Raw genomic sequence first — 72,089 nt, forward strand, 5'->3', positions numbered from 1 at the left:
AACCTTCGATATCTCCTAAACGGTTAGAGATACAGGCTTCGGACAGGTACCAAATTAAAGCCCTTTCAAAACCCTACATTTTTGGACTAATGGACGACCTCTACTCCCAGTAGAAGCGGAGATATCGACGGATGAAGGCTGGATATCGACGGAGAAAGGTTAGAAAACTTTAACCTTCGATATCTCCTAAACGGTTAGAGATACAGGCTTCGGACAGGTACCAAATTAAAGCCCTTTCAAAACCCTACATTTTGGACTACATGGACGACCCTCTACTCCCAATAGAAGCGGAGATATCGACGAATGAAGGCTTGATATCGACGGAGAAAGGTTAGAAAACTTTAACCTTCGATATCTCCTAAACGGTTAGAGATACAGGCTTCGGACAGGTACCAAATTAAAGCCCTTTCAAAACCCTACATTTTGGACTACAATGACGACCCTCTACTCCAACAGAAGCGGAGATATCGACGGATGAAGGCTGATATCGACGGAGAAAGGTTAGAAAACTTTAACCTTCGATATCTCCTAAACGGTTAGAGATACAGGCTTCGGACAGATACCAAATTAAAGCCCTTTCAAAACCCTACATTTTGGACTACATGGACGACTCTCTACTCCCATAGAAGCGGAGATATCGACGGAGAAAGGTTGGAAAACTTTAACCTTCGATATCTCCTAAACGGTTAGAGATACAGGCTTCGGACAGGTACCAAATTAAAGCCCTTTCAAAACCCTACATTTTGGACTACATGGACGACTCTCTACTCCCAATAGAAGCGGAGATATCGACGGAGAAAGGTTAGAAAACTTTAACCTTCGATATCTCCTAAACGGTTAGAGATACAGGCTTCGGACAGGTACCAAATTAAAGCCCTTTCAAAACCCTACATTTTGGACTACATGGACGACCCTCTACTCCCAATAGAAGCGGAGATATCGACGAATGAAGGCTGGATATCGACGGAGAAAGGTTGGAAAACTTTAACCTTCGATATCTCCTAAACGGTTAGAGATACAGGCTTCGGACAGGTACCAAATTAAAGCCCTTTCAAAACCCTACATTTTGGACTACAATGACGACCCTCTACTCCCAATAGAAGCGGAGATATCGACGGAGAAAGGTTGGAAAACTTTAACCTTCGATATCTCCCTAAACGGTTAGAGATACAGGCTTCGGACAGGTACCAAATTAAAGCCCTTTCAAAACCCTACATTTTGGACTACATGGACGACTCTCTACTCCCAGTAGAAGCGGAGATATCGACGGAGAAAGGTTGGAAAACTTTAACCTTCGATATCTCCTAAACGGTTAGAGATACAGGCTTCGGACAGGTACCAAATTAAAGCCCTTTCAAAACCCTACATTTTGGACTACATGGACGACCCTCTACTCCCAATAGAAGCGGAGATATCGACGATGAAGGCTGGATATCGACGGAGAAAGGTTGAAAACCTTTAACCTTCGATATCTCCTAAACGGTTAGAGATACAGGCTTCGGACAGGTACCAAATTAAAGCCCTTTCAAAACCCTACATTTTGGACTACATGGACGACCCTCTACTCCCAATAGAAGCGGAGATATCGACGAATGAAGGGATATCGACGGAGAAAGGTTGGAAAACTTTAACCTTCGATATCTCCTAAACGGTTAGAGATACAGGCTTCGGACAGGTACCAAATTAAAGCCCTTTCAAAACCCTACATTTTGGACTACATGGACGACCCTCTACTCCCAGTAGAAGCGGAGATATCGACGGATGAAGGCTGGATATCGACGGAGAAAGGTTAGAAAACTTTAACCTTCGATATCTCCTAAACGGTTAGAGATACAGGCTTCGGACAGGTACCAAATTAAAGCCCTTTCAAAACCCTACATTTTGGACTACATGGACGACTCTCTACTCCCAGTAGAAGCGGAGATATCGACGGAGGAAGGTGGATATCGACGGAGAAAGGTTGGAAAACTTTAACCTTCGATATCTCCTAAACGGTTAGAGATACAGGCTTCGGACAGGTACCAAATTAAAGCCCTTTCAAAACCCTACATTTTGGACTACATGGACGACTCTCTACTCCCAGTAGCAGCGGAGATATCGACGGAGAAAGGTTAGAAAACTTTAACCTTCGATATCTCCTAAACGGTTAGAGATACAGGCTTCGGACAGGTACCAAATTAAAGCCCTTTCAAAACCCTACATTTTGGACTACATGGACGACTCTCTACTCCCAGTAGAAGCGGAGATATCGACGGATGAAGACTGGATATCGACGGAGAAAGGTTGGAAAACTTTAACCTTCGATATCTCCTAAACGGTTAGAGATACAGGCTTCGGACAGGTACCAAATTAAAGCCCTTTCAAAACCCTACATTTTGCACTACATGGACGACTCTCTACTCCCAGTAGAAGCGGAGATATCGACGGAGAAAGGTTGGAAAACTTTAACCTTCGATATCTCCTAAACGGTTAGAGATACAGGCTTCGGACGGGTACCAAATTAAAGCCCTTTCAAAATCCTACATTTTGGACTACATGGACGACTCTCTACTCCCAGTAGAAGCGGAGATATCGACGGATGAAGACTGGATATCGACGGAGAAAGGTTGGAAAACTTTAACCTTCGATATCTCCTAAACGGTTAGAGATACAGGCTTCGGACAGGTACCAAATTAAAGCCCTTTCAAAACCCTACATTTTGCACTACATGGACGACTCTCTACTCCCATTAGAAGCGGAGATATCGACGGAGAAAGGTTGGAAAACTTTAACCTTCGATATCTCCTAAACGGTTAGAGATACAGGCTTCGGACGGGTACCAAATTAAAGCCCTTTCAAAACCCTACATTTTGGACTACATGGACGACTCTCTACTCCCAGTAGAAGCGGAGATATCGACGGATGAAGACTGGATATCGACGGAGAAAGGTTGGAAAACTTTAACCTTCGATATCTCCTAAACGGTTAGAGATACAGGCTTCGGACAGGTACCAAATTAAAGCCCTTTCAAAACCCTACATTTTGCACTACATGGACGACTCTCTACTCCCAGTAGAAGCGGAGATATCGACGGAGAAAGGTTGGAAAACTTTAACCTTCGATATCTCCTAAACGGTTAGAGATACAGGCTTCGGACAGGTACCAAATTAAAGCCCTTTCAAAACCCTACATTTTGGACTACATGGACGACTCTCTACTCCCAGTAGAAGCGGAGATATCGACGGATGAAGACTGGATATCGACGGAGAAAGGTTGGAAAACTTTAACCTTCGATATCTCCTAAACGGTTAGAGATACAGGCTTCGGACAGGTACCAAATTAAAGCCCTTTCAAAACCCTACATTTTGGACTACATGGACGACTCTCTACTCCCAGTGGAAGCGGAGATATCGACGGAGAAAGGTTGGAAAACTTTAACCTTCGATATCTCCTAAACGGTTAGAGATTCAGGCTTCGGACTGGTACCAAATTAAAGCCCTTTCAAAACCCTACATTTTCGACTACATGGCAAACTCTCTACTCCCAGTAGAAGCGGTGATATCGACGGAGGAAGGCTGGATATCGACGGAGTAAGGCTGGAAAACCTAAACTTCGATATCTCCTAAACGGTTAGAGATACAGGCCTGGCTCTGGTACCAAATTAAAGTCCTCTCAAAACCCTACATTTTGCCGTAAATGGCGACTCTCTACTCCCAGTAGAAGCGGAGATATCAACGGAGAAAGGTTGGAAAACTTTAATCTTCGATATCTCCTAAACGGTTAGAGATACAGGCCTGGCTCTGGTACCAAATTAAAGTCCTCTCAAAACCCTACATTTTGCCGTAAATGGCGACTCTCTACTCCCAGTAGAAGCGGAGATATCAACGGAGAAAGGTTGGAAAACTTTAATCTTCGATATCTCCTAAACAGTTAGAGATACAGGCCTGGCTCTGGTACCAAATTAAAGTCCTTTCAAAACCCTACATTTTCGACTACATGGCAAACTCTCTATTCCCAGTAGAAGCGGAGATATCGACGGAGGAAGGCTGGATATCGACGGAGAAAGGCTGGAAAACTTTAAACTTCGATATCTCCTAAACGGTTAGAGATACAGGCCTGGTTCTGGCACCAAAATAAAGTCCTTCCAAAACCCTACATTTTCGAATACATTCGAATATATGCACGAGTACTAGACTTTGATCTTAGCTCAGAGAGCCGAGAGGCGAAGATCGGCGAGAACTCTTCCAATTTTGGTTTTAGCGCTCCGAGTGTTAATAATAATCTTCAGAACTCGTGAGGGGTTAACCAGAACTCTGAATGAAACATCGGATTTCCGAAAAAAAATTTTACGTGTTTAATAAACAATCAATTTTTTTGAAAATCCGATGTTTTATTCAGAGTTCTGGTTAGCCCCTCACGAGTTCTAAAGATTATTATTAACACGCGACGCGCTAAAACCAAAATTGGTAGAGTTCTTGCCATTTTTCGTTTTCTAATTCGAGAATTTTTAATATAATTTTTCTTATTGTTTTAAACAGAACTATTTTTAAAACTTATCTAGAACTATAGAACTTAAAAATCTATCTAGAACTCTAAAAAAATTGTCATTTTTTACATAATGAGGGGCGTCGTGAAGTTGGCCCTCCGATTTTTAAAATGGTATTTTCTCTACTTTAAATGACGGAACTCTTTCTATAAAGGATTGCGAACTCTAGAACTCTGCGAGGGGCATTCAGAACTCTAACAATTTTTTTCAAATTTGAAGAATGAAGGGCCATCTTCACAGAGGTGATGGAGCGAACACATTCTCTGTCTCTCTTTTGCTTGGCTCATCGAAACAAGTCGAGCGGAGGGCGAGGTCTCAGAGGAAGTGTCATCGACGAAACGTGCAATGCTTGCGATGCCCGTGTTTTGTATGCAATACGTGCATTTTCTTAAAAAATGAAAAGAAATTTATTGTTATACACGTATGTTGTATGCAACACGTGCATTTTCCTTAAAAAAAAAAAAAAAAAAAAAAATGATTGGCGAAAAAGGACAACGTCGACCGCCAAGGAGATGCGAACCACCGACCTCAACCCCGCGAGTCCAGCGTACTTCCACCAAGCCACACGCTCTTTGAGAAGCTCGCTCCTTCATTTGGTTCATGAGCATTCGCGATTTTCAATTGCGACTTTCTTGCAAACGCTTCAATGCTACGCCGTATCTTTAAGTGCAATGTTAATTTGTCATGCAAATCTATTGACACAACGAGTTTAGTCGAAATCGATTGCTATTGATCATCTCGTTGGATTCACGCCGAGAGTGAAACGTCAGTCTCGGCCGTGTGTCGGTAAGCACAATCTCGGCAACGTTGCGAATCAGAGCGAGATGGAGCGAACACATTCCCTCTCTCTCTCTCTTTCACTTGGCTCGTCAAAACAAGCCGAGCGGTGGGCGGGACTTCAGACGGATAGACGGGAGCAGTTTCTCTGTGTGTGTGTGCCGACTACATTCTTACATAGAAACGTACGGCAATTGAAAATGTTTAAGCATACACCCTGAGATTCTATCTGTTGCGTATGACACGTGTGTATGTATGTGTGTGTGTGTGAATGCGTATATGTACACGTACGTCACGCACACTTTCAATGCAACACATGCATACGGACACAACTGCGCTAAAAAACGCCTGCCGGAGTATAAATAAATACTAACGTAACGCTGAAATATTTTGGAAAAATAATTTTGGGTACACACAAAATATTATCTTATTATCATATATTTATATATCGATATAAATCGTATATAATCTTCATGATATTAATCATATACAATCTCAATTCTTATTTTTTTTGTGCATATTAACATGTTAATTCATGTTACAAATGCATAACAATGCGCGAGACCGTGCTTGTCAAGTACGCTATTATGGTTGTAGCACGGACATAAACCGCCTGAAAGTGGATGTAGCACGGACAGCCACCAGATGCAGGTTTCACCGTCGAGACCTAAAAGTGGATGTAGCATCGTAGTTTCTCTCTCAAAATGGATGCAGATAGCGCCCATTCCCAGTGCGAAAAATCGGTGTCACCGAAAACGCCGTGTTGGCCGCTCTCAGGTTTCTCTCTGGTTAAACCTTGCTGCTAATTCACACGGAGTTTGAGATATCCGCTTCCATTATAGCTTTCAGTTCATCATTATCCACCTTGGTCTCGGGTCGCCCACATGGCTCATTTTCAAGATTAAAATCGCCAGAATGAAACTTCTCAAACTATCGACGTACTGTGCGCTCATTAGCCACATCTTCACTAGGCCCATATTCAGAACGTGCTTATAACTATGGCTGCGTTCCGATATTCATTGCCAGCACTGAAATTCTATAGTATAGGTGACACAAACTATGTATTTTCAGTACTGGCAGTGAATTTCGGAACGCAGCCCAAATTAGCGCGCTGTTAACCAACGAAACCAATGGAAAGCCACGCAATATGCCTTCTGATTAGTTAACAGCGCACTAACACGAATTTTAATAACACGAATTTTTAACCTATCTATGGTTACACAAAGATTGCTGTAACAAAGACATTTCGAAAGATAATCATAAACCAAAACATGCATTTGAAAGAGTGATGACGTACCTTCACAAGAAAAAAACCAAGAACTATAAAGGTGAAATGTCAGAGATATCGACTGTCGAACTTAAGCCAGCGGCACACGGTGCTTGTTTTCGTGCTGGATTGCTTGCTGGATGAAAATACTGCGTTCTGATTGGTGCATTTCCATCTATCTTCGGAAATGTACCAATCACAACGCAATATTTTCATCCAGCAAGCAATCTAGCACGAAACAAGCACCGTGTGCCGCTGGCTTTAGTACTTAAGGAAATCGGACATTTCATATTGAACGACCTAATAATATAGGGACTGAGAATTAATTTATACACTTAAGTGTATCTTATTCAATTGAGAAGGGAAAAAAATTCCCTTGTTTTGTGGAAAAGATATATTTCTTTAATAACCAAAATTTTATAAGATTCAGTCATTACACATGCATACACACACACGCACACGCGTGTGCACGCATACGTAATTTTTCATTCCTTAAGTATATATTTTCAATTTTTGAATCTAATAATGGGTTAATTGTAAAACTATCATATTTTCTATTTCAATAGTAATTAATTTATCATATAATGTTACTTTTTATACAGATATAATATTTATCTACTTCACAAGAAATGCTCTAGCATAAATATACTCTCAAGTATATGTTACTATATAATAATTTAATAAATTTCCTCATAATATATTGTTTATATATCATTTTGCGTCAACAGTTACTAAATTAAACACATTTAGGCACTATTGTCTGAAATATTTGGATCAAAGTCTAGGTCCTCTTCATCATCTAAATCCAAGTCGTCTAGATTTTGAAACAAACTCTCATCCACTTTCACAACATCACCTATATAATAGAAATCAGATATTAGGGTACTGACATCTTCCAAAATAGGGATCAGGATCCTAATTTACTAAGAGATAAAGTTTCACTAGTTACCATCATCCAAGAACTTAAGATCTGACTGATCCAATGTTTTATCAGTCATAAATAATTCTCTCCCTGTTAATTTTTTCCCTTCACGATCTGCAAGTTCCCTTCGTTTTTTATAACCCATTTCTTCATCAAACTTTTCTTTCCAACTTAGAAAAGTTTCTACGGTTACACGAGTCCCCTCAAATCGTCTCTATAAAAAATAAAATGTTTTAATAATTACTGATGTAAACCTATTTTAGATATCTTACTTACTCTTTCAGCTTCCTCTTCCTCTTTTAATTTTTGTGCTGCAGTCTCTTCTCTTCTTAATTTTATTTTGTCCCATTGTACATTAAGCCATTCTTGTGCTGCACTAACTAATGTAAAGACCATTACCATACCAAGATTTTCGCTCATCTGTTCCGCCAGATGTGCTTTCAATTTCTCATCTTCATCAAAGTTTTCCTGTTCTGTTATTGATACAAGTAATGGTTCATCTGGATACTTTGATGTATATGTAAATTCTAATCGGCAACTAAGTCCATTTTCAGTTTCTGGTTCATATTCTTCCGTTTTAATTGGTATAGCAAATGTATAAAATGGCTCTATTGCTAAAACTGGAAACAGTACATATTTAAAGTACTCACAATAAAGTGAAATTTGTTGAATATTACAGGGTAGGTTATACAGAAATTTTTAATAATACATACTTTCCAATTCACCACAATAAATTGACTCTAAAGCTTCAATTTCATTGTGTTGCTCATCTTTGTAGTCCATGATATAACAGACACAATCTCTATAAACACTACTGACTAAATTTATAATTTTTAACCTTCAAGCAACTATCATATACTATGTTATAAAGCATAGACATAGGAATATAGGGACAGAGCATAAGCCCGTTAAGGCTCGTCTACAATAGCTGTAAGAGTAAAGCTGTAAGGCTGTAACGTAAGCTGTCAGCGAATGAAAATATTTCATTTCGTGTCTTGCAACCTTACAGCCTTATTCTTACAGCTAATGTAGACGAGCCTTAACATAGGCGAGAGGAGTTGTGTTGAAATGCGGGGGGCGGCTGTGCCTAAGTTTCATTGGCTATAATAGTGCGCATATTCAGAGCATGTGATGCAATGACTTGGCTGTCACTGGCAAATAGTAAATGTAATAAAATGATAAGAACTATTTACACTGACAGTATTTTGCAGAGGTTATGCATATGTCTTTTTTTCATAATTTCACTCACACACAACTTTATACACATCTATGTTTGAATCAAATACTTACACACGGCACAACCACCAATTAGATTTAGGCACAGTTTATCTCGTCGCACCGTCCCCAATAGTTATTCCCCCGCAACCCGCAACTCTATGCTCTATCCCTATATTCCTATGTCTATGGTATAAAGATGTCCAATACCATAGACTAGATAGTATAAAGATGTCCAATACCATAGACTTAAGGCCTATCCAGACAAACTTGCATAAGCGCGTAACGCATATGCATAAGGAAATTGACCAATTATGATCCGTGTAGTAAAAAAATATTTTTTGTATTAAACATACGATTAGTCAATTTCCTTATGCATATGCGTTACGCGCTTATGCAAGTTTGTCCGGATAGGCCTTAAGGGCCAAAGCACAGACTTCTGCATAACGCATAATACACAACACATAAGAGAATCAACCAATCAGAGTTCTTCATTTCTGTCCTGAGGAGGGAAATGAAGAAAACTAATTGGTTTATTCTCTTATGTGTTATATATTATGTGTTATGCAAAAGCCTGTGCTCTTGCCCTATGTCTATGGTATATCCACAGACTTCTATATAATACTCTAGACTGTTAACTGCGTCCCTTTAACTGTTGCTAAAAAGTATGTACGACTTGCGCAGAATATGGACTAAGAGATGCGCAGTAAACAGTTTTATATATTTCTGTAGGCGCGCTACCGTTTCGGCATGTTTTTCTGTGAGTATTTATTTACAATTTATATATAAATTTAATAACAAAATTTTATAATTTCACATACCATATATATAATTTTCATGATCACGCATGCACACGAATATTTTATTATACTTACCGTAATTTTACCAATATTATTTTTCGCGATACGTATTTTTTTCTTAATTATAACTGATATTAAAAACTTGTATCACATTCGGGCTTATTGCAATGGCAATTACATATACGTGTGTCATTTCGAAAGGTTAGAATCGCGTCCGTATTTTGCGCATTACTCCGTGCATTACGTGTACGGTCGCGGATATAAAGGTTGTCACTTTTTTTTAATGACTTTCGGGACGCATCCCGACTCGAGAAAAATGAGAGCTGCTGCTCCGCCTGCGGAGCATGCCTGCGCAGTAACTCACAACGAAATGCGAGAAATGAAATATATGTGGTATGACATAAGTATGTCAACAATCATTGCGCTCAATTACCAGAGAGTGGCGTTGGAGCGGCAACCTACACGCCCAGAGCCGTCTATTGAATTGAATTGAATTGCGCTCAGTAGAGAAAACCGTTTGGACTATCAAACGTTAAGAATAGACTACCAAACGCTACCAAACGATCACCAAACGAATGGCAATGGTCAAAATTAAGTTCTCGATGGTCGGGGGGCCAACTTCACACATCTATAATATTCAGTTGATAAACGTTTGAGTTTGTAACAATAACATCGTGTTTATATAACATCGTGTTTATATAACATTTATAATGTACATATAAGCAATTATATAATGTATTATTCGAAAATGTCAAAATTCGAGCCGAAAAAGCATCATTTCCAGGAAGTTCTCATTTTCTGTTTTCATTTGAAGAAAACAGCCGCTGAAGCTCATCAAATGCTCGTAGAAGCTTATGGTGAAAGTGCTCCCACCGATAAATCATGCAGAGAATGGTTTCGACGTTTCAAAAGTGATGATTTCAGTGTCGATGATAAACTTCGTCCAGGTCAGCCGAAGAAGTTCGAGAACGAGGAATTGCACGCGCTAATCGATGAAGATTCGTGTCAATCGCAACATGAACTCGCGCAATGTTGTTGAATGTTGATCGATCAACAATTTCTGTGCGTTTGGTAGCCATGGGAAAGGTTACAAAGAAGGAAGATGGGTGCCATACGAACTGAAAGAAAGAGACATCGTGAGGCGAAAAGCCATGTCTGAAATCTTGCTTGCCAGGCAAAAAAGAAAAGATTTTTTGCATCATATTGTGACTAGAGATAAAAATGGATATATTTCGATAATCCCAAACGAAGGAAATCCATTAGCGACCCAGAAAAACTATTCACATCGATACCAAAGCGGAATATTCACGGCATGAAAGTAATGCTCTGTATATGGTAGGACCAGAAGGGTGTAGTGTATCATGAACTATTAAAATAGAGCCAAACCATCACTGCCGAACTTGACCAACAATAATTGATCCGTTTAAACCACGCATTGAAGAATAAGCGGCTGGAATATGCAAAGAGACACGACAAAGTGATCTTCCAGCACGATAACGCTCAGCCACATGTTGGAAAGATTGTGAAGGCCACCTTGGAAGCACTTGGTTGGAACGTTTTACCTCACCCGCCGTATTCATCAGACATTGCTCCATCAGATTATCACTTGTTCAGATCGATGGTACACGGACTTTCGGACCAGCACTTCAACAATTATGAAGAAATAGAGAAATGGCTCAATGAATAGATCGCTTCGAAGGACGAGTCGTTTTTTTGTCACGGAATGCAACAACTGTCAAACAGATGGGAAACAATAATAGCAAGCGATGGCAAATACTTTGATTAGTGTACTTTTTCATGTTTTTTCATACTAAAGTCTTTTCTTGGAAGAAAAAACGGACCGAATTAATTCACATAATATTACGAATGCAAACATTTAGAAACATGTAGCGGTATTTACACACACTTAAATAAAAATATGTATGTACGAGGTGTGGCTATAAAATAACGAGACTATTGCTGCAAAACATTTTATTTTGAATTTATACATTTTTAGTTATTATCACCTTCAATATACACCCCTCTTCTATCCCTACAACACTCCATGCGAATTTTCCATTGTTCGAAATAGTGCTGGAAGTCTTCTTCTATGAGCTCCTTCATGACACGTGCCGCTTTTTCTTTTACAGCTTCAACGGACTGAAATCTTGTTCCTTTTAATGCAGATTTGACCTTGAGAAACAGATAAAAGTCGCATGGTGCAAGGTCTGGCGAATAAGGCGGATGGTCTAACACTGGGATGTTGTACTTGGCTAGGAATGTCTTGACAGACAATGCAGAATGAGTCGGCGCGGTCTTGATGGAAAACTCATGACTTGTTCTTTATGTAAAATTTGCCTTACGCATTCTTTGTCAATTCCTACAGTTTCAGCAATCGCATGAATAGTTAACCGACGGTCAGATCGAATCAGATTATCGACTTTTTCAATATTTTCATCTGTTTTTGACGTGGAAGGTTTTTGACCCGGACGTGAATCATCTTCAACGTCTTCTCGGCCATCTTGGAAACGCTTAAACCACTCGAAAACTCGCGCACGTGATAAACATTCATTACCATACACTTCTTTTAATAAAAGATAAGTTTCAGTAGCGCTTTTTCCAAGTTTCATGTGAAATTTCACGACGATTCGTTGCTCTATTTTTACACTTATCATTTTTCCGGCAAAACAAAACAACAGCTCTTATACAAACGAAGGCCACGACCAGACTAATTTGTTTACAGACACGGGAGGCGCCACATTCGAACGAGAAGGCTTCATGCTACACAGCTGTCGGTCGTTCGCGTTTGGCGCATGCGTACTTCTTCTGTGGAAGCATCAGTTTCGTTATTTTATAACCACACCTCGTATGTATACACGAGGGCACACGTCGCGCGCTCGCGCCACACACAAGAGTTGTAAATCTTTTTTTTTGTTCACGCAGGGGAAATCCATCATGGATACCCCCGCCCCCTTGGGGAGGGGCAGAGGTTATGTCGGACTCTTACCAACTAAAACCCCTGCGGGATGTCTACCTGTCGGACCGTGAGGAGGGGGAGTTAGGGGAACTGCTTCTGCATTCCCTCTCCAAGAGGTGTAAATCTGACCATGCAACCTCCACGCGGTACACCTTGGGTAATGCTAATGCCGACGGTACTAACTTAAACTTTTAAGTCTTGTAACTCGAAAAATACCTAACGAAAAAAGATTTAATTATAGTGTTTTGGAAAGCCCTCGAGATAAGCTACAAGAATATGTAATAATGAAAAATAGGGGGTTCTATTTAAGAAATTTAAGATGACCTTCCCGTGACCTTAATAATGCTATTCAAGATCATAATAATATTGCCATGTAATGCGCCTTATAAAACCTTACTAACTTTGTATGAAACATTTTTTTCTAAAATGCGTATTTTCCAAGATATTAAGGGATTTCGATACTTTTCGTACACCCTGTATATACATACGGTCAGTAATGTATCAAAATGATGGATTTCATAGAAAATCAATATCCGATATGAATATTAATCAATGTAAATAAGCATTATATTTCCAAGAGATAGCCATTTTATGAAAGAAAGATATATTGATATGTTATATTGATTATATTTATGCAATATAATTATATTTATGCAATATAAAGTTCGATTTTTATTTTTATTTTGTTTTACCATCTTTTCAGAATTCGGTTGAAATACGCCTGGTTGCGATTTTCAAAATTCGTATTTGTATGAACTTCCATTTGTTCAGAAAGGTTTGTGTAATAAGTTTCAATGAGACATACTTCTTCATAAAGATCTTCTGGTGACATTTCGATGACGCTTGCACATTCATTCAATAACCATCGGAAGCTCCTCGGTAACGTTTTCTCGAATAATTCAAAATTTTTTGATTTCACACGACTAAAGTTACAATGATACATCCAATAATCTTTAAAAGGTTTAAACAATCTAAGAGTTTTGTCTGTTTCATTATCTATTGTATAAAAAGATTTATCCATTGCTATTTTAAATGCTTCACTACAATTCTCAGATTGATCATGTTCAACCTCAATCTTCGTATGATCACTAAACATAGATGTGTCACTTGAATTACAAATGTCTGGGATTTCTAGTAGTATATCTTTAACTTCCAAGTTATCTCCTGGAATCGTCTCAGTTTGCTTTACACAATAATTTTCGGTTAAATTTTCAATACTGTGTTTCAAAGGAATATCGTTTTGTTTAACAAATTTGCCGTTCGTATCTCTTAAAAGTTTGCGTTTCCGTTTTTTTCCCAAACATAAATTTTCGGATATAGTTGTTCTTTCTGTATTAGAAAAATTTATATTATACGCCTCACAAAACTTCGATAATGATGATTTTGTTTCTTCGGAAAAAATATTTATACAATCATCTTGAAAATCTTCATTATCATTATCATCTGGAATCGATAATTTACCATCTGAAGAAGTCTCGTTGAATATAAATTCAGTTAAAGTTAATGGAGAAGCTTTCACATTTATATTTGTAGTTCGAGTGTCATTATAATAGTATTTTTTCTTTGCATCTATTTTAAACTGACAAGGTATCTTTCTATGTAAATAGTCGATAAAATCTTCTTTCTGTTCATCTCTAATTTTCTCTTCCATAAAATCATGTACTTCAATATAGTTTTTCAAATCATTTATACTTGTCATTTTCGCTTGTTCATAAAAAGGTACGATCTTTTCGACAAAATGCAAATTTGAATTAATAAAATCTAACTGCATCTGGTATCGTTGAGCCAATTCGTAGATACTAAAATGAGAAAAGAAAAAGAATATATTACATATATGTTACACATCTTATAATTGAAAAACTGCATTACTTACGATTCTGGTTTTGTCATAAATCCAATTTTTGTAAAATAGAAATCGTTTCTAAGTATACTTGGAATGTCATATTGTGGATATTTCAATAATTGTTGAAGATACGAATGATGTGGCCTTAAAGAAGGAGTGAATATGTTTATCTCGTTCAACGATATATCGACATAATTTATGTTAGTGATACATTGTTTCACCGCATGAACAAGTTCACGGGAAATTAAATGTTTATACGTAGTTATTTCAGATTGCTCTCTGTTTGTTTTGGAATGTATCGATTCCAAAAATTTTATATATAAGCTATTAATGACTGATGTATTTAAATCATATTTCAATTTAGTTGGAAAATGCATATTAGCTAAGACAGTTCGTCTACATTCGATATATCTTTGCCATTCTCGAAAATTGAACAGTCTCGTTGTATAAGCATCTTCATCACTTGTTACACTGGAATAAAAAAAAATATTTTATTTTAATCAAGATAAAATGTAACAAAACAAAATAAAACTTGACAATTAATGTATTGTAATGTAAATTATCTATATTTACAAAAGAGAAATCGTAATTGTGTGAAAAATGTTTTCCAATATATATTACCATATTTTCGTTATCTAAAGTTGTACCAAATGTCACACAATTCTATGTAATTACTGTATATAATATATTAGTAGTGATAAAATATATGCTTCATTTACCACATTTCTTAAATACAATACCACTCGCAATATGGTCATATTTAATTAACATATAATCAAAATTTTGCTTCAAAGCTTTCCATGGATTACATTCTTGTTCTATATTATTTGCTATAATTTTTGATAAACCATGTTTCGTAGTGAATTCTATGTCACTTGTCAAGGAATAACTTATATTTCTATTAGCATATGCATTGCAGCCTAACTTAGCCACTTAGGAAGAGCCACTTATATTTTCCATTAATTGTTTGTTTAAAGGAATACTTGGAATTACTTTCACTTTTCAAGCTATTTTCGGGAGTTTTCTCTCATTTCCTCTTATCTTCTCTTTATTGTACCAGCATGCCCGTTGACTATAAATCTAATAATCATGCTTCCCACTTCAGGGTTGTTGATATCTTAACACCTAAGAAATACTTATCATTTGTAAAATTAACTATAATTACAACTATTGTTAAGCGCCTATGATGTCAACGGTCCTGAGGCGAGGAATGCGACTGTCAGATATAAAGTGCAGTAAGGAAAAGGTAAGAGAAAGTAAATGAAGTAAAATTCCCGAAAATCGCTTAAAAAGTGAAAGTAACTCCGAGCGCTAGTTTAAATTACCGCTTCTAATTCCTACAGCAATAGTGTGTGTATTATAAACAATGCAACCAATAGTATTTCTACTATTTATAGATAAAAATTATATTCTTGTTACATACTAAGAATTAATACTTAACTTATATATAGCTTATTATAAAAGTAAAAAAAAACGATTTTGTGACCTCATATTCATGATATATTTTTTAATATTTCCATGTTAATGATATTTTGTGTTCCAAGTGGCATCAGAATTGTTTGATTTAATTGATAAGCCAAATATATCATGAGTACTATCATATTATTTTAAGATAAACAATTCAATCCTGCATATTTTGCTAATTTTGTGACATTTTTCTCAATTACAAAGGAGTTAGAAAAGTTATTCAGAACGTATCTAGCAAGAGATATTTGATGCTCTATATTTGATATCATTTCTATAGAACCACACTCTATCTTGGAGCCATCTATTATAGTATAAAAACCGTACAATTTTTGTTTAAAAAGTTTTTCTTATCTGCAATAATTATCGAGATAGCATAAAGGGGATGAAACTTTGAGGGGTAGTTTCACTTTTAAACTTGAGCTTTTGCCGATAAGAAAAATATGGGTCTCTCATTTTTGGCTACTTTACAAATATTCTAAGTTTCGTCGAAATTGGAGACATACACTTCGTAGATGTTCCTTATCAGTTAGAGTTATTAAGATAAATAGCTAGATAAATAGATAAATAGTTTAATATGGGCTGGGTACAGAAGGCAAGCAGGGATGGAATAATTGATTGTTCGCGCGCACGCCACGTAGGCGCTGATGTTGAGCGCTTGGTGCGATGTACCGATCGATACATGTGATAATATTCATACACATTATTTTTAAAACTTAAAAATTTTAATAATCGCAGGTGTAATAGCAAATATAGTATCATAAATTAGTAGAATATAATATTATAACGTAACGTTTGAGAGTAAAATATTCGATCTTTTATTCTCGCGAGCTTTATTATTTTAATATGCAAGCTTTTTTAACTTCAAAATGAACTATAAAAATATGAACAAGTAGAACGGAGTATTAATTACATCTAGAAAACATAAAATATATTTTTACTTTTAAGTGAATCTACGAATTTATATTTTTCGTAAAGTTGTTTGTCTTGAGATTAACAATTTTTATCATTTATTAGCGCACCTTTGTTCCCGTAAGATTAAAGAATTTTATTTTTTATTTTTTTAATCGCGAGTTATGGATATTTCTTTTTCCTCGTGGCAAGTAAAATTAAAGAGAACAAAAGTTAAAAATGCGACGTTTATTTCCGTCTTATAATATAATTAAGTCGAATGATTTGTAGCCTGTCATAATTTTCCAATCGGTCTCGTTCGCGTATCTCACAAATCGGTTTCGCTCACTTGTCTTTAAGATACAAAGCTTTGCTAATACAAAAAGTGATTTTTAAATGCAAATTAACAGATGATGAATGTATGTGAACTTTCCAAATAGAAATTATCTCGTGTTTGTCGCGAATGGAAAAGCGCGTGTCACTCATAGCTTACGCAAGTACAACTCCAGCCGAAATACAAATTCTATATTAAGCTTGCAATAAACGACAATTACATCATCAAAATAGGATCAATATTATAGCTTATTGCCGTTTTCCGTTATAAAACTTAGCAGAATACAATAATAAAATACATTTTTATATTTTTTCCTGATATCTTTTCATTATGTTAAATCAAAAGTCTTTTAATGAATATTTAAATATCTTATTAAAAATAAGAATTGTATATTTCATTGAAAATATATTGACTCTGTTCATAATATTGATATGAGTACTTTTAAAATTTATGAACATATTTAAACATATTTTTTTCCATATCGACATCTCTCTCTATTGTAAATTTTATCAACAGCTTGTTAATAAAAATATACAGATATACATGTACACAGATATACATGTTTCATAATATACAGGGTGTCCGGTAATTAGCTGCCAATCTGAAGTATGAAGGGAGATTAAGCTGAAAAGAAAACTAAGGTATTTTGCAAGAATCGCAATAATTATCGAGTTGTTAATGAATAGTTGTTAATAGAAATCGGAGGAGTGGGAACGCGCCGACATAGATAATTGAAGAAGCGTTGCAGCCGCTCGGGTCATAGTGCGGCCCAGTCGACCTAGCCACTATTGGCAGCGTGCGGCGAGACGTAGGTGCGGCGACATAAAATACGAATAGTGGCACATTGTTCTTCCCCTCGCCGCACAGCGGCAACAATTAGGCCCAGTTCCACAACTTGCTTTAAACTCCTTTAAACTCGTTTAAACTGGGCCTTACTGGATCAACTAGACCGTGCTGTGGCCCGAGTGACTGCAACGCTTCTCCAATCATCTATGTCGGTGTGCTTCTATTCTTCAGATATCTGTCATTAATAACTCGATAATTATTGCGATTCTTGCAAAATTGTATTTTACTTTTCTTTTCAGCTTAACCCAATCTACCTTCCATTTCGGGTTAGCAGCTAATTACCGGATACACTGTATATCATTTTTCTCGCAATACTAAAAAACTTCTTTGTTAAGTTCAATGTATTACCTGACCTTGGCAACGCCACCCAAGGTCAAGCGGATATTACCGTTGAATGCGTCTTTTTAAACCTTATAACTTTTGTCTAAAATGTTTTTTTCTAAAATTCATTTTTTAAGAGATATTTGAGTGTTACCAGACTTTTGCCATACCCTGTATGTAACTATAATGCCTATTTATATTAAATCTCTATAAAGCAGTAAAGATATTTCTTCACTCAAGTATTTTGTTCATTATCAAACATTTTTCTAAGTTTAATATATTCTAATATAAAAATAAATTAATATATATATAAATTACAATAAAAATTTATAAAAAAAGAAGAGAGAGAGAGACAAGGAAGATAGGAAAAGAGGAACAAGAAAAAAAAGAAATGAGCGAGCGAGAGAAAAAGAGAAATACATTTTTTAAATTAACCCTACATTTTTAACAATTAGAAAACAATTTGTATAAAGATATATGCCTATTAATTATTATGTAAAAATACATACCTATTAACTTTGTCAGCAAAATTACTAATTTCATATTCTGTAATGCCATCCATAGCAAATAAAATTTTCATTACTATGATAATAAAAGCCATAGCACGACCTTCATAATTGGGAATGCAAGACTTTTTGTCAAAGTTCATCTTTGGACGAGATAAAGCCACTAATCTTTCTCCATATAACAATATGCCTTCTGTAAACAATATTATATTTTTATTTTCTCTTATGCATGCCAATTTTGACACATGAAAAATTAACTGTTAAAGTGATATATTTATACTTGGCAATTCTAATTCAATACAATATCGACTGATAAGCGATAAGAAATTTGGGCATATTATTTTTGTGACTCCAAGAAATGTTGCCATATTTCCTATTATTCTTCTCATGCCCTTATGCGTGACATCCATAACTCGTGATAAAAAATTCAGATCATTTCTTGTCAAAGTTACTTCAGGAGGTATCAAGTGATCTAATTTATAATAAGATAAATGTCCTTCTCTTCCATATCTGAAAACGAAAAAAACATATGCATGTATGTATGCGTGTATACATGTATGTATGTATGTATATATATATATATATATGTATGTATATATGTATGTGTGTATGTATGTGTATGTGTCTATATGTTAATTATCAGATATTCAACATTTGTATTTGCATATATACATAAATGTAGGAAGTCTGAAAATTAACGATATAACTCATTTGTAAGCATCAACTGGAATAGAAAATTGTTATGTATTATTTTGCAAAGTTTGTTGTACTTATTAAGGAATTAATTAAAAAATATTAGCAAATAAGTTTACAGATTGCGGTAAAATAAGCTTTATAAGCACTATCTAACATTAAGATATTTTGAATCCGTTATTAATTCGAAACATCGCATACTGTTGTTAAAAAATCGAGAGACTCAAGACATCTTTTCAGTTTGTCTTATAGACCAATTTCGTTGCATACTAATTCAATAATCTTTTTTTAATCAGTTATTGTGGTTGTTTACACAATAATATAAGAATTTTTTGTTTTATTTAATGAGTTTTATATGCAAACATATATATTTATAACATATATATATATTTTGTCAGATATTCTCTATATGTACGACATAGTAAACATATTATAAAATTACTTAAAGAACAATTTTTCAACATATAAGACATAGATTTTATACCTGAAGAATATTAATAAGTATGTTATTTTTACAACAGTACTCTTCAAATTATCTAATGAAAAATGTCCGAGAAAACAAATTACTTATAAATTACCTTAGCATATCGCCTAATTGCATAGCATTATTGTGGATTCTTAAAGCCAAATATAAGATTGCCCATAATTTCATAGGTGTAATTAACTCTGGCCCCATTTTATACTTATTAGTTATATAACCTTTTTTATATTTATTGCGTTTATTTCGTGGTGCTTTTTTCATCATGCCTTTTATTTTTCTTGTTTCCTCTTTAGCAGAAAAATTAAAATATATCCTGTGAAACAAATATTAAACTAGTACTTATATATTATATATTACATCAATATATTTTACTGATTTTATATATATATATATATTTATGTTTTATACGTTTTATAGTCTTCCGAAAGTTGTTCTATACTAGAATGCATACTGTATCCGCTTTGATTAAATCCACTAAGCGCATCTCCTTCTGAACTTGCTTGTGACTGTATAAACCTATCATAGTCAGTAGTGATCATAAGTTTCTACAAATAATAGATATTACATTTGATTAATTCAGAAATTTTTGCAAATATATATTTAAACTATAAATCATACTTTATTCCTATTTAATTTTCTTAAAGTACTTTCTTGATTTTGATAAGTAGAAGCTCTAGAACTTGCTATACTATTATCAGTTTCCTTTCGTTTTCTGGTTTTATTCTGTGAGAAAATTTTACCATATATAATTTCAGCATCTCTGTAAAAATATATTGCATAATCAACTACTATTCTGTATTAATAACTATTGTAAATACAAATGCAATATATATAACAAATTGGAATATATTGAAATAAATATGAATATGAAATATAAATATGAAATAATAATACAATGAAAATTAAACTTATTTTATGGTTCTTGGATGTATGCTATAGCCATATTGTAATAGTAACATTAGAAGTGAAAAATAGCATTCTAGAAATTCTTGTATATCATTTCTAAATAAAAAAATATATGAAAGAATAATTCAAATCACTAGAACATATTCATAAAATATTCTAAACACTATGTTTCTTCTTCGATAAACAATCAACCATAAAACGACTGTAATATAAAATCTAGTCATGCACATGCATAATCATTCCATATGACTAATTTCATCTTATAGACTTTTTATGATTGTTTATTGATTTCCAACAGAGAAGTATAGTACTCAAAACATTTTACAAGTATGCTTTGAAATATTCTTTTTCATGAATCTTTTTATTTAGTGATGATATACAAAAATTTTAAATGTTTTTTTATTTCTGATATCATCAGAGTTCTACAGCAAAGAACCAAGAGCCTTAAGTACATATAGTTTTTAAAGAATATAAGCAATAAAAACCTTTTTTTATATCTTCTAGCTAATTTTGGTATAAGCTTTTTTTTTGTTGATGTAAATGCTACTTCAAGTTTTCCAAGATACCTGGCCCATAATTGTAATACTGTTATTTTTATATCTGCTGGTGCACCAAGTTCAATAAGTTCATTTGTTAAACCAATCAAAACAAAATTGTAAAGTTCCCATGATGTCCATCCAAATTCTTTATCTGCATATAAATAGATATTAAACTTATATATTATCAATAACACAAATAATAGAAGTATGTTAGATTTCTTTTGGGTATTAGATATTACTTTCTATAAGTTACACCTTTACTTTCAAAAAAGGAAAACCAGACCTGTTTTACTATCCTTCATGCGACGAATTCTCGTTTTCCGCAACTTTGTAGTATCATCCATGTGTACTTCTAATATTTCTTCTCTGATATCCTAAGTAAATTTCATGTTACAACACATGTTACCTCCATAGAACGTAAACTTTTTATAAAGCTTACCTCGTTTTGTGTTTGACATGTAACGCAGAAAAAATAACCGCATTCTTTATAGAAATTAACACAACCACAGATTTTACACTTCTCCATTTAACTTTCTTGAAAATATTTAAAAACGGCCGTACCAATTTACATCAACGCACCTTCTTTTGGTTTAACGACTTCGGGTCTGTTTTCCAACTAAACTACTACTGCACTAAAGCTAAGACTCCATGCATGCGGTGAGCTCCGGCAAATGCTGCGGTGACCAATCAGGAGGGAGGCGCAAGTCCGGTTGCGGCAAGCTCCGGCATGCGTCTGTCTCCTGATTGGTCACCGCAGCCGTTTGCCGGAGCTCACCGCATGCATGGAGTCTTAGCTTAAAACTGCACTGATCCACTGGTTCAGAACTAGAGTCTGTTCTTTTTAGCTGCACTGCTGAACTGGATCTGGGGGTCGATTGTGGCCGTGTTCCAAAGTTCACTGCTAATATTGAAAATATATAGTTTGTGTCACGCAAACTATAACTTTTCAGCATTAGCAGTGAATTTTGGAACACGGCTTAAAGCTAAGATTCCATGCATGCGGTGAGCTCCGGTAAACGGCCGCGGTGACCAATCAGGAACCAAACGCATGCCGGAGCTTGCCGCAACCGGACCTGCGCCTGACTCCTGATTGATCACCGCAGTCGTTTGCCGGAGCTCAATACATGCATGGAATCTTAACTTTAGGAGGAATAGACTATAGTACGTTAGTAAGACAGAGAACGAGACTCCACTTGGTCATGGTCTTTGTCTTACATGTTGATTCAGAACGTATAAACATAGTACTCCTTCCAGTTTGTTCTATAATTTATTGCCTTCCATTATAGGTCTGAATTGGCCGCGTTCCGTTTCACGCATTATGCGCGCATTTTCTACAGTACGGTCGCGAGCATAAAGGTTTGTGACCGCTTTTTGCAACTTTCGGAATGCATCCCGACTCGAGAAGAATGAGAGTCACTGCTCCGCCTGTGGAGCACGCCTGCGCAGTGACTCACGACGAGAGGCGAGAAATGAAATATACGCGGTGGGACATATTATAATAATACAGACTCAGATGAAATGAATACTCCAGTATTAAATGGAAATGAGGGAACACAGAACAGACAAGAATCATCCGATGTAAGTCTTATATTCCAAAGGACATCCGAAAAAGGTAAAATACGAACTTAATTAAGAGAATTAAGCTGTATTACGATAGTTACGATTCTGTTATACATTTATATATAATTTATTGTTCCAGCAACAGCCACCTTCTATAGCAGAAGCAATGGTATTAGATACAGAAGCAGCTGTTATAGCGAACTTTGAATTTTTGGGACATACAGACGTGGACATGGAAGAGGAAAGAGATGGAGACGATGAAATTTATGATGCAAATACAGATACCAAACCAAATAAAGTAACGCTCACTATCATCTTGTGTTTTAATGATATTGTTCACGCTATTTGTTAGCATAATTTCTTATTTTTCAGGCATCTATCTCCCTTCTAGCGGAAGATGTTGATACAGATGCAGAGGCAGAAGTATTAAATGAATTAAATCTCACAGAAATTGAAGAATCGCCACCTGGTTCTATTCATCTGGAAATGAATTCTTCAGAGGGGTTAATAAATCCCTTTTTATTCGTATACTTTAAGATAAAATATAAACCTATCACAATAATAGATATTTTGTAATATTGTCACATATAATCACATAATCTAATGATGCCTGTAGGTTTATTATATAGACGATTACAACAAGATCCAAGACACCCAAATAATAAAGAAGGCAGTGACTCCACGCTGGAATTCGGAGAATTACAATTATGTGTTAACAATGATGCAGAAATATCATACGATGTAAGTTCCAAGAATTTTCCCCTGTATTTTAGTCGAATCGTTTTTTCAACTATGTAAGTTACAGTTTGAATGAATACAGTTTGATCTCTTCGAACGTTTCGATAATCTCTGCGAGCATCACGGATGTGAGAAGATATCTACATTGGGCGACTGCTACTTTTGCGTAAACGGATGTCCCGAGCCGAGATACGATCACACAAAGTGCTGCATAGAAATGAATCTAGGTGAGTGGAATAAAAAAATTACATCGTAAAAATAATAAAAAATAATAAACGATATTTCTGCATCATTGTTAACACATAATTGTAATTCTCCGAATTCCAGCGTGGAGTCACCGCCTTCTTTATTATTTGGGCGTCTTGGATCTTGTTGTAATCGCCTATGTAATAAACCTACAGGCATCATTAGATTATGTGATTATATGTGACAATATTACAAAATATCTATTATTGTGATAGGTTTATATTTTATCTTAAAGTATACGAATAAAAAGGGATTTACTAACCCCTCTGAAGAATTCATTTCTAGATGAATAGAACCAGGTGGCGATTCTTCAATTTCTGTGAGATTTAATTCATTTAATACTTCTGCCTCTGCATCTGTATCAACATCTTCCACTAGAAGGGAGATAGATGCCTGAAAAATAAGAAATTATGCTAACAAATAGCGTGAACAATATCATTAAAATGCAAGATGATAGTGAGCGTTACTTTATTTGGTTTGGTATCTGTATTTGCATCATAAATTTCATCGTCTCCATCTCCTTCTTCCATGTCCACGTCTGTATGTCCCAAAAATTCAAAGTTCGCTATAACAGTTGCTTCTGTATCTAATATCATTGCTTCTGCTATAGAAGGTGGCTGTTGCTGGAACAATAAATTATATATAAATGTATAACAGAATCGTAACTATCGTAATACAGCTTAATTCTCTTAATTAAGTTCATATTTTACCTTTTTCGGATGTCCTTCGGAGTATAAGACTTACATCGGATGATTCTTGTCTGTTCTGTGTTCCCTCATTTCCATTTAATACTGGAGTATTCATTTCATCTGAGTCTGTATTATTATAATATGTCCCACCGCGTATATTTCATTTCTCGCCTCTCGTCGTGAGTCACTGCGCAGGCGTGCTCCACAGGCGGAGCAGTGACTCTCATTCTTCTCGAGTCGGGATGCATTCCGAAAGTTGCAAAAAAACGGTCACAAACCTTTATGCTCGCGACCGTACTATAGAAAATGCGCGCATAATGCGTGAAACGGAACGCAGTCATTATATGATCTGTTCTTTTTAGCTGTATTGCTGAACTGATGCAATAAGTTAGAGTGAGATATCTATATTTTTTCTCACTGTAACTTATTGCACTAGTTCAGCAGCTAAAAGGAACAGACCAATAATGTAAGGTTTAGCGACGAGGAATACAATCGGCTTAATCCGATCAGCTAAGTACCGCAGTGAATTTCAATGATTATGAATTATTTTGCGAACAATAATTGGAGCAAAAATCAGTATCGGAATCTGAACAATGCACATGTACAAAACAGTAAGTGAAATTCGAGATAACTTATTGAAGAAAATTTGAACAAAAATTATGTCTGTCTTCCATTTAATGAAACGGTAAATGTGAAGGAGACGGGCTCTCTCACTGATTTGGCTGAAACTTTGGAATGTTGCATATTTTAATGCGCAAGACAAATCTGAAAGTTAAAAGTTAAAAGTGTCGCTCTTGAATAAAATAAAAGTTATGAAATGCTGAAAAATTATAGTTCTGAGGTTAGAAAATCTGTCAATACCGACGATATGCAACATGAACATGATCTGTAGCCATATATGCATGCTCTATGGTGATATACGCATGCGAAAAGCGTGAATTTGAAACGCATGTATACAAGGTCTAAGATTAAAATTAGATTGGAATTTAACATACAGAGTATTCCATAATTGTAACACTCCATAGGGGCGTAGAGCTAAACGAGAGGAACGAAAAAGTCCTTTTTCATTTAGTGATATCTCGTATAGTTTTTTAGTAATAACTGCGTAAAGTTTGGCGTTTGTCATGCCCATCGAGGCCTATAGACGCTCCGCGGCGTGCTGTATGCGTCGAAGTTGACAAGTAAACCTCGAGGAAGACGCCGATTTGTTTCCAATTTTTTAGTTATTTTTTATGTCAAAATATGAAGAAACCTGTTATCATTTTTAGCTTAAATTAATTTTTTCAATTTTTTGGAAATTTTTGAAGTTTTGCACAAGTACACTATTTGATACATATTTAAAACAATATTTCTTAAAAATATATATATCTGATTTGTTGAAATCAGCGCGTGAAATCATGTGTGAAATTTGCACACATGTCGCCGATTATGAACCATTCAGAACCATTTTGTAAAATTCAAAATGGCGGATCTAAAATGGCTGACGTCATTGTTAAAAAAGTCTTCAGTTTTACGCTACATTCGACGTTGGGTAATCTTTCGGCTCACTATCCAGCAAACAAGCTCATTTTAACATCAAAATCTGATAAAAAATGAACAAGAAACGGACAGAAAAAGAATGAACAGAAAGCTTCAGAAATTTCGAAAAAATTGAAAAAATTAATTTAAGCTAAAAGTGATAACAGATTTTTTTATATTTTGACATAAAAATAACTATAAAAAATTGGAAACAAATCGGCGTCTGACGTTCCCCGAGGTTTACTTATGAGCGATAACGCGTCTCGAGCTGACCGTCACGATAGCATCTCGGCGCTTTGACGCCGCGTGAGGGCCAGCCAGCGCGAGCCGCGTTACCGCTCAGCTTCGACGCACATAGCTCGCCGCGAAGCATCTATAAGCTGCGATGAGCGTGACAAACGCCAAACTTTATGCGGTTATTACTAAAAAACTATACGAGATATCGCTAAATGGAAGAGGACTTTTCGTTCCTCTCGTTTAGCTCTACGCCCCTATGGAGTTGATGTGTTACAATTATAGGACACCCTATATACATATAATAATGTAAGATGTTCACCTTGTAAAGGGACTTTGTTAATTTGTTTAGGATGTTATTTTAGTCCTAAGTAATATTCGAGATGTTTTAATCATTCCTCTTTATTTATTAAAAAATTATTAAAAAAAGAAATCATAGATAGAGCTTATTTTTCTGACATAATATATATTAAAAAATATTAAATAATACATATGAACGGAGGAGGGGCAGAACCCTTCTCATGCACCTTTTCCCCTAAAAAACCTACCCTAACTTATTGCATCTTTATATATTGTTGAACGTTATTGAAAAAGTTCCCTTATAAGGTCTATCACCTAGCCTAATTTAACTCATATCTTTGCACATGGTTAGATATGTGAGTTTTAAGGGGATCTTTTGACATTGTGTCGGAAAAATAAGTTCTATCTATTTTTTTTTAAACTCCTTTTTTAATAACTTTTTAATAAACAATAAGCAATGGTTAAAACATCTCAAAGGTTACTTAAGATATTAAAATACCATCTTGAACAAATCACCAAAGCCCCTTCGCAAGATGTACATCTTACGTTACTACATATATACTAAGTTTTCTAAAAGTAACGGACCCTCACCTATCTCAGAATCTATGCATTATAGGGAAAAATGACCCGAACAAAAGTTTTAGGGTTCATAAAATTGTTTTTTTGTGACTTCAAATTTGACCTTGACCTCGACCTTGAAGGTCATTTGAAGGTTAACTTGAGCTTTTTACTGACTTACTGACTTTTGGAAATTTCAAAATCATCAAATTAACAAAAATCAGGGCACCATTGTAACAATATATTCTTGAGACTAAATAAAGCAAGAAAATCTAGTACCACTTTTTCTTCCGACAAATAGCGAGATATCGTCAGTTAAATATTGAAAAAGTTATCAAGTTTTCCTAAAATATCTCAAAAAATATTAGGCAAATAAAAAAATGTTTTAGACAACAGTTGTTCAAATTAATTGGTAGAAAAGAACAGTGTAATAAAAAATAGGAGTTCCTGTTTAAAGAACGCAAGTTGACCTTTAAGTGACCTTCAAGGTCGAGATCAAGGTCAAATTTGAGGTCTCAAAAGAACAGAACTTTATGAACCCTAAAACTTTTGTTCGGGTCATTTTTCCCTATAATGCATAGATTTTGAGATAGGGCAGGGTCCGTTACTTTTGGAAAACTTGGTATATTGATTGCGTTCCAATGTTCCGATATTCCAGTACTGAAAATCTATAGTATACGTGACACAAACTATATATTTTCAGTACTGGCAATAAATATCGGAACGCAGCCATTAACTTCAGTTAGTTACAATCTAATTCTAATAATCTTAGACTTTGTATATAAGTCAAAGATTTAATACATAGATGTTTCAAACTTACGCTTTTTATATGCGCATATCACCACAGAGCATGCATATATGGCTACAGCAGTGTTTTTCAACCTTTCTTTATCTCACGGCACATTCGAACCTATAGTTAAACTTCCGTGACATATTTCAATTATGATGATAAAAAAAAGACTATAAAAAAGAATATATCTTTTTTTATTTATTTATTAACACAAACAAAATGTATCATCACCAAAAATAAAGTAAAACCAAACAAGGCCAAAAAATAAAACAAAACAATTTATTATAATTTGTAATAAAAAGACAATTAAAATTTTTAAAAATTTTCGCGGTACACCTTAGATCCTCGCACGGCATACCAGTTGAAAATCACTGGGCTACAAATCATGTTTATGTTGCTGCATATCGTCGGTATCGACAGATTTCCTAACTATCACTATCACTTCAGAACCATCACTTTTCAGTACTTCATAACTCTTATTTCATTCAAGAACGATATTTTTAATTTCCAGATTTGCGTTTTGCGCATTAAAATACGCAATATTTCAAAGTTTTAGGTAAATCGGTGAAGAAGCCCGTTTCTACATTTACCAGAGAAAATTTTGTAAATGTCGAATATCGCAAGTTATCTTCTCTTTATATATTTTGCATTATTAAATTATGGATAATATCGGCTAATAAAACCGTGGTATGTTTGTCAGAAATCTGAAACTTCACGTATCGTATGTCTACGTTTTTAACCCCTTCCATGGCAGAGCAAAATTCAGTAAAATGTACTGAAACCGCCCCAAAAAAATGACGGGGCGAATTTTTTCAATAATTTGTATACTTCAGTTTTTTTGGTCGCTGAAGCCGAATTTGAGGTCAAAATATAGAAATTCAAAATGGCGGATCGAATATGGCGATTAAAATGTTTAGAAATGCTTAATATTATAAATAAAAGTAATTGGTAATTTCTCAAGTCACTAAATTAACGATTTTTATATAAAATCGCTCTTAACGCTCTTGCTGCTCGCTGCAAACTGACTCGTTCGCTACTCGCTCTTCGTCATACATCCTCTGTTTTTTGGTACTACCGAACACTCGGATTCCTTTAGGCGCTGCGGTCAAACGACGCCGAACGTCGCGCGAAATCCATTGATGACGCCGCTGCCTTGTTCTAACGACGCCGATCCCTCCATCGGACGTCGCGGTCTCTCCTCAGTATCTCCTCAGTTTCTCCTCCTCACCCTTTCTCACTCTCACACATCCCGTGTGTGAAAAAAAATTTACAATTTTCCAACATTTTAATTTGATTATAGTTCTTTTTATTAACAAATTATAAAAAACTAAGTTGAAATTCGTAATCAGCGACCCAAAAAATACTTGATAAAAATTCTACAATAGTTATTACACTTAAAATTCAAAACAACACGAAAATGATCTGGACGCACCGGTGTGTTCGTGCCACAGAAGGGGTTAAATTCTCTGTTCGCGTAAGTTCGCGTAGTTTGAAAGGTACATAGTTTGAGCCGTAGATTTATGTATTGATTTTATGTTATATAAACTATAAAACATATTTTTAGGAAAATTCTATACAAAATCTTTTTTATGAAATTGATTGATCATTCAAATTAATTTTAAAGTCTCTTCAAATTTAAATATTTAAAGATATTTTGTAATTGATTTAGTAAAAGATATTCTAGAATTATTCTGAATGTGTCTATGTATCTTGGGAGGTATCTTGAGATATTTTAACTACATTTAGAAATGTTTTAATATGTTTTGTGTTATTTAAATAAGTTTTTTAGTTTTCTTAATTTATAATAATTAAAAAAGTAATATATAATATAATTCAAAATAATAATAAAAAAGAATAATATATTCTAAAGCCTAACATATATCTAAATTATTAATTCTTTGTTCTCTGGTTTCTTTGTAATAAAACTTTTTATTAATAATTCATATTGATATAAGACATTGTGATATATAGTGTGTTTATCTCAAGTTATAATGTAAAAATAATTTCATTTTTTATGACAGGTTCAACAGTATGTTCTCTTATTTATTGTACGATACTGGGTCTTTATTCTATATTAATACTTTTGTTATGGAATTTTAACATTCATGCTAAAGTGAATACCTATGTGTTACATTTTGATAAACTACAATCTGTCTCATATATCACATCTGACAAGTTCCTCTCATTTGGTCTTGACACATCTTTACTCAGAAAGATGAATGAATTACCTATTAGATATGAAAAATTTATTAATTTAAGCCGATACTTGAGCCCTGCTTATATCAGAATAGGTGGAACTTCAGCTGATTGCCTGATATTTAATGAGAAGGTAAGTTTGTGAATATTTAATGAATAATTTATTAATGATATAAAATACAATTTTGTGAAAATCATGTAAATCAAGTAAATCATCATCAATTAAATCATATATCAAATAAATTATATATTACAAAATTATTTTTATTAAATTATATATATGGGATATGCTTGTACACAAATATATATTTTTTGTTACTTTACAATATAAAGTGATCTTATAAATTATAGTAGTGCAGAAATTTTGATACTAAGTATAATATAAAAGTATATAACACAAAAGTGATTTTAATAAGCTAATTTAATATGTTTAATGATTTAGATGGAACAAAATTATTTCAAGAAGATTCCTAGTTTTGTGGATGGTCAGGATATTAGTAATTTTACTATCTCTGGCATGAACTTGATTGAAATTTATGAGTTTGTGGTAAAATCTAAGTTACGAATGATTTTTGATCTGAATGTATTACTTAGAAATCTAGACGGATCATGGAATGACACTAATGCACAAGAAATTATCACATTTGCTAAAAATCATGATATGGAATTGGATTGGCAATTAGGGAATGGTAACTCTAACAAACAAAAGTTAACATGTATAAAATTATTAAAATTATATTGTTATAAATTATATAATATAAATTGTCGATAATATAGAACCGAATTCATTCAAACATGTATTCAATATGACGATTTCTGCGATTGAACTCGCAAAGGACTACGATTGTTTGAGGCAATTACTGGACGAAACAGGATATATTGAGAGCATTCTCGTCGGGCCAGAAGTAAATCATGTTGGTGATACAAATCATATGGGAGAGAAATATGCTGAGATATTTCTAAAAAGTCAAAAAAATATCGTGAATTACGTTACCTGGCACCAATATTATCTGAATGGACGGGAAGCTAAAATTCAAGATTTTATAAATCCTAATACATTCAATTATTTACCGATGCAAATTAAAGTTATGAAAGATTTCATCGCTGCATCAAGGAGAAATGTTTCTATATGGTTATGTACGTTCTTTTAAAATTAGATTTTTTAATAAATTTTATTTTCTATTGTTTACCTTTCAATTATGGAAAAACTGTTTTTTCCCTTTTTTTGGAGTTTATATATAGTTCTATTAGTTACAATATTCAATTTTATATATTTATATACAATGCTTAATAATTATTATTTAATGGTTAATTTCAACAATAAATGTATAAAGATTAAAATCAATTTTATTGTAGCAAAAATATTGAAACAATCTCAAATAGCTGCAAAGGCAGATTTTTCAGTGTCTGCTGCAAATTTGATGTCAGCAGCTTACTAACAAAAATAAAATAAGATCTGACAGTAGTGTATGATAACAGATTAACAGAAACTGAACAGAATTTGTTGTTCTAAAATATTTAAATGATATATGAGTATATATGAATATTTAAATGATAATATATTAATATATTCTGCTCATATTTTGATGTCAAATTCTATCAGTAAACTCTATCAACAGAACCTAAAACAAATATGGTCATAGCCTAGTAAACACAAAGTATCATTGATGTTACAATGTCAGCTAAATCATATGGCATGTTATATAACTGTTACTTTGTTATATAACAATTGTTACGTAACATAATATATGATTCAGCTGACATTGTAACATCGATGATATTTTGTGTTTACTGGAAGATGTCTATGAATCTGTCGACAAATCCTGATTGAATCTATTATGAATCTGTCAATAGACTGCTGACAGATTGATTATTGGAAATAATGATTTAAGTTATTCATCAATTTACTTATATGACTTTTTCCGATTTAAAGCTGTTATTTTTTCGCAGCAGCCATATTGAATGATAAAATCAGAAATGAGGAAATTTATGCTAATAATTTCTATGGATTATATAGAAATAAAAAGATATATCCATAAAATGATATTTGCAATCGAGTATATTTCTAAAATCCACAAGTATATTTTTAAAATAAATATTTTTCTTATGTTGAAGTTATCAATCAAAATAATTAAATAGGCAAAAAATCAACAATTAATGATAGTCATGAGAGAAGCTAAGTTAAAAAGGTTGTATATCATATTAATTTTAGTTATTTCATTAATTTTAGAATTTTAGAAATTAAAATTAGAGCAAAAAGTTTCGAAACATTTTTATTCAACTTCAATTCAATTCAAGCATTTTTACTCAATTAATCGCAAGTGTTATTTAATAGATATATATTTTTTATTTTCATATAATCCACATAGGAATTTTCATTATATATTTCCTCGTTTCTGATATCATTGACCAATATTAGTTCCGCGATGAGATGAAGTAAATATTGCATATAAATAATATGGTAATTATACAGAATATCCTCCTCACCTCCAATATTGACGGAAAAAATACTTGATCGACACGTTTTTGCAAGACAAACAACTTTTCTATTTGAAAAAATCGTCGCTCTGCTTTGTGGAGCGAGATATTAACCCTTTGCGGATGAATTTTTCCTTAACTCCAATTCCCAGCAAGTCGAGCATATTCTCTATACAAAACAAAATTATACATAAAGACTTAAATATTGGAATAAAAAGATAAAGAAAAATATATATTGCTTTATAAAAATCTTCGCGAATAACTTCGCGATGCCTTAAAGCATCGCATGGCTTTCTGAGGAGTACATGTAGCGATGATTATAGTCATCTCACAGACTTAGAAGGTTAATTGTTAAAGCAATTTAGGTTAGGAAATCTGTCACGGAGATGACAAATAAAAAATAAAGGTAACTCAAGGTAATCTAGAATATAAGGCTCCTCACCAATTTCGCTGAAATTGCACAATTGTGTATTTTGGTGCGTAGAACGCGATGTTGAAAGAAAAAAAGATAAATATGAAGAAAACGGGCTTCCGCTCTGATTTGCGTGAAACTTTGTAATATTGTATATTTTGGTGCGTAGAACGCGATTTTGAAAGAAAAGTGTCGTTCTCAAACAGATCAGAAAAAGTTATAAAAATTTGAAAAATGATACACATGGGGTTAGGAAATCTGTCATGCCGATAATACAGAGACTTATGATCTGTTCTTACAAGTAAATCTACCTACATGTGACTCTCCGATTTTAATGAGCTTTTAATATGTTGTTTTCCAACTCAAACAAAAGGACACATCTTTTTTTATTCGGGCCAATACGCACTTTTAAAGGGTAAAACACCCTTTTGAAAAAAATTAGGTTTTCTCTTTCAGGGCGAATATCGATAAAACTATAAAAAATAGAACAAAATTTTTTCAACGAAAGTTGAATGGTTTCAAGAGTACTATAAAACAATAAGAAAAAAATTTTTATTTTTTAATTTTCTTCAAAAATAAATATAAATATAGTATAATTATACATAATAATATTAATAATCATAGTGACATATATAATAATTAATATAAATAATTATGTATAAAAGCCTATAAAAAATAATATGAAAAACAACAAAAAAAACCGGTGTTCACTGTGTTTCACCGTTCTCCGATATTGTTATAAAAGTAGTTCGTGGTTTCCACACTTTTTTGATAAACTCTGTATATCTATATCACTGTGTTTACATGTTTATTTGTGCGCAATAAAAACTCCCATGATTATATATATTATATATATGAAGAATGTCTTCCAAATGTATTTGTCATCTCATGTTTACGGGAAGATGTGTACAGAACGTATTGCGGGAAAAATGATGCGGGCACAGATAGCATATATATGGAAGCGTTTAATTAATTCTCAAAAATGATTTTTCGAAACGTAACTTTATTATACATGCCTAAATTTGTAATAAAATAAGCTTTCATTTGGTGATAGAAAAAAACTTCAAAATTTTGATATCATGAGTGGGCGGGGGTATTTTAAAGAAAATTAAAAAAATAAAAATTTTTTTCTTATTGTTTTATAGTACTCTTGAAACCATTCAACTTTCATTAAAAAATTTTGTTCTATCTTTTATAGTTTTATCGATATTCGCCCTGAAAGAGAAAACCTAATTTTTTCCAAAAGGGTGTTTTATCCCTTAAAAGTACGTATCGGCTCGAATAAAAAAATACGTGTCCTTTTGTTTGAGTTGGAAAATAACATATTAAAAGCTCATTAAAATTGGAGAGTCACCCTTGGGTATATAGGTTTACTTGTCAGTCGGAAAGTGTAAGATAGTATATATAAGCGGTGAAGGGAGGGGCGAAGCCCCTTCCCCACATTTTCTCCCCAAAGAAATCCTAACCTAACCTAACTTATTACATCTTTATATATTTGGTTTGTTCTTTGTAACTACACTGCTGAACTGGTGCAATAAACTAGAGTGAGAAAACCTATATTTATCTCATTTTAACGTATTGCACCAGTTCAACAATGCAGCTATAAAGAACAGACTAATTGTTAAGCGTGGGTTTGAAATATTTTAATCTTTTCAAATACCCAACAACATATAAAGATGCAAAAAGTTTGGTTAGGTTAGGATTTCTTTGGGGAGGAGTGCGGGGGAGAGCCGGAACCCCTTCACCGCTTATATGTATTATCTTACATTTTCCGACTAAAATAAACAGACCATAAGTCTCTGTATTATCATGATAGGTTTCTTAACCTAAATTGTCGTCAACGTTAACAATTAATATCTCGCTCCACAAGGCAGAGCGATAATTTTTTTCAAATAGAAAAGTTATTTGTCTTGCAAAAACGTGTCGATTAAATATTTTTTCGTCGATATTGGAGGTGAGGAAGATATTCTGTATAATTACCAATATTAATATACAATGAATTAAATTTTATAAAAAATTTATTTACAGCAGAAACGAGTACTGCATATGGTGGAGGAGCACCCGAATTATCTGATAGATTCATAGCAGGATTTCTGTGGTTAGATAAATTGGGATACAGTGCTAGTGCTGGATTGAATGTCGTCACTAGACAATCGTTATTTGGTGGAAATTATGCTATGATATCGTCAGATCTTACACCGAACCCTGACTGGTGGGTCAGTGTTGTTTATAAGCAATTCGTATCAAAGAAAGTCTTGAAATTAATAACGCCGAATAATTACGGCTATGTTCGTCTGTACGCGCATTGTACACTACAACAAGCTCTTATCAATAAAAAATCAGCCATTACAATTTATGGAATGAACATAGACAAAATTCCAGCCCATATAGATATTCCGATGTTAACTGTACAACCTAACAAAGTTGTAAAAATACTCCTTTACTCTTTGACCGCAGATCATCTTCAGTCGAGGTATGTAGTAACCAGTACTAAATAGAAGTTGAGATACACGTTTAATGTTAAATACATTTGCATCATTCTGAGAAAGTAAAGAGAAAAATATGTAGTACATAAAACATTGTTTTTGAATGAAAAATAACTACATATAACTACATTATCATTATAAACGTTTATCATGAATATGAAGATATTATTTATATTTATTAATGCTTCAGTATATTTGCTGCAAATTTCTTAATTAACATTAAGAACATTAAGAATAGATAACATTAAGAACAAAAAGAAGAATTCTTAAAACTGCAAAATAATAAAATACGATGAAATAAAAATATATATATATCTGTAAAATAATATTTACAACCAATTGAGTATACTTGTAAAATAGTCATTTGTTAATAGTATATTAGAATATAATTTTTTGTGTTAATAATCAATCAATTATCATAAAATTGACATAATGCAATTACTTTTTAATTTAATTTGATTATTTATTTACATTTTAATTTTAATCCTTCCTCATAATTCTGTCACATTAATTTTATGGTAATTTATTAATTGCTAGAGCAGAAAGATGTCCGGACTATTTTACATATCTTCGATCGATTATGAATGTCATTTTGTAAACAGATTTTTTTTTATTTATACATATTTTGTATAGGAATTCTGAGTGTGTATTTTTCTATTCCTGATGTTATAAATCAAGATGATCGCGCGCGTCGAGTATCCAGGGTCTTTCATACATATTTGATAAATATCATTTCATTTTGTAGTGAGATAAAAATGAATGATGAAGTATTGAAATTGCAACCAAATGGAAGTTTACCGTTATTTCGACCTAAAATACTGAAATCTACGGATTCTGTTATTCTGTCGCCGTACTCCATGGTGTTTATGATAATTTATGGCATTGAAGTTCCTGCCTGCTCAAGTTAAATGGATCTCACATGTGATAAGTCGTATGCGTGATTTTATAACGTTTATATATCTTATTAAACTATACTAAATACGCACACATCTTTATATAACTTATATTAAATATTTTTATAACTTAATAACATGGTAAAATTTTAGAATTTGTAAAGGATCTTGCAAAAGAAGATATATAGTAAGAGTATATGGTATAGTATATAAGAGGCAAGAATTTGAATGAAAATTTATTATATATCTAATGTGTAATCTATATGTGTAAACCATTAGTATGACTTGTTTACTGTTACTTTTACAAATAATCAATTATAATAAACTATTATAATAAAATTCACTATTATAATTAGTGTATTATATAGAGCAATAACAGTCAATTATATGTTGTTACTATAATCAGAAATTTCCCTCTTTGAATGCTGTCATACTCCATGGTGTTTATAGTAATTTATGATATTGATATTCCTCCACATATACATCTACTTGAGTTAAATAGATCTCATGCGCATAACTCGCTCATGGATGTGCGATTTTACAATGTTTATATATCTTATTAAATCTTATACTAAACACATCTATATTGTAACTTATATATATTTATATTATATATATATATAATTTTTATAACTTTTACTCTCTTCCTTTTCTCAAGTGTTATTTTCATGTATATAATGTGCTTTTATATATGAATATCCATTTTATTTATTAATGACACATGTTTACATTTATACTTTTTCCAATATATTATTCTAACTGGAATACATAGAATTATTATCATTGAATTATATGATTTAATCCAAAAAAGAGTTAATAATATATCTCTTTTTAACATACTATATTTTTTTATATATTAATTTATAAGAAATAATACTAATAATTCTTGATCAAAATAATATTAGTCTTAATAGGTTCAGTTACTGTTGATCAGTGTATGTTCTGATCAAAATAAAATTTATTTCCTAGCGTTTGTATTTGTATTTGAATCGATATATCATATTATGTTGTTCCTTTATGAAATAATAATTTTTACACGAATGAAACATTATAATTATACAGGGTGTTTCATAACTAATATTGCAGAACTCGTGGAGACATAGAGTGGTTTAAGACAAACATATAAGTTCCATACCGTTTTGCGAGATTTGCAATAATTATCGAATTATTAATGATAGAAATCTGAGGAATAGGAGCGCGTCAACAGATGGTTGGAAAAGTGTTGCAGCCATTTCGACAAGAGCGCGGCCCAGTCGATCTAGCAACAGTTGCCGGTGCACGGCAAGGGAAAGGATAACTCGTCGCTATTCGTTTTTCGTTTCACCGCACTCCACCAATAGTTGCTAGATCGATTAGGCCGCTCTGTGGCCCGAAAGGCTGCGACGCTTCTCCAATCCATTTCGGCGCGCACTCACTCGTCAGATTTCTGTCATTAATAACTCGATAATTATTGCGAATCTCGCAAAACGGTATAGGACTTTTATGTTTGTCTTAACCCGCTCCACGAGCTCTGCAACATTAGTTATGAGACACCCTATATAACTATTGCTATAAAAATTAACAGCAAACATACAATAGCAAATCATATGATATATACACACAGGATGCCTCACAATGATTGTTTAACAATATAATCTATGACTCTTCTAGAACTAAAAAGGGAAGATTTTACCTTTTGCAAAAGATGTAGATATTATTCTTTTAATTTTTTAACAAACATAATTCGACTAATGAGAGGCAGTGTAGTGTACATGTTGTAATATACAGTTGCATGTCAGAATATTTCAACAAAAGAAACATATGTCCTTCATTGGTCAAGTCTTGGTTGTTGATAAACTAAATGTTTGGTCATCTGTGATATTTAAGCTTTCTCAAAAAGTTGTTCCATTTTGGATAGAAATAGTATAGTTAAAAATATATAAAGTTACTAATAATAAATTAGTATAAAATCATAATAAATAAATTTAGATAAACTAATAATAAAGTAGTAATAAATTTAGATAAACATTATGAGACATCCATATATATTAAGACAAATAATGGAATGTATATGTGTATGGATATTAATACATTGGGTCAAGATTTTTATAATATTTGGTGTGTCGGTTAGACTAGCATAGCTGTTATATATTATTCAACACTGTTCCTTTTCATTTTTCTATAAACACAAGGTATTCATTGAGTCTACATAGAATTTAATCTAAATAATTTTTGTAAATTGGCATGGCTTGTAAAGGTGATTTTTCTTGTAATGATAATTTTATACAATATATTAATATATTAAATTATTATACGAATTATATTTTATATTTTATTCCGCGGCAGAGATCGTGATGGTTTTTCCTTTAGGGTCATCGAATCTGTCCATCGTACGAATATCCATGATCATTATGAGTGCCCATGTCATAATCGAGGCTAATATGGCAGTTACAAAAATTCCCGTCCAAATCGGAATACTGGTGAAACCGACACAATCGTACGCATCGTTAAATGTCGCATCTTTTGAATCAATTTGAACTTGTATATTTGTGATATTTAAATATACCATATCATTGATAAAAACGACATTTTGTGAACAGTGATAAGAAAAATTGTATGGAAAGTAAATGTCTAATTTCGTTTCTAGAAAATCACTTGTACTGCTTGTCTCATAATGAACTTTCTTCAACATATAATAGCCCATACTTTTAACTGAGAAAAAGAACTCTAGGGTCAGCCTGCCAATTTCCTCAATATCAGAAAACTTAATGGTCAAGGTTAGTGTACCATTTGTATCTGTATGAGTTGATGCTGTAGCACCAGAACTGGGAAGCGATATGGCATTTTCTGAATTTCCAACCTGCAATAAAAATACTTATTACTTCAACTATATATATACATATGATTGTGTATTTAATCTCTGTATTAAAAATTTATATCAAGAATTCTTCAATGTATTCCTGTGATTTCCTTATAATCTTTTTATTGTTTAAATGATGAATATTTCAAAATAGAAGTTTTAAAGTACTTATGAGTTTTTTTTATAATTTTAATATAAATTCAAATAGTTTCTTTACCTTGAATGATAGTGCTGCACTAGAATATAGAAGAACTCTATCTGTTTTTATTCTGAAGTCTGTAGAATTATCAGCAAAAACTTCTCGCTTTATACGTTCATTTTGACTATATCGACATTCCTTTCCTGTAATTGCTATATATGTACTTGAGTCAATATCTTTGAAAACCATGTTTAATTCATGATTATCATTTATGTCCTCTAATGTTTTCATCTGTTTGTAATTAAAAGTCTTGCGGAAGACAGAATACGGTGTATCAACACAGGGAAGATAGTGCATCTTAGAACCATTGGTAACATTTGAGAGTATCTGCAACATTCCATATTACAATTTTATCTTATAATCTATAGTTGTAATTTTTTAGTACTAATATCATATATAAATATATACAATACATTGTGTTCGTTATATAAACATATAATAGCAACATAATTATGCCTTATAAACACTTTCTAAATAAAAATATTCAAATTATTTAATGTATAATTTATTTATCGCATCTATAGTTTCTAAACCTTAATGTTATAAGTAAAATTTTATATTGGATGATATCTTGATATATTTGATGGATATCTTATTTGTTAAATTACAGTATAATCATATGATATATGCAATATGATGAGATTATAACTTATAATATAGTTTTATATCAGCAAATGAAAGAGAATAAACTTAAAATAGCAGAATAAGAAATAGCTTTTAGTCTAATAGATATAAAATAACCTTAATATTCTTGAAATCTTCAATGCAAAATTCATTGGTGACGATAAGCAAGTCGATGATTTTATCCAGTTGGAATAAAGTTCTTTCAAAATCTTCCAATGATAATTTTTGCAATGGATTGGATATTGCGTTCAACTGCGTCGAGTTGACAATGTCGGACTGATTATTTAAACACCATATTATAACAGGCACGCACGGATCAGCATGTAAAAGCGTAATTTGACAAATGATGCTTATAGCTAGGAAAAATTGAAAATTCTGTAGTTTTCTCGTATTGCTCTTCATTGTTGAATCAAATTAAAATAAGCCGTATCAATCTCTCACTATCGAACGTTACTAACTGACCAAGCAGAAAGTAAAAGCAGAGCACCTGATCTTCTCGCGATCATATGATATATATCACGTGATTGGTACATTTCCGGTTTTTGAAAAAGTGCCCTGCCTTGATACATAAAGGTGCGTATACATTTAGCGAAAGAACTGTTACGTTCTGGATAAATCACAGAGCATGCGTTTATCTAGATTTGCTATCCATTTCAAAACTGAAGCACCTCGGCTACTTTCGTCCAGATGCTGACTATTTGAGAGAGGAATATATGAATTTATATTTTCTAAAAGCTGATTACTGCTGGGTTTAATAACAATGGTTTTTTCGTTATTTTTATTATTAATGTTGTATGAGACTTTAAATAGATTTTCCTTAATTTCGGATATTATTTTCGGGTTTGCTATTTGAGAAGATTTATCTTGGAATACAGCTGGGCAGCGATCAATGTATGTCTACAGCCTTGCTTTAAGAGGATGTAAGCTCTAAGCCGTAAGTGTTAAGTGACGTCATTTCCGTCTCTAAAGGCTCGTCTACATTAGTTGTAAGAGTAGGGTTGTAAGGCTGTAACGTAAGCTGTCAGCGAATGAAAATATTTCATTTTGTGTTTTACAACTTTACAGCCTTACTCTTACAGCTAATGTAGACGAACCTTAAAGGCTCGTTTGTTGACAGCCTTACAGCCTTATGGCTCCTGCACACAGAGCGCGGCAACGCTTGTCGCGCGGTGGAAGTTGGAGCGATCACCAATCAACGTCCTGCTTTCCTCAAGAGCTGGAAGTTCATTACGGAATAGCGGCACGTTGATTGGCTATCGTGCGAATTTCCGCCGCGCGGCAAGCGTTGCCGCGTCCTGTATGCAGGAGCCATTACTCTTACAGCTAATGTAGACGAGCCTTAAGACATTCTCGCGCAGTATTTAAGCTTTAGCCTTTAGCTTTAGCTTTAGATCTAAGCGAATTGCGCAAAACTCAATTTCTACGGCCTAAAGCGTAGAGCTTAAAGTCGACATATAATTTTCAGCCAATCAGCGAAGAGGACGTTTTGTCGTGTCAAAAAGAATACACCGTCGATCGTGGATATAACCTCGCTCGCCAATATAACCTTCGATTTTGTACTCCATATATTTGTAAAAGATGCACATTCCACGAACACAACACCGTTGTTAGCAGGAGAGCTTGACGTAAATCTATCTTGGTTATGTAGAAAGTAAAGAAACTGCGTGTTTACAAACGCATTGGCCCATATTCAGAACGTGCTTATAACTATGTTAGTGCGTTGTTAACCAATGAAACCAATGGAAAGCCATGCAATAAGCCTTCTGATTGGTTAACAGTGCACTAATTAGTTATAAGCACGCTCTGAATATGGGTCATTATCACCAACCACCAAGTCCGAATAACCCTTCTCTCATTGGCTGATACGTCACGTTTTACGCCTTATGTTTTATATTGTGGATTACCGTCTTTAAGGTTTATTTAACAGTTTTCAGCTTACAGCTTAGAGCTTACGGCTTAGAGATAAAATATTTTCTTAAAGCGAGGTTGTAGACATACACTTATGAATCTTTTCCCTAGCGTGAACTACTGAAAAGTGAAGGACTTCTGTGGATTAGTAAAAAATGAAAAATTTTATATGAATTTGTGAAAATCGAAACAGTTCACACGACAATTGAATTTCATTCAACATGGTAGTTGCGTTCTGGATAATTCTTAATGAATTATCAAAGAAAGCAAAATGATCAAAATAATAATGTTCGTATAGTGCGAAGGATATTACGCGACAAGCAAAATCCGTTTGATATTCTTTATGAAAAAAAACCTTCCAAAAATTTTGGGTGTTAACATTCAAAAAATACTTTATTTTAGGCTTAAATACGCCTAAAATGTTTTAGGTGTTAAACACCGGTAAAAAATGCTCAACTTTGAGTGTTATACACCAAATAAACGCTCAATTTTGGGTGTTATACATCGAGAAAACACTCAAATTGGGTGTGATTTCGGATCGTCAATTGAAGGTTACACCCAAATGAAGGTTAACGCCCAACGAAAACCTTCAAAATAACACACAAATAAAACCCTGAAAAGGAAACCCTGAAATTAAATGCACCCAAATTTTGCAACAGACGGCAATACACACAAATGAAAGCATATGTCCCTAATAGCACAGATGTCCAGAGGACGTCCAGAGTACGTCTTGAGGACGTCCTAGGATGTTTCTTCATTCTCAGGACGTCCTTAGGATGTCCCCAGGAGAACATGTGCTATCAAGGGTTCGTAAAATCTTTGTTTATTTGTTGTTTTCACTTAAGAACTTAAAAATAAGCCATTGATCGAATAAATAAATAGGCTAAATATACTTTCATTTAATTGTATCAATTTTCATTTTGATGGTGTTCGTTTTCAGTGTAATTGTAGAGTTAACCATCATATGTAATACTCGGATGAGGTGTAATACTCAAATGAGGGTATATACAGTGTCCCATTTTAATGTCTCACCCCAAATAACTTTTTTATTTTTGATTGTAGAAAATAATGTTTCAGATAAAAGTTGTATGGTTTTGAGGAGGACATAAGATGATGCCATTAGTTTGACATTGAATAGTTTCTTGAAGGTCACATGAAGGTCATCTTTAATTTCTTAAATGGAACTACTTACTTTTCATTACATATTCTTCTAGCTTACATCGAGAGTTTTCCAAAACCCTATAATTAAATACCTTTTCGTTAAGTACTTTTTAAGTTAATTATGTATCTATCCCTCTGCTGCTGATTTTTCAAAATGTAAGAATTGAGTGCGTTCACGACACTCAATGGTTGAGCAACTGTTGAATAATTTGTCAACATTATTGGTCTGAATGTAAGGATCTAACAGTAAGGATTAATAGTCACTAATTGTTCATTGAGCAGTTTTCTCCGCTAAACGCAATGATTGTTGACATACTTATGTCATACCATATATATTTCATTTCTCGCCTTTCGTTGTGAGTTATTGCGCAGGCGTGCTCCACAGGCGGAGCAGCTCTCATCTTTCTCGAGTCGGGATGCGTCCCGAAAGTCATTAAAAAAAAGTGACAACCTTTATGTCCGCGACTGTACAATTATTGTAGGTGTTCGAAAAATCCGCCATTTACTTAGATACAAATGTCCAACCTACGGCGAAAATCATCCCGCACTTTTTGAAGGACATCTGCGTTTATGTTCGTACATGTCTCTCGAATATGTTCCTTCATGTTTTCCGTTGTTGTAGACTCTTCCGCATAAACTTTTTCTTTTACGTATCCCCAAAAGTAAAAATTGAGAGAGGTTAAGTCAGGTGATCTTGATGGTCATTCATGAGTCCGACTACGCATTCCAATCCATCTATTATTAAATCTATTATTTAAATAATTTGTAACATTTCGGGACTTGTGAGCTGGTGCTCCATCCTGCTGAACCACATTCGGCAAGTTAAGCAAGTCATTATTGACATGTCGCAAAAGGTTGGGCAGATCATTCTGAAGAAATGCTAAATAGTGTTGCGCGTTTAGATTCTGTTTAAAAAAGTATGGGCCTATGATGTCATTCCCAAGAATACCTGTCTAAACGTTAATAGACCATTGCCTTTGAAATTCTTGGCTCCTTTGCCAATGAGGATTTTGATCAAAGTAATAATGATAATTATGTCTATTAACACCTCTGTTACCGAACGTGGCTTCATCAGAAAAGAGCATATCTCCGATAAAATGTGGTTTCTTCAAATTTGATTTAAATTCCAGTTACAAAATTGCAAGCGTCACTCGAAATCCTTCTGTTCTAATTTCTGGATTAGATGGATATGGTAGGGGTAGAATTTATTTATTTTAAATATATGATTTGCTGTCGATTTCGATATGCCGTATTGGGCTTTCAGTTGTTAAACAGAGGTTCCACCGGCACCTGTATAAGGCCGGGAGGGGGGTCATCGGTCATTGATTTGACTTGGGCCTCCCTCTTGGCTGCAAGGTTGGTCTCCGAATGGAGGGTGGAAGTGGAGGATGAGACGTTATCTGACCATAGATACATAGTCTGGACCCTCCACCTCCCCAAACCAAAACAGGTGTCGGCTCGCCGTCCAGGGGAGAAGAACTTTCCTCTCCCCAAAAGATCTCCCCAAAAAATGGACCCTTAGTCGACTAGATGTGGACAGGTTCAGGGCTGTCCTTGTGGCCACCTGGCACATAGAGCCAGGTGAGTGGGACCCCGGCCTCCTGGAGGGGGCCGGGGAGATAACGGGGATAGTGGCGTAGGCATGCGACGCCGCGATACCCCGTTTTCACCCCCGTCGGCGCCGGACAGCGTATTGGTGGTCGCAGGCAATAGCGAGACTTCGCAGTGACTCCGACCGCGCCAGAAGGGCATATACGCGTGCCCGGCGACGAGACGGGGATGCCACAAGGGCAAAAGAGGACTACCTTGCCGCCAGGGTAGTCCTCAAGAAAGCCATCAAAAAGGCCAAGCGGGAAGCCTGGGAGCAATTGGTGAGCTCCCTAGATGACGATCCGTGGGGGCGCCCATACAAGAGGACGGGAAAGACCGTCCCTGGGCGCCCCCGCAGACGGAGACGTTAGACCCCCAGGCCCTCGATGGGCTCCTGGACGCCCTCTTTCCGAGGGCGGAAGGAGGCCCCCCCGTGATCCCTTCCCCAGAGATGGGGGAGGGAGACTGGGACGAGGGCCTGGAGGTCACTCCAGAGGAGCTCGCCAAGGCCCGGAGAAAGCTCGGTGGCAAGGGCAAAGCCCCTGGCCCCGATGCGATTCCGGGCCGCGCCTGGGCTCTCGCGTTGGCCGAAGGGGACCTGTCCGCAGCCACATGCAGGGTCATGACAGGATGCCTCAGGGAGGGGGTTTTCCCCCCAGAGTAGAGGAGGGCCAAATTGGCCCTTCTCCCGAAGGAGGGCAAGGAGCCCGGAGTAGTGCGTTAGCCTACAGGCCGATTTGCCTGCTGGACGAGGCGGGCAAGATGCTGGAGCGCATCATCGCTGACCGCCTCGTCCAGCACATGTCTTCGAATGGGCTGGACTTCCACGACCGCCAGTATGGGTTCAGGCCCGGACGACCCACGCTGGATGCAATCCAGTGGGTCCGGGACCTGACCCGGGCGGTCGTGGAGATAAGGGGCGGAATGTTGTTGGCGGTGTCGTTAAACATATCTAACGCCTTCAATACCCTGCCCTGGCCGGAGATAGGACGGGCCCTCGAGCACTTCGGGGTGCCCGCCTATCTCCGGCGGATAATGTCCGCCTACTTCGGGGACAGAGACCTCGCTTTCACGAAAGAAGGCGGGGTTCAAGGTTGGCGCACTATGGAGCGCGGTGTCCCGCAGGGGTCGGTGCTCGGCCCCCTGCTATGGGACATCGGCTTTGACCAGGTTCTTCGCACTCCGATCCCCGACGGCTGCCACGTCGTCTGCTACGCAGACGACACGTTAGTGGTGGCCGAAGGAGAGAACTGGGGGGAAGCCCGCTGCTGTGCGGAGGTGGCAGTGGCATCGGTGGTGGGAACCATCGGAGACCTGGGTCTCAAGGTGGCACCCCAGAAGACTCAGGCTGTGTTCTTTCACGGCCGGGGGGCGCCGCCGGAGACTCGGGTCCTAGTCGATGGCGTCCACGTTCGCGTCGGGCCGACGATGAAATATCTCGGCCTGACGCTGGACAGCCGATGGTCATTTGGGCCTCATTTCAGGCAGCTGGCCCCCAGGGTACGCAAAGCCGGACTGGCTGTAGCCAGGCTGATGCGCGCCCAAGGGGGCCCAGGATGGCAGGCTCGCCGCCTGTATGTCGGTGCGGTGCTCTCGATCGCCCTGTACGGGGCGCCCATCTGGGCGCCCCAGCTGCTGGTCACTGCGGTGGCCAGACAGCTCATGAGGCAGGCCCTCAGGTCTCTCATGATCAGGTTCGAGTGTACCGCACAGTGTCATACATGGCGGCGACCACCCTGGCCGGCTCCCCCCCCCTATGAAGCTCCTAGCCGAGGAGAGGCGCGTCCTCTACTGGCGAGTAAAGGAGCTCCGCGAGGGGGGAGAGCTGACGGCCAGGGGCCTGAAGGCCCTAATGACCCAGGCCAGAGACCGGATCCTGGAGCGGTGGGAAGGCGCGCTAGTCGACCCCCGAGGGTCCGGTCTCGCAACGGCCGAGGCTGTGCGCCCCTGTCTGTCCGAAGTGGCAGACAGGAGGGGGCGTGGAATGTCTTTCCACCTGGTGTAGGTATTAACCGGGCATGGTTACTTCGGGAGATACCTGTACCGGATAAAGAAGGAGCCCACCGCTCGGTGCCACCACTGCCCTGAGCAAGAGGACTCGGCGCTGCATACCCTGGCTGCTTGCGCAGCATGGGATGAGCAGCGCCGTGTCCTGCTCAGGGCGGTGGACTGCCGTGACGGGGAGCTCTCGCTCCCGCACCTAGTGCGAGCTATGTGTGGGAGCGAGAGAGCGTGGGACATGGCGGCCTCCTTCTGCAAGGAGGTAATCTCCCAGAAGGAGGCCGCCGAATGGAGGCGCCGGCCTGGGAAACGCCGTCGCAGAGGATGGCGGGGCCGGCGCTCCCCGAGGGGGGGGGGGGAATCAATAGCGGGCCCGAGGTGGCATCGGACGAGGAAAGGCCGCTGGCCTACACGGGCCGGCGCCTCCCTCGGCCACCTCGGGCCAGGCTCCGCCACTCGAGGGGGAGCGAAGAGGATACCTCCCACTTCCCCGAGTGATCGGGTAGAAGGGAAAAGGGGAGGTGGACAACCCGATTGGGGTCGGGCCCACCCCGCAATTTCCCCCCCTCCCTGAATCTTTCAGGAAGGGGGGGGGATAAGAAGGAAGGGTGGATGTCCCCTTCCTCCTAGGAGATACCAGAAGGTCAACCGGCGGGGTTACCCGCCGGGGACCGCGCTCCTCCCACTAATTCCCCGAAAGGGGAAGGGGGGTGCGGTACAAGAAGGCGAGGGGCTCTTAGTTAAAAGCTCTGGGGCCGGAGGGTTGGGGAGGGAACGCGGGAGCAGTTCCCCTAACTCCCCTCCTCACGGTCCGACAGGTAGACATCCCGCAGGGGTTTTAGTCGGTAAGAATCCGACATAACCCCCGCGCCCCCAAGGGGGCGGGGGTATCCATGATGGATTTCCTCTGCGTGAAAAAAAAAAAGGGGGCCCCAACACCTAAAGCACTGGGGCAGTCTGGCCACCAACAACACAACACTGACGACCGACCACCCCAGTGCGAAGGTCCCCTCCTTGGCAGCCTTAACGGCCGTCACCAAAAGGAGGCGGGCCTATGCTACCCCTCGGCTCCTTATTCTCCACCGTAGGGGGCCGAGCTACGTACATACGACCTTGACAACGCTATTTAAAGTCACACTGATATGTAATGCGTTACTTGAAACTCTACAACTTTTGTCTAAAACATTTTTTCATAAAAATTATATTTTCCGATATATTTCAGGGTCCTAGTATTTTTTCCTCACCCTGTATTGTTAGGTGTTGAAAAGATTAAAACTTTTACAACTCACACTGAACAATATATGAAGATGCAATAAGTTGGGTTAGGATAGAATTTCCTCAGGGAATGGGTGTAGGGAGGGGCCACGTCCCTCCACCGTTTATATATACTATATTTCAAAATAACCTCCTGTAGGTTTTAGGTGCTAAATGTACATTGTGTTGAAAAATTACGCTCGATTAATAAAACTTCTTTTGTTAATAACTTTTTAATAAACAATGATCACCGGCTGAAACTTTTTGTAAGTTATTCAGGACTATGTCCTTGATAATATATATGAAGTTGAAGATCATCGGTGAGATATCCCTTAATATGCTTAATTACCGAAATTTCTTTTGTTAATAACTTTTTAATGAACAATAAGCGACAGTTGCAACTTTTTGCATAACATTTTACAGGAACATGTCCTTAATAACATATGTCTAGGTCATGAACTTTGAGGAGGTTGACTTATGTGCATATTTATCCTACTTTTTGCACTAATTTAATATTTTAGAAGCTACTGTATTATATTATAAGTACATTCTGCTTTTCATCGCTAATACTGAAGACCTATAGTCCATGCTATGGATACTATAGATTTTCAGTATTGACAATAAAAATCAGAATGCATAGAGTTAACCTGAGAGTTAACTGTCGTAAAATCTCGATTGAAAAACGCATGTCTTCAGTATCGAATACATTTGAATTTGGCGCGTTACATGAGCACCGCACTTTCGGCTATCTTCGTACACGCTCGTGCACCACCGTACCTGCATCGCGTGCAAAATGGTGGTTATTTCGTATGTAGCAAAAGCTAGTTGCGCACTGTGACGTCACATCATAGTCGTGTTGTGCGGTTATGCGTCTGTGAGCTTTACTGTTGAGAGTTGAGCGATTTACTGACACGACAGAACGGCGAAAATATGTGACGGAGAACCGGAATCAAGCAACCGAGTAGCATAAATCTCGCATATTCCCCGGGCGAGCGCTTCTCCTCGTCCCTTGTTCGTCGCCGGTGTGGCGTGTCAGCACACGCGCGCGCGCGTATCCTTTTGCCCGAAGAGCTCGTACACTCTCGTCGTTCGGCACCCGGGAGTAGGCTCGCGTGCGAACGTGTTCTTCCGCTTGCGTGTTACATTGTTCTCCGTGTGCGAGATGGCCGGTAAGTAGAGTGCTCCAACGGAGACACCGCGACGTTGTCGATTAACCGGCGCGCGCGTATTCGTCGCGCGACGACAGAGACGAAGACGGAGACGACGGTAACGGTGACGGCGGCGACGACGACGACGACAACGACAACGACGACGACGACGGCAACAGCAACGGCAACGGCGCGTCGTCGTTCCCGTTGGCCAACAACTCGCTTCCTCGCGACGCCGCGACTAGGCGAACCTTGACCTAGATAACACGCGGGTGTACCCGCAACGAATGTTCGCGTAGAGTCAACCTTATAATCTTCAATTACAATTGCGTCGGTTACGCCCGGATTACTCCCCGAGCTCGGGGAAACAGATATCTATGTATCCGTCGCCGGCGACGGCGACAACTGCGACGACGGCGGCAACCTAGAAACATGATGGATTACGCCGAAACTTCAAGTAGGCTCACTTTTACCTCTCTCTTTCATTTTTCTCTCATTCTCTTTTCCTCTCCCTTTTTCCTGTTTGTCTTGCACTCGTTCAATTTACGCGTTTGTCCGCAAAGAGGACTCGCGACATGCACCAGTACAATGGGCACCCTCAACCTCGCTCGCCCTTTTTCCCTCGCTCCCTCAGCGCTATATCATCGTTGATCACTCGGTCAAGCAATGTGTTTCTCAAATAACATTCCAAAATACTCCGTCTTTTTCTCTTTCGCTTGTTGCGATTAATTTTCCGAACTACAATCTGTTGTTGCTATCATTTCCTTTTCGTTAACAAAGCATCATCAGGAAACACTATGGGTGCATTTGTTATGTCCAGTGCCACAGGTGTACAGGTTCGTGCTAGGGCGGCGATTATTTAGTGCTTCTTTCCTACCACTATGAGTACGTACCATCATCACCATCACCATTACCTTCTTGCGTCGTTTCCTTCTGCCTTGCTTCAACATGTCGCATTTGCGATATTAGTCACATGTGAATTTTATCAGTTTTCACCTAACTTGTTTTACTAAATAATGAACACATGTCTGAATTGCAATTGTTCATGGAGAGGAAACCATATAGTTAGTGTTCTGGAATATATACAAGAAATGTCATGTAACACATTCATCAGAAATATTTAACTCAATTAGTACTATCCAAACTCCAGTAAATTGCATTTTCTTCTGTATTGCTCATCTAAATGATCTGAACAAATTTTCTATGTATATGAAACATATACATTCTCTAGATTATGCCATTTGTGTACAAGTACACAACTCTACTTATAATTTCTCTATCCTTAGAATGATTAAGTCCTAAATACAATGCCAGGCAACAGGCAATAAGAATAAAAATAGACCAATCACAATCGACTATTACAAGAATAATCTATTGTGATTGGTCTATTTTTATTCTTATTACCTGTTGCCTGGCACTGTGTTTAGGGCTTCATAGGTTACAAAACAAAAAGTTGGAATTTTGTATGTGTGTGGGTGCAATTAATCATATAAGATTTATTCTATTTTTGTTTACTATTTGCCTTTTAATTGTAATTTCCTTTATAATATGTTACTAGCCATAGAAGTTACTAGTTGCTAAAACCATTGTTTACTAATGTTTTGAGATATATATAAAATACAAACCAATTCTACCTGCCGACCGATATTGCGAATGCCAACGATAGAATGAACTGACACTAAAAGCTTTAGAACAATTTTTTTTATTTTTTACTACAAAGTACTCTATAATACTCTCCGAACATATTAATATCTGAGACGAATTAACAGAAAGGGAGAAATGTTGTTTTTTTCTCTCTAAAGATTCTTAATGTTGTGTTATAGGCAATGGTGACATACAATGGTGTTTTTCTCAAGTGAAGGGTACCTTAGAAGAAGATGTTACAGAAGGTAAGTTTGATTTGTATTAACTTAGCTTAAAAGGAAGTTGCTTGTTTTTGTCTTATCAGTTTGCACATACCAAAATAAAATAAACTAGTAAGTCAGGACTAGATATATTTTAAGATCCAAAATTTATTTTAATTTGTAAACTCAAATTTTTGCTCTCTTACTAATTAACATACACATACATAATTGTAAGTTCAAATTGTAAGTTCAAATTGTGCATATATTATGAGAAATCTGTATTAATATTCAATTGTTGCATTTTTTTGCAGCTGATATAATTTCATGTGTTGAATTCAATCATGATGGTGATCTTCTTGCAACAGGAGACAAAGGTGGACGTGTTGTTATTTTTCAGAGAGACCCCATTGTAAGTAACTCATTGTAATTAACTCCACAGATGAATTAATATTCTAGAAGAATTTATAAAACATTATATATTTATCATAGACATTGTTAGATTGTTTGTTTAAAAGATATATTATATCCAACCAATCCAAATGTCACATAGATGTTAATGACGCATATGCACACATGTACACATATGCGCACACATATACATAGTGACAAAGTGATTAGACTTTTCTACAAAATAAACTATCGAGCGTTATAATCGAATATTTTTAACTGAATCAGTTATTGTTAGATGTTTTAAAAATATTTTAAAAATAGCCATTATTAGAATAAACTATAAAAGAAACGATTATTTATACAGAGTAAAAATAGTATACCACGGAGAGGTGAATACAATGTGTACAGCACCTTCCAGAGCCATGAGCCAGAGTTCGATTATCTAAAATCACTAGAAATAGAAGAAAAAATTAACAAAATTAGATGGCTAAAAAGAAAAAATCCTGCCCACTTTTTACTCTCCACGAACGATAAAACAATCAAATTGTGGAAAGTTAGTGAGAGAGATAAAAGAGTAGAAGGATATAATACAAAAGAAGAAAATGGTACGATCCGTGATCCTGCCTGCATCACTGCCTTGAGGGTAAGTATTCTGAGTTAATTGTATTAACGTAAATTCATATATTTATGATGAAGAAATAAATAAAGGTAATAATTTTGTATATAATTAATATTTTTCACATATTATTATTGGATATGTTATGAGATGAATCTCAATTATTGATCATTACATAAAATATTGATCATAATATACTTATAATTATAAAGTAATTATAAAGTAGTTATAATTATAAAATAAAATAAGGTGTTTAATATACAGGTGCCAACCATAAAACCAATGGAGTTGATGGTAGAGGCATCACCAAGGAGAATATTTGCCAATGCGCACACCTATCACATAAACAGTATAAGTGTCAACAGTGATCAAGAGACATACCTCAGTGCTGATGATCTTAGAATTAATCTTTGGCACCTTGAGATAACAGACCAGAGTTTTAGTATCCTTTTTTGATATGTACTGATATTACAATCTAATTTGTTACAGGATAAGATATCAATATATTTTATTTAAAAATGTAATTTTCCTAACCGCAACATACAGATATAGTAGACATTAAGCCAACTAATATGGAGGAATTAACAGAAGTCATAACTGCAGCAGAATTTCATCCAGCAGAATGCAATGTATTGGTATATAGTAGTAGCAAAGGAACTATTAGACTTTGCGATATGAGATCTGCCGCTCTTTGCGATCAGCATAGTAAACTCTTCGAAGAACCTGAAGATCCGACTAATAGGAGTTTTTTCTCAGAAATTATTTCAAGCATAAGTGATGTAAAACTCAGTAATTCTGGGAGATACATGATTAGTAGAGACTACCTCAGTGTAAAAGTGTGGGATTTACAAATGGAGACAAAGCCAATTGAATGTTATCCTGTAAGTCTGCAATCCAGAAGAGACAATAGTTTCTTTCCTTGCAGAATTAAATTTATTAATCACGCTTTTTTTATAATAATTTTGTCTTTATAGTATATATATATATACATGTATGTATGTATGTATGTATACATATATATACAGACATATATATATATATACTTCTTTAAAAAAAAACGCTCTTATAAAAATCTATCATCTATATTCACATCTATACTATATATTCATCAGTATAATTTTTTTGCAACAGGTACATGAATATTTAAGATCAAAGTTATGTTCATTATATGAAAATGACTGCATTTTCGATAAGTTTGAATGTTGTTGGAGTGGTAACGATTCTGCTATTATGACGGGCTCATACAACAATTTCTTTAGAGTATTTGATCGTACAACCAAACGCGATCTTACTTTGGAGGCAGCACGTGACATTGCCAAACCAAAAACACTCCTTAAACCAAGAAAGGTTAGCATATTTAATATAAAATTCTGTCTTATTTCACTATGTTGGATTTGGACTCAGGATGAAGACTTATGATTCCATGTAAAAGGTATGCACCGGTGGTAAACGCAAGAAGGATGAAATCAGTGTCGACTGTTTGGACTTTAATAAGAAAATACTTCATACCGCATGGCATCCATCTGAAAATGTGGTGGCTGTAGCTGCTACGAACAATCTCTTCCTATTCCAAGATAAACTCTAGCACATCTGTATGCAGGTATGCTCAAAGGATTTGAATGTTGTAATATTAAAATAAAAAACCACCTCTTAAAAATTTGATATTCGATTTATCGCCCTGTTTATTTCTTATAGATAATACAACGGTATATATTGACGTGAGCGAGGCACAATAAAAGCTCCCAGCAGAATAGCCGGGTGTCCGAGTAATACTGACGATAGTCAACTACTAATCTGTCAGTGGTTGACTGACCGAAGAATGATGTATGTAGCGCCGTCCACGCAGCTCACACATTCAGACTTGTTACACATATGCACACGCGCGCACACACACACACACACACACACACACAGCATACAGAATTGCACCTCATACTTTGCCGTGCGCATATGTAAAAAAGAAAAGAAAAAGATAAATACGACCGCGGAAGACACGCATAACTCTCTAGGCTATCAAGTTCGCTAGCTTGAATATATTTACAGATTAAAAGAAACGTGTTGTGTATATGTATATATGTGTGTGTGTGTGTGTGTACACACACGCATATACATATATGTATAACATACACACGCGCACGCATTCAGCAAAATATGCGACTGAACAATTCACAGACTCGTATTGGCAGTTATAATATATGATTTATAAGTACTAATTAATAATTTGTTGCTTGTATGATAGAAATTGTGCAATTGCACAGTACAGTATATAGATAATTTTACAATGGATAAAGATGCTTGAACATGTCATACATAGCATTAACGAAGATGGGCAATAATATAAATAGGTAAATGAACAGAGCACGAGAACGAATTAACAGACCGCTTCATACGACTTATGTACAATTGATACAAATATTAAAGCGAGATGTACAATAGAAATCGTAAAGTCGTACAAAAATTGTTCAATTACGGTTCGATTATTCGGTTGTAAAGAGAATAATCGACTGCGATTGGTTAATTTTCTTATGACTTAGGACTTTGCGACTTCTATTGTAGACTCCGCTTAAATTCTTAATTTATACGCCTAACTAACGTGAAAACAAAAAGATAAGTTATATCAACGTGATTAATTTATAATTATTGTAATGTAGTAACTTTATTTTTGTTCGCGTTCGTGCAGCACTTCAGTTATCTCTAAAGGAAGTATGCGATAAATGCTATAAAAGAAAGTTATTTGTTGCAAACCATATTACAATTTATAATTAATCCGTGTGTTATTGATCTTAAAAAGTAAGTACACAGAATAATTAAATAATACTAGTTTTGTTCGCGGAATATAAAAATAATGATAGTTACCATTTATGAGAAAGCCCGATTTTTTATGAAGTACAGCCTGTTTCCAAATTATCCCATCTACCATTTACAATTTAGTGTCATGTTATACGTGTTTAATATATCTATTTTATCGTATAATTATACTTACGAATTAATTGTTTGTCCCAGTCGTGTAATAGTTGCTAATACGAGTCCAATAATAGCGGAAAGTATTATCTTTCCTTCCAATATATATTTGAAAAAACTAAATGTTGCCGCACTTCAAATATATCAAGCAATAAGTGACACCGATTTAAAACAATGTATATCAATTGTCCTTTTTAAAACGAAAGAAAAATCGCCGTTTGGAAGATAGATGGAAATTGAATAGATGGAATACAGGTTTTATAATCTTTTTTATTAATAATTTATTGACTCACTTGTACCACTATGGATATAAGCAACAATTTCGTATATAGATAAAACAAACCTAAAAGTGCATTTGACGAAGGTAAGCTGGGCTTGCAAAGTTTATATAAATAATAAAGTATTTGCTGAATAATATACACCAGCATAATGTAACTTCGATAAATATTCAAATACAAAACAGAATTCATATTGAAAATTCACATATAAATATCACGAATATTATTAATCCTTTTAAAATGTACCAATTATGCTGCGATAGCTTTTTATTTAAGTCAGACTTGTGGCAGAGTTATATTTTTTGGCTGATTTTTTATTGCCATTTCTATTTTGTAGCATCTAGGCTATTCGGAGAGACGTAAGACACTTAAGGATAATTTACTAAAAATCATATGAATCTTTGATGTATATTACCTCGCACATTAAATGTTTACTGTTTACAAAGTTGTTATTATGATCATTATTAGGATGTTATAAGTTAAAAGTAATATTAAAATGGGACATGTATATTTATTTTGTGTATGTCTGTGTACATATTTGAAAATTTGTATATAAATTTATTATATTATTATATAATAAACTTATATTAATAGACTTTGAATTATATATACACACAAAATTAATATATGCTCTATTATAGTGTTACTTTTTAATTTTATAATATATTAATTTTATTAACTTTATAATATATTAATAACAACAACAATAACAACGATAATAACAATAATAATTTCTTAAATAGTAAACACATAAACAATAGTAAACACAGCGCGCGAGTTAATATGCATCAAAGCCCTGTATGATTTTCAGCTATATTGTCTCGAATATAACTGAGCAAATATCATTCTTCAGCACAAACATTTTACTATGCGCAGCCTGGGTGCTACAAATGAGAGGAATAGGGATAGCAATAAGTAAAATTGACTGAGAAACATCCGACCGCAAGCTCGATTTAAGTTATCAAATATCAATATATATGCATAATATGCAAAAAAAAATACTATTGTAAGATAGCAAATATATTAATGCAATTAAGGCCCTGGTCTTTCGTCGCGGAATTCTTGGTTGATGACATCAAAAGCTAACGCATGCTCAAAATTCTTGCGTGCTATTTCCAAGTAAATAGGTACTTATGAAAGAATGATACGTATGAAAGAATGTTTTATGTCGCTAGAATATATTTGTAAAATGCTCCAAATACTATGCTTCTCTTTTAAAAGTTAATAAACAGCCGTAGAATGACTATAACATAAAATTGGTCATATGGAATGATTGCACATGCATATGACTCTAAACTTCATATTATAGTCATTTTATGGTTGTGACTAATTATGAAGGGATAAGTGTAAAATACGTAGCATTTTACAAATATGCTCTAGCGACTTCAACTAATTTTTTATATAAATATTTTTTTATTTGAAAATAGTACATAAGAATTTTTAATATCATTTCTCGCCTTTGACATCACTATCTAATATAGTTGCGGCAAGCACTTAGAAGCCTTAACACTTTGCGGTCCATCGACGAAGTGACTCCGTTGCGCCTGTTTCAACGTTATGCTTCGTCCACGGCATGATGTCGTTGTGCTTATTTCGATATCGCAGTCTACTAACAAAATTGTACCGTTGCGGTTTAACAACGTTGACTTTATGAATGTATTATATAAGTACATATTTAATTTTGCACATCTTAATGTAAAAAATATAACCGAAAACATTATGTAACCAGGAAAATAGCAGCAAATGCGTGACTATGTATTATGTTATCGATATATTGGAACCAATGAGGATATGGCTCAACACGTGGACCATGGATCGCAAAATGTTACAAGGCGTAAAATATAACATTAACGCTAAAAGTATTGTGAGTGTATGTGTGTCGATGCCCGCACATGTGCGCGCGAAACGCGAAAGAGATACTTTCAATATCAATATATATTGTATACATACATGTACATACACACATTCATACATACATATATACATACATACATACATACATATATATATATATATATATATACAGGGCATTTAAAACAGGCTACTTGAATAATTTACAAATTATGCGATGTGTGAAAAATTATTATATACAAAAATTGCATGGTTTTGGAAGAGGGGGGTTATTAAATAATATATGTATTTTTTTTATAAATGGAGGTGTTTGGGAAATTTGAAAATTAACTTTTTTTCCTCTTGAGGAATACCATTAGGAATATTTTTTTTTTATATAGAACTACTTTAATTATTTTAGGTAAATAGATTCCTCATAACATTCTATGTAAAAAGTTAATATCAGATTAAGATATAAAATATCTCCATTTAATTTGTGACCATATTATCTCTATAACTTTTTACACAAAATGTTACAAGGAATCTATATAAAAAAATTAGAGCAGTTTCGTATAAAAAAGTAAAAGTTGATCTTCAAGTCTCCGAAATGCCTACAGTTACAAAAAAAATGCATATGCTATCTATCGACTCCCTCAAAACCATACAATTTTTATACATAACTATTTTTCATACAATGCATAGCATACAAGTTATTCAGGTGACCTATTTTAGGTGTTCTCCCTGTGTGCGTGCGTGCGTGCGTGTCCGTGTGCGTACGTGCGTGCGTGCGTGTGCGTGTGTGTGTGTGTGTGGGTGTGTACATATGTGTATACACGCATGTATGCAGAGAGTTCAAAAAAAGGTTCTGGACTTACAGAATAAATAGTATTCATTATATTGTGTAAAAAGTGCTGTGTAAAAATAAGTTGAAAAATCAATAATGTTAAAATTTTCCGATTTTAATAACGTAAGTTATTTGTGTGCTTCCATTGATCATACGCGGTAAATAAACGAATATCTTTATCATATTATTTTATTATTACTTAGTTTCTAATAAGTGTTCTGTATACGTACTCTCCTTTCATTTCTACGCTTAAAATATTCGAATTAAAAAATGGCACTCTTTCAAAAATTTCTGATTTTCGAATTTGGTCAACTGCATCTTGAATTTACTGATGTATAATTCTTATACACCCTGTCTCAAAAATACCGGACCCCCCGGATAACTTTGCAGGATCAAATTTTCATGAAAAACTTTAAATACAAAAGTTGTAGGAAATCGAGTAATGGACTTGATGGTGACCTTGAATTTGACTTTGGCCATGACATTCAAAGTCATTTGGAGGTCAACTTGAAAAACTTAAATGGGAACCTCTATTTTTTATTACACTGTTTTTTTTCTACCAATTAATTTGAACAACTTTTGTCGAAAACATTTTTTTATTTGTCTAATATTTTTTTAGATATTTTTGAGATATTAACTTTTTCAATATTTAACTTACGATATCTCGCTAACTATTTGTCGGAAGAAAAAGTGGTACTAGACTTTCTTGCTTTATTTAATCTCAAGAATATATTGTTACAATAGTGCCGCGATTTTTGTTAATTTGGTGATTTTGAAATTTCCAAAAGTCAGTAAGTTCACAAAAGTCAGGGCACTATTATAACAATATATTCTTGAGACTAAATAAAGCAAGAAAGTCTAGTACCATTTTTTCTCCCGATATATTGTTAGCGAGATATCGTAAGTTAAATATTGAAAAAATTATCAAGTTTTCCTTAAATATTTCAAAAAATATTAGGCAAATAAAAAAATGTTTTCGACAAAAGTTGTTCAAATTAATTGGTAGAAAAAAATAGTATAATAAAATGACAAATGACCTTGAAAGTCATGGCCAAAGTCAAATTCAAGGTCACCATCAAGTCCATTACTCGATTTCCTACAACTTTTGTATTTAAAGTTTTTCATGAAAATTTGATCCTGCAAAGTTATCCGGGGGGTCCGGTATTTTGTAGACACCCTGTATATTATTTATGGATGTAAATAAACAGTTTTTCATATATCCATGAAAAAAATCCAACGGATTTAAGTCGGGAGATCGAGAAGATCATGCAATCTGTCTACTCTATCCAATCCATCTTTCGGCATATTTCCTATTTAAATACTATCCGTCAATTAATATAAATTGGAGTGGAGCTCCATCTTTCATAAGCATCAAAGTAATAATATGATATAATATTCGTTTGTTTATTTACCGCGCATAATCAATTAAACTATACGAATAACATACATTACCAAAATTAAAAATGTCTATAACTCTGAAAAAGTGTATTTTTCGATCTATATTTGCTATATTTACTAAGCATTTTTTATCCAATATAATGAATACTATATATTCTGTAAATCTGGGACCTTTTTTTAATACTTTGTATATAAGTAATTCAGCAACTAAAGTAATGTATGACGCTAACGAAAAAAGAATAATTTTACAAATAATAATTATAATTATTCATGAATAATTAGAATTGGTACATGCACATATGTATAAATTTATGTACTATTTGCTAAGTTTCATTTTTTTTTTTTTTTTTTAATAAATATAAACATAATAGTATTATATAGACTATTATGCAGTATAAACTACAGCAGTTTCGAAAATTTTAAACTACGTTTAATTATACTCTCGATATCATGATTTTACAATATTATATTCACACACACACACACACACACACACACACACACACACACACACATACACGCACATATACATGTATATATACACACACATATACATATATACATATACATATACATACATATATACACACATACATGTACATACACATATATAATCTTCAAACATATATAGAATTCTGCACATGTTTGTAAAAAAATTGTTTTGGACGCTCAAGATTTATACTAATAACTGTTATTTGATTATGTACGATCACATTATTTGTACTGCGTATGAATTTTGAATATGAATTTTGGTCATATAGATCTATTTCTAAAATAAATTACAGTTACACACACACACATACATATATACACACACACACATACACACACAGTATGTCAAACACAAATCGTATTAACATTTGTGTGCATGTAAAATACATCAAATTGAATAATAGAACCGTTATTTCACTGTCATTTTGCAAATAACTACGTAAAATTTTGAATTATTAATGAAAGAAAATTGATGAACCAGTGTACATAACGGATAGGATTCTGTCAGTACAATTGCATGAAAAAGGCTTAGCTTTGTTTTTTTAGCAATGATCAATATTAGATGACAATGAAAGACTGAGAAAAAACGTAAATGGCACATAAACGATAGTCATAACATCCGATACTAATTGCTGCTAGGAAATAATTGCGCGGTCAAATACTTTTATGCAATCGCGCCGACAGAATTTTCTGTTACATTGTGCATATTAATATGTTAATATACCTTCGTTAATAATTCAAAATTGCACATAATTGTTCACAAAATGGTATTCTAATTTAGCTGCTTCTATTGCTTACAAGAAGATGGTACAAGAAGAAGATACAAGACATGTAAAATCGATACTTGAATAAATCATATTTCATTCGAATGGAAGAGTTGAGTACATAAAAATCCTAAAAGGGTTTGCGTGCATGGGCCTTCGTTTGCGAGAAATTTGCAATTAAAAAAGCAGCTACATGTTAAGTGTAGTAACTTGGAATCAATAAGTGTGAAGCGCAGTAGCTGCGGAAGCTAAAACGCGCGCTAGTATCTTATCATCTACGTCCGAGGAGTGTTCGAGTTCTCGCAGTGCCAACTTTTTTTTATAATATGTATTATTATATTTTATAATATTTCAATAATATTTTTAATATTTTTATTATTTTTTATAGGACAAAAATATAATGCACACATATACAATAATATCTGTCTTATTATATAAGAAATAACAAGAATAAACGTTTTAATTATTTATTATAAAATTCAATTTTATAATAAATAATTGAATTTTATAATAAATAATATAAATATATATAATACATAATATTATAAAAAGAAGTTGGCACTGCGAGGACTTGAACACTCCTCGGACGTAGATGACAAGATACTAGCGCGCGCTTTAGCTTCCGCAGCTACTGCGCTTCACGCTTATTGATTCCAAGTTACTATACTTAACATGTAGCTGCTTTTTTAATTGCAAATTTCTCGCAAACGAAGGCCCATGCACGCAAACCTTTTTAGGGTTTTTATGTACTCAGGGGGTACTTAGGGGTTTTATGTAACTCTCCCATTCGAATGAAATATGACTCATTTATTTACCGATTTTACATATCTTGCCATCTCCTTGTTAGTTTGATTTATCCTACATTTATATGAATGTTAAATATGGCTTGGATATTATATATAGTGCGCGTGTGAAGAGAAAAAAATAGCTTCGTGATGATATAAAAATAAACGTTATAGAATTATAGTCATAAAATTGAAATACAATGGAATTATATGCACATGGAGTGTAATTTTCTATGATAAAAATAATGCAAAAGCTTTTTTTATTAAAATAACTCCGCTTTGATGATTATTATAATCTATAGAAAATTATTAAATTTTAATATTAATATGTTCTACATATAAATAATTTTCAAGATTCGTTTATTGTTAAGAAGAACAAGTAAATAATTTTTTTCTTTGGAGAACTGCAACTTTGGGGAACAAGGGAACTGCAGGAGGATTAATCATCGATTTGGCTGAATTTTTGTAGGTAGGTCAAAAATTGAAAAATTATTTGATCTATGTTTTTTCGTTTGCTCAATAGTTTTAGAGTTATTCAATAATTAAGTTTAGCAATTTAAAGCAATTTGTATAGTATGGGTAATGAAGCATACACAAGTGAGCACTGACTGTGAAGGTGAAGTAGTCATCTGCTCAGTGTACTAATAATTGGAGATCGATTTTAGTTGCTATGAGATATTTCTCTTTATTTTTTCCTTTTTTTTCTTTATATTGCTCTAAATTTAATATTAATGTAAGTATACAACAATACGGAAAAATATATAGAAAATGTATTTTTAATTTGAAATATATTTATTACATATGTACATGCTATCGTACAAATCTCATATATACAAGTCTCTTTTTATATATTTTTATTTTTCTTTTTAAATTTTTTTATGCATCTGAAATTTAATATTAATGTAAATGTCGAAAGAGCGTATATAGAAAATGTAATTTTAATTTAAAATATATTTATTAAAAATATATACATACATATCTCATTGAAGTCTATAAATGTGTTATTTTTTCGTATTTAATATAAAATAAAATATAAAAAGTATATAATATAATTTATCTCATTGAAGTCTACAAATATGTCATTTTTTCGTATTTAATATAAAATAAAATATAAAAAATATAATTTATAAAATATATAATATAATTGGTAAATATGCATATATATGTTATCAAAGATATGTTCATGTAATCTGTAAGTTTTAGGTTTATAAAAGAAAGTTACCGGTATGTCAACTTTGAAGCTTCATATCTTGGGAATGGTTTACACAAAAGACAAAAGTAGGTAATGTTTTGAAAACGTCTCGACAAGGGCTACAAGAATATGCAATAAAAAATGGGGGTTCCATTTAGGATTTTAAAGTTGACCTTTATGTGACCTTCAAACGACAATCTAAAGTCAAGCCAAAGTCATCGTCAGATGTCCCGCTCTGAATTCTACAACTTTTGTTTGAATCCTACAACTTTTGTTTGTTTGAATCATTTTTCAATAAAATCATCGGTTTGCGAAATATAGCACAGTAAACTTTAAAATTGGACACCCTGTATGTATGTAACCACACGTCACATAGAGTTTTCGAGTTCGTTAGTGGCTGTTACAGGAGCTATCCCAGTTCTCTAAAGGTTAAATTTAAAACAATATAAAGCAAAAAAGAAAAAAATATCTCATAGCGGCTAGAATCGAACTCAAATTGCTAGCACATCAGGCAGGTGACTGCCCCACCACCACAACCAACACTCGGTTGTGTACGCTCTACTACCCACACTGTACAAACTGCTTAAACTTTATTATTAAACAACTTTAAAACTATCGAATGTTTGAGCAACCGGCAAAACATGAGTCAAATATTTTTCAATTTTTGACCTACTTTCAAAAATTCAGCCAAATCGATGATTTACATTTCGTGTAGTTCTCTTGTAAGTGAAACTGCGATGACTGAATTGCAAAGTATTTAGAGATACTCGCTGCGGCCATACTGAATAATGATATTTTGATATCACTACCATAGTTCATTTTTAGATGTGAAAATGTACTGAAATGTACTGAAAATTCTTGCTATTTCTAAATAAAACATGTTATTTCTAAATAAAAGAATATTTATAAATTAAAAATTACTTTAAATTGCTAGAGCAAAAGTAAAAATACTTACAAAATGCTCCAAATATTATGCTTCTCTCTTGATAATCAATCAACAATCATAAAATAACTATAATATGAAGCTTAGTCGTGCGCATGCGAAATCATTCTATATAACCAATTTCATATTATGGCCATTTATTATTGTCACATATTATTGTCTTTTTACAGCTATTTATTGTCTTTTAAAGGAGAACCATATTATAATATTCAAAGCGTTTTACAAATATGTTCTAGCGGCATGAAACATTCTTTCGAACAAGTATCTGTTTATTTAGAAATGCCATGCAAGAATTTTGAGCATATGTGTTTAAGCTTCTGATGTCATCAACTAAGAATTCCGTAGCGAAGGACTAGCCTTAACGTTGATTTTATTAAAAAGAAAAAACTCCCATATGGATCACAATTTAAATCGTTATGATAATTTGTTTAATGGTTTGCATAATTAGTAAATTAAATCTTGTAGGAATGCATGAGGACTGAAAGATTTTAAATTATACGTCATTCTGAGGCTTTTACACACTATCGATATAAACGATTTTACATAAGTACTATTAAGCTTCAATTCGAGATATTTCGGATATCCTTGCGTTGAAGTTTAAAGTTATTAAATTAGAAATTGTTTCTTATAATTTAGTGTTTTAATTTATTGGCAAGAACAAACAAAAGTACATAAACGTAACATTATGAATCGTTGTGAAAAAGTGCACAAAGATGTATTTGTGAATGTACATACGAAATTATAATCTATATGTCAACAAATATATAGTGAAATATCGCGAGATACATCCTATGTTTAAACGAAAAATAAATTTGATTGTTATATCATATTAATAATTTCGCAGTAATGTTGCTCTTTCGTTATAAATTATCTCATGTAGAAATCTTTTGTTTCTTATTCTATTTTGTTTTTCTTTGTTTCCTATTCTGTCTTATTAAACACTATGTAAATTTGACCGAAACAACAACAACGAGCTGTTTGTTTCGGTAAGCTGAATAATGTAATGCTGTTTGTATGCTTAATTGTACATTATTGCATTTGTTAAGCGGCTATGATGACATAACAAAAAAAGTAAAGCAGCTATATGATCGATTTTATAAGATAGTGTTCTGCAGCATGCGATGGCTACAACGAAGAATGGGTGCTTTCAATCGAATTTTCACTAATATATGTTCCATATTGTTGCAGATTAGACCTCGTTAACGACGGATAAATCGAACAATATCTTTTAAAACTTACGAAATGAAGAATGCCTTAGAAATATTGCTGCATTCGTACACAAAACACAATTTCAACGAACATATTAACGCTGGGCATGATGGAATTTTAACACGCGAGATTTATCTCAACATGGTAATAAGAGCCATTGTATCGGTAGCTGAAAAATTGGGGCTCTATTTTTGTTAACGGTCAAATATAGCCCGGATGTAAGATTTTTTATATCAAACACAGTCGAGACTTTATACTTGCGTGACGCAAAAAATAACAATCGTTTCTTCAGACGCATATGTATGCATGTTCGAAAAGTATGACACGACCAATGATCTCGTGTGTGAACAAGTATAGACAGAAGAATAAGGAAAATATATGGCAGTATTGACGATATGAGTGATATGTTATCGATGTAGACTAAAAATAACACCAGAAGAAAATACAATAAATTATTGTACAAATTACATATTTGATTCATTCCCTAATATTATAAAGTATTCATTTTTTAATTGACATTTGGTTATATGTCGTGATGAATCATTTTAATTAATGAAAGTCTATAATTTTTAAGTCTCATTAAAAAAAATTATTTCAAATATTTCTAATATTCTAAAAAGGATATAATCATGATCATACTTTAATATTGAATTGCTCTATTAAAACACGTCATTTCATCTTCGGTATACGAGGTGTCCGGTAATTAGCTGCCACACCGATGTTCGAAGGTAGATTGGGTTAAAACAAATATAAAAGTCCCATACTGTTTTGCGAGATTCGCAATAATTATTGAGTTATTAATTACAGAAATCTGATGAACGCGTGATGAGATGGATGATTGAAGCGTCGTAGCCTCTTGCCTTACAACGCGGCCTAGTCGAACTAGCAACTGTTGGTGGCGTGCGATGAGCGTAATTGCGGCGAAATAAAACAACGAATAGCGACGCATTGTCCTTCCCCTCGCCGCATACCGGTAATAGTTTGAGCCATAGATATAAACTATGTTTACACGGCAAAGTTAATCCGGATTAGTAACAACCGTAGTTAGTGAATTCTTTGATTCAATTGGTATATTCTTTTAGATCTAAAAATATACTCTAATCGGATTCGAGACTACACTAATTACGGTAGTTACTAAAGCCCGGTTCCACAATTTACTGTAAACGAAGTTTAATTTGTTGACCCTAGTTTAGACGAAAAATTGCGTTCCACAACTGCCTTAAACCATGGTTAACATTGATTTCTCACAGTTAAAGTTAAACCCAAAACTTTGAGCGTTTAATGAATTTAAACGAAGTTTAACACTGCAGCACCATTAATTTGAGAAACAAATTTACGACTATCCCGCTTTTGGAGTTCAGTTGACAAATATTTTGAACGTCAAAGACATATGGCTTTAGAATACATATTATCTTCATTTGATGATGAAAATTTTGAAAACTTAATTTATCGACGGACAAGAAATATAAGAATAAGACGACCATCATATTTGGAAGAATTTGATAATGTCGATTTTCATGCACGATTTAGATTATCAAAAGAATCTGTTATTGCAGTTCTAGCAGAAATCGAGCATAAAATTTCTTATAAAACAGAACAGTAAGTATATATATATATATATATATATATATATATACTTACTGTTCTGTATATATATATATATATATATATATATAGGGTATATATATATATATATATATATATATACCCTATATATATATATATATATAGGGTATTTGATAGCTGATCATGCAGACGAAAGTTGGAGATCGATTGGGTGTAGCCGAGGAGAAAAGTCATGTACCATAATGTCAAATTGGCAATAGTTACCGAGTTATGAATTAAAACATGTGAGCCAACGGGCGCGCAGAGAGCGGAGGGCGGCCGCAGTAAGCACGTAGACATTTGATATAGGCGGAGTCAGCGAGTTGCGGTGTAGGCGAGCGCGCGCGGCGAGGGGCAACGTAAACAAGAGGCGAACGCGCGCGACGAAGAGCGAGCGAGCGCGAACGACAAGGAGCGAGCGAGCTACGAGGGCGGTCCGATAAGTACTTAGCCTCACCGCCCGATGGCGCCACTATCGCAAGAGAAATTTACTATCGTATAGTACATTCTCGTAGACGGCTACTGTCGAAATTTCAGCCGAATCGGACTCGTAGTTTTGTTTTGACCGCGTGTGGAAGCGGGCGTGTCCGCGGATTTTAGAAAAATGGAAAAAGAGCAATATCGGTCGGTAATTCGATTCTTGTTTTTGGAAGGGAAATCGCGCAGCGAAATCAAAGAGCGCTTGGATGCTGTGTACGGTGACTCTTCTCCTTCGATGGCGACCGTCAAAAATTGGTTTAACGAGTTTCAACGTGGTCGCACGTCGGTTTTTGATGAGCCACGCCCAGGTGCCCCGAAAACGGCTACCATGGAGGATAACATGACAAAAATCCACGATCTCGTATTGGCAGACCGCCGATTGAAGGTGCGCGAGATAGCTGAGACAGTAGGCATCTCAAAAGACCGCGTGGGTCATATCCTGCATGAAATTTTGGGCATGAAGAAGCTGTCGGCGCGATGGGTGCCGTGTTTGCTCACTCCGGACAACAAGCGCAACCGTGAGACCACTTTAGAGCAGTGTTTGACGCTGTTTAAGCGCAATCCGAAGGAGTTTCTGCGTCGTTTCGTGACCGTCGACGAAACATGGATCCACTGGTACACACCAGAGACCAAGGAATAGTCGAAACAGTGGACTTCACCCGGCGAACGTGCTCCGAAGAAGGCGAAGACTGTCCTATCGGCCGGAAAGGTGATGGCCACCGTTTTCTGGGATTCACAAGGTGTGATCTACATCGACTACCTGGAGAAGGGCAAAACGGTCACAGGGCTGTACTATGCCGAATTATTGGGCCGATTCGACGCCGAATTGCAGAAAAAACAGCCCCATTTGGCGAAGAAAAAAGTGCTCTTCCACCATGACAACGCACCGGCTCACACCTCCGCCCTCACCACGGTCAAATTGGTCGAATTGGGCTACGAACTGCTGCCCTATCCACCGTATTCTCCAGATTTGGCCCCGTGCGACTTCTTTTTGTTTCCAAACTTGAAAAAGTCACAGGGCAAAAGGGCAGAAATTTGAGTCGAGTGAGGAGGTCATCGCCGCCACGGAGGCCTACTTTGCAGACCTCGAGAAAACGTATTTTTCAGACGGGTTAAAGAAGTTGGAGCATCGCTGGGTCAAGTGTATCGAGCTAAAAGGAGACTATGTTGAGAAATAAATCGCCACTTTTCCAAAATTTTCGTTTTTCTTTTGTAGGCTAAGTACTTATCGGACCACCCTCGTATAAGGAAAAAGCTATAAAGAAAAAGCTCGCTCGCTCGCTCCTCGTCGCGCGCGATCGCCTCTTGTCGCTTACGTTGCCCCTCGCCGCGCGCGCTTGCCTACACCGCAACTCGCTGACTCCGCCTGTATCAAATGTCTATGTGCTTACTACGGCTGCCCTCCGCTCTCTACGCGCTCGTTGGCTCACATGTTTTAATTAATAACTCAGTAACTATTGCCAATTTGACATTATGGTACATGACTTTTCTTCTCGGCTACACCCAATCTATCTCCAACTTTCGTCTGCATGATCAGCTATCAAACACCCTGTATATATATATGTATATATATATATAAACTTTATTTATATAAATATATACAGGGTGGTTAATTATAAGTTGCCAACCCGAAATGTGAAGGTAGATTGGGTTAAGATAAATATAAAAGTCCCATACCGTTTTGCGAGATTCGCAATAATTATCGAGTTATTAATGACAGAAATCTGAGGAATGGGAGCGCGCCGACATAGATGATTGGAGAAGCGTTGTAGCTACTCAGGCCACAGCGCGGCCCACTCGACCTAGCAACTGTTGGCGGCGTGCGGCGAGACGTAGGTCCGGCGAGATAAAACAACGAATAGCAGCGCATTGTCTTTTCCCTCGCCGTGCACCGGCAACAGTTTCTGGATCAACTGGGCTGCGCTGCGGCCTAAGCAGCTGCAACGCTTCTCCAATCATCTATGTCGGCGCGCTCCCATTCCTCAGATTTCTGTCATTAATAACTCGATAATTATTGCGGTATTAAACGGTATGGGGCTTTTATGTTTATCTTAACCCAATCTACCTTCACATTTCGGGTTGGCAACTTATAATCACCCACCCTGTATATATAAAAACATACATTTTAACTAATAAAATTCGTTCATAAAAAAGCAATCTTTGGTCGTGTCATATCGTGTCACATGGTGTAATATACACTTTAATAAGATACATTTTAAATATGTAAAACTCATTAATAAGAAAAATATTTGGTCGTGTCATATCGTGTCACATTGTGTAGTACACTCTTTAATAACATACATTTTAAACAATATGTAACATTCATTAAAAAATAAAAAAAAGCTTTGGTCATATCGTGTCACATCATGTAGTACCTCTTATGAAAAAGAATCCTCAATTTTGGATGTAAACACTGAAATTTGGGTGTTTACCATGAAAGTTGAGTGTTAACTGTCAACATTCGGTGTTAGTTGAGTGTTGAGTATCAATGTTGAGTGTCGGTTGGGTGTGACTATCAAATTTTCGGTGTAACTTTGATGTAGATTCTCAATATTGAGTGTCAATTGGGTATAACCATCAATATTCGTTATTATTTTGGTGTAGACACTCAATATTGGATGTCGGTTGGATGTAACCATCAATATTCGGTGTATTATTGGTGTAGACACTAAATATTGAGTGGTTAAGCATTGGGCATCAGTATTGGATATCGGTTAAGTATGACCATTAATATTCAGTGTTAGTTTGATGTAGATATTTAATAGTATGTGTCGGTTAGAGCGTCAATGATGCAATAGTGTCAGTGGTTAAGAAACCTATATTTTGAATAAAATATAATGTTGAGTAATTAGTTTTTTATTCTTCATTTTTCAGAATATTTCAAGTTTGCAATGGACGACAATATATACAAATGAAAGTATGTTTTCGTGAAACCCTTGTTTATTCATTGTATTCTTATTTAACAACTTGTAAATGAGGTATTAATTGAATAACTAAATAGGCTAAATATACTTTCATTTGACCGTTACACATTTTGATGGTGTTCCATCAACTGAATGTAATACTCAAATAAAGATATATATATACTCACTATGCAAATAATAAAAACGTTAGGTATTAAATACATAACATATATGTTTAATGTCGTAGTTTCTAAGTAGAACATTAAACATATGTATTTAATACCTAATGTTTACTATTTGCGCAATGAGTGTATATATATCTTCATTCGAGTATTACATTTGATGGTTAACTCTACAATTACACTGAAAACGAACATCAAAATGAATATGATACAATTAAATGAAAGTATATTTAGCCTATTTATTTATTTGACCAATGGCTTATTTTTAAGTTCTTACGTGAAAACAAAAAATAAACTAAGATTTCACGAACATATGCTTTCATTTGTGTATATTGCCGTCTATTGCAAAATGTGGGTGCATTTAATTTTAGGGTTTCCTTTTCAGGGTTTTATTTGGGTGTTATTTTGAGAGTTTTCTTGGGTGTTATTTTGAGGGTTTTCGTTGAACGTTAACCCTCATTTGGATGTAATCTTCAATTGATGACCCGAAATCCAAGTTGAATGTTTTTTCGATGTACCGGATGTTTCAGACCACCCGGATCACCCGATTTTTCCGTAAACACAACATTCTGGAGCAAAATGTTTCAAATAAAAGTTGTAGAGCTTCAAAGAATCTATTTACTAATGCTATAAATTTGACCTTGGGATGACCTTGAGGAACCAATTAATTTCACCAATTAATTTGAACAACTTTAAGAGTTTTTTGAATGTTAACACCCAAAATTGAGGATTTTTTTTCATAAGAGAGGCTAGGTTAATTATTAGAAACAGTTTGGTTGTCGGGATAATCTTCGTGTCCGGAAATCACACAGTAAACTCCTATTATTAGATAAATACTTATTTAACTATATGTATAGTAAGCTGACTAGGCAAATCACAGTTAACACGAAGGAAACGTGCAGGACGTCTATCTTTTGCGACGGTTGTAAATGAACGAATCTCTCCGCTCTCGTACGCGCTTAGCTGTCAAGCGGCCAATTCTGAATCCTGGTTGCCTACGCTCGCGTCAGATTAAAGAGCGCAGGTGCAATGACGCACGCAGCTACGCTATAATAGCCTGAGTTCCGATATTCATTGCGTAGTGAATATGATCGGGACGCAACCAATGGCTTTCGCAGCCAGCGCGATGCACGATGCAACACGCGATGCGTATAATATCCAATGAGCGTATTAAAAATTATGGAATTCCGATTTGCAATGCCTCTGCAATGTCTCGAAAATATTAATGTTATGTTGCTACAAAGTATTTTGCGAATCTCTGCAATGTCTTTGTAATATTGTATTACAATTTGCAACGTTGCAACGTTGCTGCAATGTTGTTGCAATGATCTGTGCTGTATGAGTATTATCATTAATAGACACAGACAATGTGCTTCCCGTTTTCTGCAGCAACAAACACTGTGGATCGCTGTTCAGAATTACTATTCTTTCCTTTCTTCTTCGAAATAACTGGAAGCACGCGTACGCTAATCATAACGGAATCGCTGTACTCGCAATAGCTCGAAATAAGGATTTTCTAATACTTAAGGCCGGGAACACAATAGGTGTAGTAAGCCTTGAGCCTTGAGAATTTGGCTATATACCTTGCGGCACCATGAACATTTGCATGCTACTACGATAAATACCATCCAAAGATTTGTACCCGTAAGATCGCATAAAAATAAAGAAAAAAAGCGTTATAAAATTATTCGTCTATATGATCATATATAAAAAAAGAGGTCTGTCGTATATTTTGATTAAGTACGACAGGGGTGGTGGTGGGCCCTCTTTCTAAAACAATAAATTTATTCTGTCAATGAACAAAAAAGATAACCCGTTCTATACATCGAATGCAAGAATTATGAAAAACAAAAAGAAATTATCAAGTACCATCGGGAGTCGAACATGAATCTCATGCGCGTTGTCACTCGGTCAACTTACACTTGCGCTAATATTCGCTACAAATGCCTCAATACTGATCACATGCTTGGGCACAAATAAAAATGAAATTTTCTCTAAATATACTGTCTGAAAACACCCAAAACCGGGTGTTTTGAAAATTGTTCATCGAATCCTACAATTTGGTGTAAATTTCATGCAGAAATGGCGTTCCTTTTTCTGGCCTTCCCCTTATGAGATACATTCGTGATTCTTTTAAATTTATATAATAAAATTTGTTGCTTTGAAAACTCCATTTTTTGTAAACTCACAATAGCTCATAAGTGCTCTGCGTTCATGCAACAGTTCATGCAGCGAAGTTAGGTGAATTCAAAATAATTACCTTTT

At 35.0% G+C, this 72,089-nt stretch overlaps 6 protein-coding genes across 11 annotated transcripts; 3 read left to right on the plus strand and 3 right to left on the minus strand.

Moving 5' to 3' along the window:
• Positions 1-7,231: 7,231 nt before the first annotated feature.
• LOC105180878 (RWD domain-containing protein 1) lies at positions 7,232-8,394 on the minus strand. The gene is made up of 4 exons (XM_011137204.3): positions 8,205-8,394; positions 7,768-8,111; positions 7,519-7,705; positions 7,232-7,425 (listed from the first exon to the last, which is right to left on the minus strand). Exons 1-4 carry the CDS (start codon positions 8,272-8,274, stop codon positions 7,316-7,318), a joined length of 711 nt encoding a protein of 236 aa, XP_011135506.1. The 5' UTR covers positions 8,275-8,394; the 3' UTR covers positions 7,232-7,315.
• Positions 8,395-13,127: 4,733 nt separating this feature from the next.
• TAF1B (TATA box-binding protein-associated factor RNA polymerase I subunit B) lies at positions 13,128-21,812 on the minus strand. The gene is made up of 10 exons (XM_025305861.1): positions 21,726-21,812; positions 21,570-21,660; positions 21,233-21,437; positions 20,460-20,601; positions 20,250-20,386; positions 19,939-20,154; positions 18,948-19,177; positions 18,671-18,860; positions 14,336-14,776; positions 13,128-14,261 (listed from the first exon to the last, which is right to left on the minus strand). The coding sequence occupies exons 1-10, from the start codon at positions 21,810-21,812 to the stop codon at positions 13,151-13,153; spliced, it is 2,850 nt and encodes a 949-aa protein (XP_025161646.1). The 3' UTR covers positions 13,128-13,150.
• Positions 21,813-22,777: 965 nt separating this feature from the next.
• LOC112590129 (uncharacterized) lies at positions 22,778-24,068 on the plus strand. Of its 4 annotated transcripts, XM_025305865.1 has the most exons (6): positions 22,778-22,864; positions 22,986-23,144; positions 23,219-23,349; positions 23,463-23,587; positions 23,652-23,811; positions 23,912-24,068. In XM_025305865.1, the coding sequence occupies exons 1-4, from the start codon at positions 22,805-22,807 to the stop codon at positions 23,473-23,475; spliced, it is 363 nt and encodes a 120-aa protein (XP_025161650.1). In that variant the 5' UTR covers positions 22,778-22,804; the 3' UTR covers positions 23,476-23,587; positions 23,652-23,811; positions 23,912-24,068. The 4 variants fall into 4 exon arrangements, with proteins under 4 accessions (XP_025161650.1, XP_025161647.1, XP_025161648.1 ...); XM_025305862.1 differs by having other exon boundaries at positions 23,219-23,587; XM_025305863.1 differs by having other exon boundaries at positions 23,219-23,587; positions 23,667-23,811.
• Positions 24,069-24,971: 903 nt separating this feature from the next.
• Positions 24,972-37,235, plus strand: LOC105180876 (heparanase). Its single transcript, XM_011137200.3, has 6 exons — positions 24,972-25,130; positions 29,941-30,248; positions 30,558-30,804; positions 30,893-31,252; positions 35,034-35,478; positions 36,237-37,235. Exons 1-6 carry the CDS (start codon positions 25,052-25,054, stop codon positions 36,397-36,399), a joined length of 1,602 nt encoding a protein of 533 aa, XP_011135502.3. The 5' UTR covers positions 24,972-25,051; the 3' UTR covers positions 36,400-37,235.
• A 1,119-nt stretch (positions 37,236-38,354) lies between these two features.
• LOC105180874 (uncharacterized) lies at positions 38,355-40,566 on the minus strand. Its single transcript, XM_011137199.3, has 3 exons — positions 40,164-40,566; positions 39,441-39,749; positions 38,355-39,223 (listed from the first exon to the last, which is right to left on the minus strand). Exons 1-3 carry the CDS (start codon positions 40,446-40,448, stop codon positions 38,696-38,698), a joined length of 1,122 nt encoding a protein of 373 aa, XP_011135501.1. The 5' UTR covers positions 40,449-40,566; the 3' UTR covers positions 38,355-38,695.
• An 8,175-nt stretch (positions 40,567-48,741) lies between these two features.
• On the plus strand, positions 48,742-55,084 carry tws (protein phosphatase 2 regulatory subunit tws). Of its 3 annotated transcripts, XM_025305879.1 has the most exons (10): positions 48,742-49,565; positions 49,929-49,993; positions 50,932-50,997; positions 51,264-51,361; positions 51,707-51,985; positions 52,223-52,400; positions 52,505-52,839; positions 53,090-53,305; positions 53,391-53,558; positions 53,654-55,084. In XM_025305879.1, the coding sequence occupies exons 2-9, from the start codon at positions 49,990-49,992 to the stop codon at positions 53,541-53,543; spliced, it is 1,329 nt and encodes a 442-aa protein (XP_025161664.1). In that variant the 5' UTR covers positions 48,742-49,565; positions 49,929-49,989; the 3' UTR covers positions 53,544-53,558; positions 53,654-55,084. The 3 variants fall into 3 exon arrangements, with proteins under 3 accessions (XP_025161664.1, XP_025161663.1, XP_019695945.1); XM_025305878.1 differs by lacking the exon at positions 49,929-49,993; XM_019840386.2 differs by lacking the exon at positions 49,929-49,993 and having other exon boundaries at positions 48,742-49,129.
• Positions 55,085-72,089: the final 17,005 nt, after the last annotated feature.

The sequence above is a fragment of the Harpegnathos saltator genome, unplaced genomic scaffold (assembly GCF_003227715.2).
Source record: "Harpegnathos saltator strain DR-91 unplaced genomic scaffold, Hsal_v8.6 scaffold720, whole genome shotgun sequence".
Taxonomy (NCBI): Eukaryota; Metazoa; Arthropoda; class Insecta; order Hymenoptera; family Formicidae; genus Harpegnathos; species Harpegnathos saltator.

Coding starts and splice junctions, on each gene's coding strand:
- LOC105180878 (XM_011137204.3), bottom strand. CDS start 8,274: ATGGACTACAAAGATGAGCAACACAATGAAATTGAAGCTTTAGAGTCA. Junction 8,112..8,204: donor TTATTGTGGTGAATTGGAAA/GTATGTATTATT, acceptor TACTGTTTCCAG/TTTTAGCAATAGAGCCATTT. Junction 7,426..7,518: donor TCTTAAGTTCTTGGATGATG/GTAACTAGTGAA, acceptor TCTATTATATAG/GTGATGTTGTGAAAGTGGAT.
- TAF1B (XM_025305861.1), bottom strand. CDS start 21,812: ATGGAGAAGTGTAAAATCTGTGGTTGTGTTAATTTCTATAAAGAATGC. Junction 18,861..18,947: donor TATTGAATTAGAATTGCCAA/GTATAAATATAT, acceptor TATTGTTTACAG/AAGGCATATTGTTATATGGA. Junction 14,262..14,335: donor TTTATGACAAAACCAGAATC/GTAAGTAATGCA, acceptor TTCTCATTTTAG/TATCTACGAATTGGCTCAAC.
- LOC112590129 (XM_025305862.1), top strand. CDS start 22,805: ATGAATACTCCAGTATTAAATGGAAATGAGGGAACACAGAACAGACAA. Junction 22,865..22,985: donor ACAGACAAGAATCATCCGAT/GTAAGTCTTATA, acceptor TTATTGTTCCAG/CAACAGCCACCTTCTATAGC. Junction 23,145..23,218: donor CAGATACCAAACCAAATAAA/GTAACGCTCACT, acceptor CTTATTTTTCAG/GCATCTATCTCCCTTCTAGC.
- LOC105180876 (XM_011137200.3), top strand. CDS start 25,052: ATGATTATGAATTATTTTGCGAACAATAATTGGAGCAAAAATCAGTAT. Junction 25,131..29,940: donor CAATGCACATGTACAAAACA/GTAAGTGAAATT, acceptor TTTTTATGACAG/GTTCAACAGTATGTTCTCTT. Junction 30,249..30,557: donor GCCTGATATTTAATGAGAAG/GTAAGTTTGTGA, acceptor TTAATGATTTAG/ATGGAACAAAATTATTTCAA.
- LOC105180874 (XM_011137199.3), bottom strand. CDS start 40,448: ATGAAGAGCAATACGAGAAAACTACAGAATTTTCAATTTTTCCTAGCT. Junction 39,750..40,163: donor AAGATTTCAAGAATATTAAG/GTTATTTTATAT, acceptor GGAATGTTGCAG/ATACTCTCAAATGTTACCAA. Junction 39,224..39,440: donor GTGCAGCACTATCATTCAAG/GTAAAGAAACTA, acceptor TTTTTATTGCAG/GTTGGAAATTCAGAAAATGC.
- tws (XM_025305878.1), top strand. CDS start 49,541: ATGATGGATTACGCCGAAACTTCAA. Junction 52,401..52,504: donor GATAACAGACCAGAGTTTTA/GTATCCTTTTTT, acceptor CGCAACATACAG/ATATAGTAGACATTAAGCCA. Junction 52,840..53,089: donor AGCCAATTGAATGTTATCCT/GTAAGTCTGCAA, acceptor TTTTTGCAACAG/GTACATGAATATTTAAGATC.